The sequence below is a fragment of the Gossypium hirsutum genome, chromosome D05, assembly GCF_007990345.1.
Source record: "Gossypium hirsutum isolate 1008001.06 chromosome D05, Gossypium_hirsutum_v2.1, whole genome shotgun sequence".
Lineage (NCBI taxonomy): Eukaryota > Viridiplantae > Streptophyta > Magnoliopsida > Malvales > Malvaceae > Gossypium > Gossypium hirsutum.
This window is the reverse complement of record NC_053441.1, coordinates 28,227,222-28,298,559: the sequence shown is the minus strand read 5'-3', so window position 1 is coordinate 28,298,559 and position 71,338 is coordinate 28,227,222. Positions and strand designations below refer to the sequence as shown.

The 71,338-nt window shown below is 33.4% G+C and overlaps 6 protein-coding genes, 2 long non-coding RNA genes and 1 pseudogene across 13 annotated transcripts in view; 6 read left to right on the top strand and 3 right to left on the bottom strand.

The window, feature by feature from the left end:
• Nucleotides 1–4,916, top strand: part of LOC107904739 (5-amino-6-(5-phospho-D-ribitylamino)uracil phosphatase, chloroplastic) — a 5,100-nt gene extending 184 nt beyond the window's left edge. Inside the window, exons 2-11 of one of the 2 annotated variants that reach the window (XR_001686312.2) lie at nt 86–205; nt 498–566; nt 669–773; nt 1,083–1,137; nt 1,517–1,590; nt 1,993–2,076; nt 2,162–2,302; nt 2,625–2,690; nt 2,992–3,212; nt 3,442–3,554. Coding sequence is in view for 1 of the 2 variants with exons in the window: in XM_016831205.2 (XP_016686694.1) it covers nt 86–205; nt 498–566; nt 669–773; nt 1,083–1,137; nt 1,517–1,590; nt 1,993–2,076; nt 2,162–2,302; nt 2,625–2,690; nt 3,442–3,551; nt 4,377–4,545 (993 nt within the window). In the remaining variant the exon portion in view is untranslated. Of the gene's footprint in view, nt 1–85; nt 206–497; nt 567–668; nt 774–1,082; nt 1,138–1,516; nt 1,591–1,992; nt 2,077–2,161; nt 2,303–2,624; nt 2,691–2,991; nt 3,213–3,441; nt 3,555–4,376 lie in introns of those variants that run through there. The other variant, XM_016831205.2, reaches the window with a different exon arrangement.
• A 3,564-nt stretch (nt 4,917–8,480) lies between these two features.
• On the top strand, nt 8,481–12,640 carry LOC107904738 (uroporphyrinogen decarboxylase). Its single transcript, XM_016831204.2, has 6 exons — nt 8,481–8,808; nt 9,764–9,879; nt 10,590–10,700; nt 10,831–11,019; nt 11,483–11,608; nt 11,742–12,640. Exons 1-6 carry the CDS (start codon nt 8,703–8,705, stop codon nt 12,255–12,257), a joined length of 1,164 nt encoding a protein of 387 aa, XP_016686693.2. The 5' UTR covers nt 8,481–8,702; the 3' UTR covers nt 12,258–12,640.
• Nucleotides 12,641–13,959: 1,319 nt separating this feature from the next.
• LOC107904740 (CBL-interacting protein kinase 18) lies at nt 13,960–16,782 on the top strand. 2 transcript variants are annotated; one of them, XM_016831207.2, is made up of 2 exons: nt 13,960–14,424; nt 14,961–16,782. In XM_016831207.2, the coding sequence occupies exon 2, from the start codon at nt 15,286–15,288 to the stop codon at nt 16,609–16,611; it is 1,326 nt and encodes a 441-aa protein (XP_016686696.2). In that variant the 5' UTR covers nt 13,960–14,424; nt 14,961–15,285; the 3' UTR covers nt 16,612–16,782. The 2 variants fall into 2 exon arrangements, with proteins under 2 accessions (XP_016686696.2, XP_016686695.2); XM_016831206.2 differs by having other exon boundaries at nt 14,957–16,782.
• Nucleotides 16,783–24,406: 7,624 nt separating this feature from the next.
• LOC107904743 (phosphoglucan phosphatase LSF2, chloroplastic) lies at nt 24,407–27,891 on the top strand. Its single transcript, XM_041094567.1, has 4 exons — nt 24,407–24,737; nt 26,509–26,714; nt 26,948–27,118; nt 27,407–27,891. Exons 1-4 carry the CDS (start codon nt 24,449–24,451, stop codon nt 27,608–27,610), a joined length of 870 nt encoding a protein of 289 aa, XP_040950501.1. The 5' UTR covers nt 24,407–24,448; the 3' UTR covers nt 27,611–27,891.
• On the bottom strand, nt 27,195–31,641 carry LOC107904742 (pentatricopeptide repeat-containing protein At2g40720). The gene is made up of 2 exons (XM_016831208.2): nt 28,995–31,641; nt 27,195–27,729 (listed from the first exon to the last, which is right to left on the bottom strand). Exon 1 carries the CDS (start codon nt 31,550–31,552, stop codon nt 29,000–29,002), a length of 2,553 nt encoding a protein of 850 aa, XP_016686697.2. The 5' UTR covers nt 31,553–31,641; the 3' UTR covers nt 27,195–27,729; nt 28,995–28,999.
• An 11,438-nt stretch (nt 31,642–43,079) lies between these two features.
• On the top strand, nt 43,080–44,918 carry LOC107904744 (uncharacterized). Its single transcript, XR_001686314.2, has 2 exons — nt 43,080–43,301; nt 44,626–44,918. It is a non-coding gene; the product is annotated as an uncharacterized lncRNA (long non-coding RNA).
• A 2,963-nt stretch (nt 44,919–47,881) lies between these two features.
• Nucleotides 47,882–48,923, top strand: LOC107903083 (uncharacterized). Of its 4 annotated transcripts, none has more exons than XR_001685697.2 (3): nt 47,882–48,167; nt 48,312–48,384; nt 48,646–48,923. It is a non-coding gene; the product is annotated as an uncharacterized lncRNA (long non-coding RNA). The 4 variants fall into 4 exon arrangements; XR_005914148.1 differs by having other exon boundaries at nt 48,312–48,417; XR_005914147.1 differs by having other exon boundaries at nt 47,882–48,384.
• A 1,955-nt stretch (nt 48,924–50,878) lies between these two features.
• On the bottom strand, nt 50,879–52,421 carry LOC107904745 (G-type lectin S-receptor-like serine/threonine-protein kinase At5g24080; annotated as a pseudogene).
• A 1,299-nt stretch (nt 52,422–53,720) lies between these two features.
• Nucleotides 53,721–55,398, bottom strand: LOC107904746 (G-type lectin S-receptor-like serine/threonine-protein kinase At5g24080). The gene is made up of 2 exons (XM_016831209.2): nt 55,170–55,398; nt 53,721–55,080 (listed from the first exon to the last, which is right to left on the bottom strand). Exons 1-2 carry the CDS (start codon nt 55,273–55,275, stop codon nt 53,861–53,863), a joined length of 1,326 nt encoding a protein of 441 aa, XP_016686698.2. The 5' UTR covers nt 55,276–55,398; the 3' UTR covers nt 53,721–53,860.
• Between the last annotated feature and the right edge of the window lie 15,940 nt (nt 55,399–71,338).

Sequence of the window (71,338 nt, the reverse complement as noted above, 5' to 3'; positions counted from 1 at the left end):
TTTGTTTATTTTTTCTTTTCGTCTTTTTATTATCATATTCATTTTAAGTGGTTTATTGATATTAATCGCTTGTTCGTTTTGACAGAAATCAAAGCGGTTGAACTTTGTTCAGCATCGGTTAGTGATAAAAAATTCGTCTGGGTTTGATGAAGATTGCTCTTTTGATGGCTTTTCTGTTAAACCCAACAAGCTTTTCATGCAAGAGGTACCCTTTTCTCTTGTATCTTGGAGTAGGTGGTTCTCGGAAATTGTTTTAATTGTTTTAAAGTAGCAATTTTTTATTACTGGGTATTCTTTTTGTGTGATTTTTCTCATGGAAAGAAGGTAGCTTTTCGTTAATATCAGAGTTTGTGGTACATTCCCTGTGAAAGAAGATAGTTTTTGGTAAATTCTGTGAATTTAGTAGAGGAGTTGCTTTGGGTTTAGTTTTTTTTTTTCTTTAAATTTTTATGTGTCGATAAATTTTGATGGTTTTGTTCATGTTTTATGCCCTTTAGGCTATTGGAGCCGAGTATGGAGAAGGTTTTGAGACTTTCAGGTTGGACGGGCCTTTAAAGGTTGATGTGGTAAGGAATTTTAAGTTACTCTTTATTCATTCGATTGGTTGATCTGGTTTTCTACAAGTTTGGCCATGTTATTATCTTACGGATTTCTTTTGGTTTGAATAGGATTTCTTGAATGATAGATTACAAGAGGGTTTTCTTAAGCGAATTCGCTATGCCATGAAACCAGATGAAGCATATGGTCTCATTTTCTCTTGGGATGATGTGGTGGTAAGTCTTAATATTTTCCCTATACAAATAAGTCATATGTTGATTGATTTATACTTCTGATTGACCTTTTATGCATATTTGCTTGGCTTGTTGATTTGGAATTAAATACTATAAATTAAGCTTGTGATATAGTAGTCATAACCAACTAAAATGTAAATTTCTATAATGTAAAATTTTCTATCTTTACTTTTACTGTTAATCAGCTTGGCTTTATGCTTGAAACTTCTTATGCTGTGTGGCGTTAGATGGGAGTACCTTGAAAATTTAAATTGAATGTTAATTTATACTGTTTTCATTTTTGGCATGCAGGCAAATACTGGAGCTCTCAAGTTAAATGCTTGGAAAAAACTTGCCTTGGAAGAGGGTATGTACATGCACTTTTGTGGCTTCAGTATAAATGCTAGGAATAGAGGAAAGTAGGATAAGTTATGTATGTTGTCATGTATTTTTTTCTTCATAACCTTGTGTAGATGATGAGAGTCTTTAATAGATTCCAATAAATCATCCTTTATAATAGTTAAAGAGGGTTTTAGATTTATCAACATTGAAATCAACTGTAAGCTTAAAGGAGCTTTGATTTTCCTTCCTGTATTAATGGAGAAGTATCTTAGCGAGTTTGAAACCCCCTAACTTGAAAATGGAATTAGATTCCTTTTGCTAATTGAACTTGAAACCAACTATTGATTTAGAAAATTTCCTGCCATATAAAAATCCTAATGTTTTTTTTACTGAATCTTGTGCAGGAAAGGAAATTCCTCCTGAGGCTGATGCTCAAAAGTTGATGCTTTATGCAAGTGCTGATCATGTATTGCATAAGGTTCGGGTATTTTTGGTGCTTTAATAATTTGGATTATGTTTTCGGATGTTCAGCTATTTAAGCAACTTAGTGCTTGATGCTCTTTTAATAATTGGGGATTTGAGAGGGGATGTAGCTTGTCACTGTGATGTGATGTGAAAAGCCAGAAAGTTGCAACATTTATTGTCATAAAATTATTGGTTCTTAATTATGATTGTATTTGGTGTCTTCATTAGATAGTATATCTTTCTTTTTTCTTGTCGTAAAATTTAATCTCAGTTATAACAAATAAATAGGAAAGAAAGGTGAATTAGATGAGGGTTTCTTGATTTCCCCTTAAGTTCAGCTTTCTTGATTAATCCCATATGCAGTCATATTATGCTCTCTTTTTTATGTCTCTTATGAGTTTCCCAACATTTTTAGATTTTGCGCTGGGAAACCATAGAAAGTGAAGTAGATAGATTGAAGTCGAGGCTCTCACAGATTTATTATGATAATCTTCCAAAGGTGAGTGCTTGTTCAATTGATATAATGGGTTTTAAATTTGTCTTCCAAGTTAACAAACAATATTGCTGCTTTCATCTTCATTCAGCTAAGAAAACCAATGGAAGGTCTAGAAGAATGGCTTGATGCTGTATCTACGGCTCACATCCCTTGTGCTGTGGTTTCAAGTCTTGATCGAAGGAACATGGTTGATGCTTTAGAACGAATTGGCCTCAAGAAGTATTTCCAGGTTCTTTGTATTTCCAAGTATTTTATGTTTCTCTTGTATGGTGGCAACCAATATCGTTGCAGTTCTTTTGCTGTCTAGAGATGCCAATTTTTTTATAAAACGTTTCTACATGAAGACCTTTTCTAATCTTTCCTGTGTTACTGTAGAAGACTGTTCATTTAGGGGAAATTGAATAATATATGGATGATCTTGTGCATTGTATAGTATGGAAAATCTGTTCTTTATGTTCCATTCTCCAATGATGGTCTCAAGACCATATATAGTCAATGAAATTCAGAGGTAGTAAGGTTCTAATCTGGTAAATTTCTTTAATTGTTCACAGGCAATAATTTCTGAGGAAGATGGTATGGAGTCAATAGCTCATAGATTTTTGTCAGCAGCTGTGAAGGTATTTTCCATTTAAGATCAAGGCTTCATGCATCTCACCTATCATTGTTAGAGTATTTATCCTCTTAATTATCAATATGGTTTGGGACCTACATTTGAGTTTGTCATATTGCTGTGAGAGATTTTTAGATAGTATTGCGATCTATTTTTTCTGGGTGAAATTTCTTTTATTTCTTAAGATGTTTGCTCCAATATTTGGCAAATTTCATTGTTCTCAGTTTTCTTTAAGTAACAAGGAGAAATTTACTGTCTTATGGGTATGCAAAAGAGTTGTCATCAATCTTTGCTATGTTAACCTGCAGGTGAGTGTTGTATCTGCTCACTTCACAATACCAGCTGCCACTGACATGACTGAGAGTTCTTAATGAAGCTTGAGCGTGTGTTTATTACCGATTTTAGGCTTGAAAGCTTTCCAATATGTCAATCAATTTGAAGCACTTGCTAAATGCTATATTCTTTGTAACAGATGACAATTGCAAGAGTTAAAATGGTGGTTGAGATAATTTCTATCTATGCCAATTAGGTTAAAGATACTTTCTATCACTGTTATTTTAGTTCTCTTCTAAAATCTATATGAAGCACCTGCACTTGAATGCATTTAATTTCTTGATTATTGAGAATGGTGGTTGAGTTTTTAACTTGTAGCCATAATAGATGCCTCTATAGAAAGAAACTATTGAAGTTGATTACAGAAGCTTCTTTTTGTTGCTAATTTGTTCTCTTTTTGATAAATTCCTATTAATCCCTTGCAGCTGGATCGTAAACCATCTAAGTGCGTAGTGTTTGAGGATGATCCACGTGGCATTACTGCAGCTCATAACTGTACAATGATGGCTGTGGCATTGATTGGCTCCCACCCTGCGTATGTGTTTCATTAACATAGAAACATGCTATCATTCCTACATGGACACTTAATTGCAGCATTTGATAGAAACCATTTATGAAATGTGATATAGAACCGAACCCCGTTTAATAATAAATTATCTGATATACTTCTGCTATAGCTTATAGGAAGCAAAAAATAAAACAGGGATGTAACCCTTGGTCTTTTACACTTGGGAATAAACCTCAAAGTGACCCTTTTAAGAGTGGTTTTTAGATCTATGTTTAGAATATGCATAGTTAGTGCATATGACAAACGTATCAATGTTGCAAGTTTAAGAGATACTTTACTGGAAATGCAATCAGATTAGCAGAAAGCTATAGGGGGTTTTATTCTTATCGTCCTTTTACTAGAGAAATTACGTGCTATGTTTCTCCGTCGCTTCATTTCATTTCTTGAGTATCCATGTCTGACTTGTCCCAGGTATAGGTATAGGGATATGACTCTCCAACTACTGGCAAAACTTAGAAAAAATTGATCATACGCATGTTTGGTGTATACCTGCATTGACACACTCGAACCAGAGTGACATTGGTCATGTGAACAATTATGCTTCATTTCAAAACCTTCTCAGGCAGAAGATATTAGTGAAGTAAAAATTAAGCCTTGATAAATGTCATAACAAACAAACATATTGTATGATCAATTTTGGGCAATGTATTGATTTGTTGTGCTTGGTTTTTATGTCATGATTAGATATGAAGGAACTTGTTTTCTTACACTTGTGCACCTTTCTAATCTTTGGGAAGCCATCTGAAACCTGCAAATTAGAAATTGATTGACATGAAAAATGAAAACATGCAGGTACGATCTAGGGCAGGCTGATCTTGCAGTTGGTAGCTTTAATGAGCTTTCAGTGATTAATCTTCGAAGATTATTTGCTAACAAGGGTTCTACTTTCATGGACCGGCAAAAGCAGATCATAGAGAAGACTCCTCCGAAAAGGAAGCTTACAGTTGATACCATCTTCTGAATCATTTTCACCTTCCTTTCATTTCAAAGTTGTCCCTGTATTTTAAGCGAGAGCGCAGTTTAGGAGATAGTTGTATGAGCCATGAGTACATAGTTGCATGATCCATGTTACTCTTCATTTTCATGGTATGGAGATACATACATGTATCTGGGGCTGAGTCCGAGTAACATAGGTCCACAGTTTACTTTAAAATTTGATTTAGTTAGGAAAATGTTGTCCCATATATCATTCAACTGATTGTACAGTAGATTGAGTTGTCATCATGTGAACTTCACAATAAACAGAAACTGTTGGAGCAGACGAATCTCTGGACAATCCGGATGGCCATTGTAATTTTGTGCAGAATCAGTGAAAATGATACCCTTTCTGCATTACTTTTAGCCAAAGGTATTTCTGTTTTTTACTCTGCTATTTCATAATGCTTATATCACGGTCCACAACCATAAAAACGCCTTTACGTGCTTGCCAAGGACCAGGACGCTAATGTGAGGTGGCTAAGTTTTAAGTTCTTAATTTTTGCATTTGCCTTACCTAAGCAAATACAAAAAATATGAAAATAGGGCAATACTAACCCCATTCAGGAATTTAATGTCAGCAGAACAATATTTTCCTTGCATATGTTAGCTATTAGAAAAGTTTCTTAATAAACAAAATGAAAAGAAGAAAACATTTGTTTTGGTTACATATCTAGAAATGAGGCTCTTTCAAATGCATGTATTCATATCCAACAAATATTCATATTTGAAACTAAATTGCAAAGCAAGGCAAGTAATAACTTAATGAACCTGCACTTGCTCGAGGAGACAACTATCAATGCTCGGTTTCTCATTTGCCACATGCTGAATCACCAATCTCATCGTAAACTCTATCCCCTTTACCTGTTAACTGGACTCAGAAGGTGAATATTGAATAAAAGTGACTCCAACATGGGTAAACTAAAATTTTCCAAGTTTTTCTATATATTTGGAGGACCATAGCTGCCTGTCCCATTTTACTTGCCCATAAGTCCTGATTCTTCTCGTCTGGTTCGCTCACCAATTCTCTCCTAACCATAAACTTATTTCTCCATCATGCAACATGTAATCGATTGATAACACTAGAACTCTTTAGAGAAAATCATCCTCTATGCATACATACCCGCACATACAAATGTGGTTTTAGACAATAAAACAACAAACATGATCAAACAGAGAATAAGAAATGCACAAGGAAAACCCGAAAAAGCAATAAGTAGCATATAGAATGTATTGTATTGAAAGAAACATCAACAAGTTGGTTTTGTAAACAAGACGACTCAAAAACTGTTAATTGAAGTGCGAAAGCCGAGCCAGGTTTAGAAATTTGATCTCACCATTCTAAACTACTAGACCAACCACTTCAGAACACATAAAGATACAAACGCCATGTAAAGAATGCTTATACTGAAACACAAACTAATAGCCATAGAAGTTATTTTGAGTTAAAACCAAACCATGCAAATGGAATAAACAGCACATTTCTTGCTAAATTTCCATAACTACACATCAGGTAACTTAGCAGTTCAGGTACGAAAGAATTATAGCATTTCAGGCTCATTCACATTAAGCTACTACCATGAAACATGAAAATATCTGATTCAAGCAAGAGTCCTCACAATAAATAAAGGATCAAGGCATAAAGCAAAGATGGGGAAGCAAGTACGTACAAATTATGCATGCTTTCAAAGGAAAATTAGTAGTTCCCATTCCTAGGAAACTTGGTAAAAAACTAAACTTTATTCTATACGGTGCCTTAACAATATCTCCTCTAGAATTGACCGATATAGCTCTAAAAAGTAAACTCCATCCTAGTGGAAAAAAAATATCTATTTTACTTGGACCCAGGTGTGAGTGTCAGTTACAGGTATGTTCAGTTTTTTCTTTCTTCCATATATTTGGAGGATCCTTGGAGGGGCATATCCCCATCTCATACTGACATCCGTGTATGCATCGGAAACAGATATCAAATGCAAGTACTTAGAGAAAAATGAAGAGTCAGAGCAGCATGGTATAATACAACAAAAGCAGGTTCATTTTTGCTTTGGCAGTGAACAGAGGAAAACAGCAAAACAACTTTATTTTAGATGAATATGGTTTGATTTCTTTTCACTGTAAAGTAAAAATAATGGATCATATGCATCAATCAATACCAAGAAGTAAAAGCAATTAAATAACCTCAATTTTTTTTTTGGATTGGAAGTGACCTCAAGTTAAAAATGTCAAAAAGAGTACAAACTGAAACATCACAAGAGTAAAAGAACATCAATCTCCAAAGAAACATCAAACTAAGTTAACATCACCCTTAAAACAAAAATTTGCATGATTTTGTACCATAAAAAAGAATCAAGGAAACTGAAGTTGACAGTAACATCCCATTCAATCAAACTATCATACAAACATTCAATATGCTAATAAAACTCAATTAACTTTACACTTTATTAGGGCTTCAACAACATTACTATTCACAGGAAGTGATTAAATCATACTCTAGATGAACTCAGATGGAGAACTGGAATCAGGCTTCCCATTATCACCTAATCCTCCGGGATGCTGCAAATTTTGTAAAACTTGAGGAGGCAAACCTCCTAAACCTGCTGCTAAACCATCATTTGCTGAACCATAAAACTGACAAAAAAGCCTAGCCATAACCCCGAGAATCTGCATTTGGTTCTGGCATGCTTCCATATGCATTTGCATCATTGCTTTCTCATGTTTAATTTGCAATCCCAACAGCCTCTCCCTCCACTCAATCGCCTCCTCTTCGAGCTTTTCTTCCATTTCCCTCCTCTTCCTCCTCTCCTCATCCAATTCCTTCTCTAACCTCAATCTTCTTTCACCTTCCTTCCTAGCACAAAAGAGCTCCCTTTCCTCCAACTCCATTTCCCAATCCTCCATCCTCTCCTCCCTCTCACTCCATAACTTTTCTTTCCCAAACTCCACTTCCCTCCTCTTATGCTCCCTCTCCATCTCAACTTTCTCTCTTGCAAACTCTCTTTCCTTCCTTTTCTCTTCCCTCCTCACCACCCCATCTCTCAACTCCAATACTTGTGTTCCAAGCAATCCAAAACCCTTGCTTCCTCCTACACCTTTACTTGATTTTCTAACACGAGAAATACCAATATCACCAAATTCCCTCTCCCCTCCAAACTCACCCTCAGGCCCCAGCTTCTCATCGCCACCATCATCCCCATCTCCATCGCCACCAACACCATCATCTTCCTCTTCCTCCTCGAAATCCTCACTATCAATTGCAAACCCCAAGTCACAACAATCCTCAAACAAATCACTCCCATTACCATTACTTTCAATCCCTTTCTTTCCTTTTACTTCAAGTTCCACATCACCGAAAACCTCTTTATACTTCAAAAAGTTTTCCCAATGGTTCTCACCATCTTTCCAATTAAACTCGTCCTTTGAAATCCTAATCTTCTGCTTCACCCCTAAATACTGGTGCCTCATGTTTTGAACCTTAATAGACACATCACGCCAAGACCATTTGAAAGGAAAAGTAATGGGATCTTGAAGATGATGAACCGAGTTAACATGATCGGCTATGGGCTTGAACTTTTTCTCTCTGGTTTTGAGCTTGGATAAAGTTCCTGAATTGAGAAGATCAGAGTATTTGGACAAAAGGGTTTGTTCTTCAAGCTCTGACCATTTCTTACGTTTCATTTTTGTAGGAAAAGATCTTCGGGAAGGGTCTTGAAAATTGTTTGAACAAAAAACTTTAACTTTGCAGGTTGTCTGAAAATGGCCAAGGCACAGACAGAACTCAGCAAGTTGTTTCGAGAGATTTGGGTTTCGGGATTGATTGTTTTTTTCCTTTCAGTGTAAAAATTAAAATGACAATTTTTTTATTTATAAAAAAGGTCAAAATAATAATAAAATAATGGGCTTGGCATTGGCCAACAGTAAAGTTGAGGTGGCAAAAGGAGACGACACGACTTTGGGACATTTCTTTAAAAGATTACATTTTACCATTTCCTTATCTTTTTTTCTATCTAAACTCTAATTCCCTGTCAAAGACCCAGCAGCAATGAAACAAGCTCTTAATAGATGAGTTGAGAGTTGAGACCCATCTTCAAAATCAAACTCTAACACTGAAACTTTGTCAGGCGGTTCTAATTGGAACCAAAAATAATGTCTTGTACCTCAGTTTCTTCTTTTACTGCTTCTCTCTTTGTCCCTTCAAAAAGTTCATCTTTTTCCAATCATAAGCGCAGATTCATCCAATGTTCTCTTGGTGGTACACTTCTGTTTTCTTTTCCTTTTAATTCCAACTTTATTATCAATCTTAAGATTACTACTTTGTTATTTGATTTGGATTTCCTGGTTTTTCTGGCAAGTCAAAATTTTGGAACGTTATAAAATTAGGAGCTCAAGCATGAAAACCTCTAGCCGGATTGGGTTATTTAATGTGTTTTAGTTATGAGTTTATGAGGCTAGTTGAGATGCAATTATGTTTTTAAGTGAATGAAGCCCATTTCTAGTCTGGGTTTCTATGTGAAAAGTTGCTTGAAATTATCGATGAGCTAATATCAGATGTGAAAATTAGCAGCCATTGTTAGATATGATGGTGAATGGTGATTAGTTAATTGTGTATAATTTTCTGATGAAGTAGTGGGAATGGTTAATTATAGTTGAAAATTAAATTATGTTTGCTATGCTTTGATGAGACATTGGACAATGGCCTGCTTGCAAATGAGAACAACCATAGCATTGAAAGCCATTGGGGGCTTTTCTTTTCGGTTCCTTTTTTGTATTTTTCTTGGGAAAAATCAAAGGAAAAACTGGAATTGATTTTCTTCCATCTTCGTGTCTGTCATTGTTCGTTATTTTTACTGGTTATATAACAATAGCGTGCTTGATACCAATGCATGATCATGATCATGCAATTTAGTTCTATTGTGGCATGTTTCTGTTGATGATTGATTGAAAGGTATAAACAGTATTAATCTGATTGAAATTACCTTTGTTCTGTCTGATTTCAGCATGATATATAGTTTCCACATTTGCATCGCATCCCCTTGTATGCAAGCATAGCATATTTCACTTAGCTGAATCATTCACACCATTGATTCTCCACCATTCTTATTCTTCAACTAATCTCTTTGATCAGGCCTGACTGCATTATTGAGCCCTATCTATGTTTTGCTGAAAATGGCTGATTTAATAGTTTTACTTGTGAAATTCTGATTTAGGGGCTGTGGTAGAACCAAAAGCTTTAGCAGAACCCCTGTTGCTCAATGCTGTTCGAGGGCAAGATGTTGAAAGACCACCAGTTTGGCTTATGAGGCAAGCAGGGAGGTACATGAAGGCAGGTTTTTAAATCAATGTGGTTTTAAAAGCTTTTTTTTTTTTAATGTTCTGCATTTACTTTGGAGATTGGATACCTCAAACTGTAATATGTCTGCTTCAAGTTTCTGCTATCAAACCCTTTTTTGAAGAAAAAGAAAAAAGAAAGATTCATTTATATTTTCCTTTGATAATCTAATAGAAGGATCAAAGTAGGCTATATGATATACAAAATGAGGATTCTAAGGTGCACAAAGTATATCATAATTCCTAGCCGTAGTGTTCTTTTAAGGAGCCTCATACATTCAAAATCCAGTCATTAAAGAAAGAGAAGAAAAGAAACGAGAGTAGAGTACATGATAATTTGGAAAGAAAATTTCCTAAAGAACCTGCCACGTGTTTTTAAGTTATCTGAAAACCATGCCTTTTATGCTTCTCTGAGATTAAGCGTAAATGAAATGTTGTATTTTCTGATATTTGTGCTTTTTTTTGTGTGTGTGTCTGTGTGTTGTACTTTTTGTTTCTTTTTGCAAAGCTTATGCTTTGATACCATCTTTTATTTCACTTTTGATTTATATGCATGCAGATATTTTTTCTTTGACCTTTTCTTATTGTAATTTCAATGTTTGTATCTCCTTTTTGCATCTCAAAGAAGTGAGCAGGTCATTTCTGTTTGTTTCATGTTCCATTTCCTTTTCAATTATGTCTTACTTCGAATGTTTCATATTGTAGAGCTATCAAATAATATGTGAAAAATATCCTTCCTTTCGTGAAAGATCGGAAAATGTTGGTCTTGTCGTTGAGATTTCCCTGCAGCCATGGAATGTTTTCAAGCCAGATGGGGTAAGAAATTTTATTTTGTAATCCTGTTTTTTTTGGAGTATCAAGAGAGCCACCCTCTCCCCTCCTCATATGCCCATTGCTCTTTGTGTATGCAAGTTATATTTGATCAAATCATTGTATATTGTGACAGGTCATTTTATTCTCCGATATTCTCACTCCTCTCTCAGGGATGAACATACCTTTCGACATTATCAAGGGTAAAGGTCCAGTTATCTTTGACCCTATAGCCACTGCTGCTGATGTTGATCAAGTGAGAGAATTTAGTCCCGAGGGGTCAGTTCCATATGTTGGTGAAGCATTGACAATCTTGAAGAAAGAGGTCTATATTGACATTTCTTATAGTATCATCCTAAATTGAATTTCTTATATTTCCCATTATTTCAGGGCTTGGTTTTCTTTAGTAAAACATTGACATCCTAAGTTGAACATTCGGAATGTTCTTAGATACGGAAGGCAAACAAATAATAGGATTAATTAGAGAAGGTGGTTAACCTTAATGTTCCCAAACAGAAAGGTTTGCCATTAGGTGTCTCTGCAGCAGTATTTTGCTTCAATGATATCTAATTGAATACAAAATATTTATCCCCTAGTGCTTTCCCAGTCCCTTGCATCACCCCCTGATCTATTATCTGAATTTTACAATTGTTTTGTTCTACCCTTTTATACAAGGAACTTGCATAATTCTTTTAGAACTTGATTGATAATGCTGTTGCCAACTTAATGTTGTGTTTCAGTGAATTCAAAAGCTAGTGTAGACTCACCCCGTTCCTTCTTTTTGCCAGGTAGATAACAAAGCTGCAGTTTTGGGTTTTGTTGGCGCTCCATTCACTCTAGCATCATATGTGGTTGAAGGTGGTTCATCGAAGAACTTCACAAAAATAAAAAAATTGGCCTTCTCTCAACCCAAGGTAGTTAAGGTTTATGTTTGTTTTTTTGCTTTTGGAACCAGTCCCTATCTTAAATAGCGACATAAGTGTTTTCTGTTTGCCAGTGCACAATGTTATTAACTGAGGTGAAAGTGACCTCCTTTTCCTCCTACAGGTACTTCATTCTTTGCTTCAGAAATTTGCGACCTCCATGACAAAGTATATTCGGTACCAAGCTGACAATGGAGCCCAAGCTGTTCAAATATTTGACTCTTGGGCAACAGAGCTAAGTCCGGTGGATTTTGAGGAGTTCAGCCTGCCGTATTTGAAGCAAATTGTAGATGCTGTAAAACAAACCCATCCGGATCTTCCTCTAATCCTTTATGCAAGTGGATCTGGGGGCTTGCTTGAAAGGCTAGCTTTAACAGGTGTGGATGTAGTTAGCTTAGATTGGACTGTTGACATGGCTGAAGGTAGAAGACGACTTGGACACGATATTGCTGTCCAGGGAAACGTTGATCCTGGAGTTCTGTTCGGTTCAAAGGACTTCATCACCAATCGGATACATGATACCGTGACAAAAGCTGGTAAAGGGAAACATATATTGAATCTCGGTCATGGGATTAAAGTAGGTACACCTGAAGAAAATGTTGCCCATTTCTTTGAGGTTGCTAAAGCAATCAGGTACTAAAAGCAATACCAGATTAACTGTTTTCGGACCGAGTAAAGTTTATGCATCTTCAGGTTTTTTTTTTCAGCCCTTGATTCTTCATTTGTATTTATCTAGAGAGCCCTTTGAGAGTTCTTTCTCGGTACACATTCTCGGATACGGTGCTTCAAGAAAAAGGGAGCCGTAGTAACATAAACTTGTTGGAATTTAGAAAGTTCCGTTTGGTCGTTTTTTTTAGTTTGTATTTGTTTATGTGCTTGAGCTAACAAGAAACTCTAAATTTGGAAGCATTCTCGTTTGAGGCAATGCTGGGGCCTTCTCAGTTCCTGTTTAGAAAGTAGGTCTGAACCTATATATAAAAAGTTTTTTTTATGAAAATAATAATAATAACTGATGAGTTGCTATTTCGGAGTAGTTTAATTATCTTTGATATTTGATTCAATTAAGTTTCAATTTTTAAAAAATAAAATAAAATACAACAAAATAACTGACAATTTTTTTATAGAAATGCATCTAAAATCTAAATTGAATCATTATCAGTCCTATTAAAAAAATACAAGGGACTAATGGAAGCGTAAGAAATCATGTGCCTCATGTAACTTTAGACTTTGAGTGAAATATTCCCTTCATGTTCAGCTTTGTATATAAAAGGCTATGATAATAATAAGATAAGATATAAATATGGAGCAGGGGATCACAATCTTTGATCCCATCCCATCACAGAATGCTAAAAACAAACCAAATTTTCCCATCAAATTGACAACAACTTTGGTCTTTTTTTACAGCTTAAAATGATGATGAAATCAAAAGTCATTTGAGAGAAATGTTGAAATAAGCTTGGCAAGCAAAAATGGAGACCAAAAAGAGTTTTAGATTCCAGATTCAGCTTGGATTATAAAAAAGTCAAAACATGTAACATAAATAGAATCTGATCGCTGGTTTATGATTACGGTTTTGGCTTAAAAAATTTATAAGTTGCTTACCTACTATTTTTGTTTGCTAGTAATGAAGTGTCCTAATTATGAATTTTTAAGCTTCAAGGCATGCTCATATCATATCAGAATATAGTTAAAAATGGTTGGCAACTTTCACTCAACTTCCAGCCAAAAATAAATTATTTCCAGACCTTCCAATCACCAAATTCTGCTCAGCAAATATGCTAATGCCACCTCAATGATCATTTCTATATACACATTATGTGAATAGTTATATACATGATTGGTGAGGTCTACCTGTACCAATTGTGCACATCCAGGGGAATTTTAACTCTTTTAAAAAGGATTTTGGTAAAATTGTTCTTTTAAAACCTCGTTAAAAAATAGTTGATGCCAAGCCTTGTTATTTATCTCCCTTGACTCTTTTGAAAAGGATAAAAGAAGAAATGCAAAGGAAAATGCAATCATAAGGTTCAGCCCTTGAGGCCAACAAGGAGGCCTACCAACCCCATAACCACACAAAAGTGTTGTACAAACGTTTTCAAAATTTAAGATGTGGGGTCCAGGCAAATTTTATGGAACATTCAACCCTGTCAAGACCTGACACCAAAGGGTTTCATTTTGTCCACCAACTCATGTCTCATGATGTCATCTGTGAACTAGTGGCCTTAAATGGCAAACCAGTTTTGGAGCCAACACCCCAAGAGTCTATTTTGTAGGTTCAATAATAGTGTTCCAATTTTCTTCAATTAATGCCTTAAACCTTATTTGAAAAACTCAGAAAAAAGAAAAATAGGGTTTGGTTTTTAAAAGAAAAAAAGGAGAACCTGCCATTTCTCCCCTCCTTTTAGGGTGACCTTTTGTTTTCGTTCTTAGAAAAAAAAAATTAAATGGGGTTAAGTTGTTTCCTTTCCTTTTGTATTAAGCATGATTTGTTTGAAGCAAAAGCAGAAAGATTTTGAAGTTTATTCTAACAAAAATGGACACTGAATCCCCAAAATAGCCTTATGATATTTTATCACCATTGCTTTGCATGTCAGTTTTGACTGCAGTAGAAAAGACAGGCTTTTGTCTTAACCCACACTTTATATAACATAAGCCTTTCTTTATATAGCTCAAAACCAGGAACGTCAATTATTACATCTCATAATATATTCATTGTACTTGCAACAATTGTGTCTTTCATCTCCATCCCTCCACCACTTCCTCAAAAGTCCATCTTCCTCAGTTTATCCCTTCTTTTTCCTTCATAGGTGAGTTCTTCCTTCTTTCTTTACTTCTCTATTTTTTGGCTGAGTTTCTTTGTTGAATCATGTTCATCTCTTGGTACTTCTTTTTTTTTTTTTGCCTTCTAAAAATCTAAGCTAACATGAATTTAAACTGTAAAACTATGCTCACACCTTTAAATGTGATCCAAAAACAATGTTCTGTTCTTTTATATGTTTTTGCTTTGCCTTTTGGTCATATCTCATCTACCTTTTATTTGCTTAGAATGTTCTTTTTCTCTTCAAGATTTAGCTCTAAGATCCATTGTATATGTCGTCCATCCATACCTGTTATTTCTTTATCTTAATATCTTCAGTCCTTTGATTATGTTGATGAAATATTGTGTTAGCTTTAAGAGTTTGTTTCCATATCTTAATTTTTGTCCATCTTGGTTTTGTTCTAATATTTAAACTGATTTTTCTATTCATTCTCTACTTTGAAGCATGAATTTGGAACGCATATATATGATTCATTCCTGTTGATTAAATCATTCTTGACTTGTCTCTTTGTGTGATTTAGACAGCTTCAAGACAGGTCCAGGGAATGCAGAAAGATGTGCTTGCATGCTGTGAACTTTTTATCTGAAGCACATAAAGTTGTATCCGGTTCTGAATTACCCGCATTCATTCCCGATGATGTTGGATGCTCAACAGACAGCAAATTCATTCCCTGTATCCATATTGTAAATAGAGTTGAAAGTAAAATCTCTGCCATGTTGAAGGGTGACCTCGTTGAAGACGGTTGAGCACTCCGGTTATAGCCACTCCTGCTCTTTAGATGTTATACATATATATAGTTACTGCAGGAGGTAAAAATTTATCTAAGGGTGTTAAGATTTGAACTTTAGAATGGAAAATAAAGGGAAGGTGTTGATGCATAAGTATGAATTCGGAAGATTGTTAGGACAAGGAAACTTTGCCAAGGTTTACTATGCAAGGAAAATAAAAACCAGTCAGAGTGTGGCGGTTAAGGTCATCGACAAGGAGAAGGTTTTGAAAGTGGGGATGATGGACCAAACCAAGAGGGAGATATCGGTTATGAGCCTGGTTAAACACCCGAATATCTTGGAGCTTTATGAGGTGATGGCTAGTAAGAACAAGATTTACTTTGTTATGGAATATGCCAAAGGTGGTGAGCTCTTCAAGAAGGTATCTAAAGGGAAGTTGAGAGAGGACACGGCAAGGAAGTATTTTCAACAACTGATCAGTGCAGTTGATTTTTGCCACAGCAGAGGCGTTTATCATCGGGATCTGAAGCCGGAAAACTTACTCCTGGATGAAAATGGAATTCTTAAAGTGTCGGATTTCGGTTTGAGTGCGCTTGCAGAGTCTAAGCATCAAGACGGGTTACTCCACACAAGTTGTGGAACCCCTGCTTATGTAGCGCCTGAAGTTATAAACCGAAAGGGTTATGATGGTGCCAAAGCCGATATCTGGTCTTGTGGGGTGATCCTCTATGTTATGCTTGCTGGTTATCTGCCATTTCATGATTCGAATCTAATAGCAATCTATAGGAAAATAAGCAAGGCAGAGTACAAATTTCCTAATTGGTTTTCACCTGAAGTGACCAAGCTGCTGTCAAGAATCCTCAATCCGAATCCGAAAGCTAGGATTTCAATCGCGAAAATAATGACAAATCCGTGGTTCAGAAAAGGGTTTAACTCGAAACCAATTCAGAGTAAAGTTGAAAAAGTGTTGGTTCCAGCCGATATCGATGCAGCTTTTAGTTCTGAAACTAAGTCCAATGCATTTGAAGCAAAGAAAGACATGGCTAAGGTCACTAATTTGAATGCCTTCGACATCATTTCTTTATCGAGTGGATTCGATTTGTCCGGAATATTTGTGGAAAATGACGAGAAGAAGGAAGTGCAATTTACGTCGACACATACATTCTCTGCCATAACATCTAAACTAGAGGACATTGCTCAAAACTTGAAGTTGAAAGTTAAGAAGCATGGAGGGCTAATGAAAATGGAAGGATCCAACGGAGGTCGAAAAGGCGCATTGGCTATTGATGCCGAGATATTTGAGTTTACCCCATCTTTCCACTTAGTGGAGCTGAGGAAATCCAGTGGTGATACATTGGAGTTTCGAAATATGTTTCAACAGGATGTTAGACCAGCACTGAAGGACATTGTTTGGGCTTGGCAAGGTGAGCCGCTTCGCTCATCCTAGCCGTCTTCGATTCAAGTATTATTTGCATAATGTTTTTAATGTTTCTCTTTGTTGAATCATTGTTAGGCAATTCAAGTAGGATTTCATTGTGTGATTCTGGCATTTGGGTGTTGTTTAGTAACCATTTTATTAATGTTTGTGAATGATATCTAAGTTCAGTTGTGTTGTGCAGTTAATGCGTGAAAACAACAATCCAGCTTTACTGTTTTTTCTTTCTTTCTTTTTTAATTTTTTCAGTCTATTGATGCATGAGCATCAGGGGTACATAAATCTCATGCACTCTTAGTTATTAATAAGATCATTTGTGTAAAATAAAAAATATTAAAGGGTTTAAAAATAAATATAAATAATTTTATTTGTTAAAAGAATATATTAATTATAATCATTAAACATAAACAAATACAAAACCCCAAATCCGATTTCAAACTCAAAGGCAAAGGTAAAATTTTCTTTTAACCTCGTAGGATTACTGCATTCGTAAATTGATACTATCTCTTTTTCTGTAATTCTCTAGAAAAGGTGGTTATTGCATTTGTGAACTGATACTATCTTTTCTTCCCGAATTCTCCAAAAGAGATTTCCGAATAATTTCCTCTCTGATGGTAATTCATAGCTAATGCAAAGCCAAATTTCTCTTTTGACCCCACAAGTAGTCGCAACTGAACTGATACTATCTCCTCCTCAGTGATTCTCCAAAAGAAATTTACAAATTTATCATGATTGCGGCATGATTAGCCAGTTTGGACTTGATGGTGCCATGATCAGCTTTACCTCCATAGAAGAAATCAGGAAACATGTTTTGTCTTATTTGGATTGTAAGCAATATGATATTGTTTCTTGCGATTCACAGTTTATCACAGATGGTAGTGTTTTTGTTGTGGTAACTAGCACTTTTACTATAAAGAACGAAATGATTATCAAGTTCAATCAGCCTTTCATCTTTACACAGATGGAAACAATCAATAGTATTAGAATCGTCCCGATTAAGCAACGAATAAGTAAAAATAGTAGAATCAATTGAGAAGATAAACACACAAATTTAACGTGAAAAAACCCTCCAAAGAGGATAAAAAACCACGAGCAAATATAATTTTACTATAATGGCAAAAGAATGAAGAGTACAAAAGATGGAGATAAAAACTAAACCCCGAAAACTCGAAAAACAAAGAACCCTCAAAACGTAAACACAAAATTCTCTGAATGTGTTATAAGTTCTAATCTAATGGGTATTTTTTCTAAGATTGTAAAAGAGCCTATTTATAGGCTAAATTAGTAAGTCAAATAAACTATACTAATAAATATTAAATATATTATACTAATAAATACTAAATCTTATAGAAAGAAAATATATTTTTGTTTAACTTGACTTGCAAGCAATCTTTTAGAATTTGAGTCACACAACTCTAACAAATAGTTATTTCATCTCCAATGATATTTTCAAATTTCTTGATGAGAATGAAATGGGAAGTGCTCTTCTTATCAAAGATTTTCCAATTGTTGTTTTTAGTTCGATAACTGATCCTATAAAAAGTTCTTCAATCACTCTCTGTCAAAGGCGTCCTCACTGTTTCAAGTTCGACACAAAATGGTGTGTCAATCCTTCTTACCGAATATGTGAGCTGTGCCTCGTATTTGTCGAACAGTTTGCAGGTACTTAACACAGACTGTATCGCAACACAAGGACTTCAGTATCGCAACACTAAAATCAGTTGGCAATGTCATGACGAGAAGCTTCCCAATGTTGCGATGTCGTGATGACGCGGATGGGGACGTTATGACGTGGCGACGTGTTTCCCACAAAAACTGGGTTCTTCTCCTAGTTAAACTCTACTATCTTTTCTCAATTGAACTCGGATTACTTTAGGAATATTTTAGTCGTTTTAGCCCTTTAAACTTAGTCTATTTAAAGGAGTCTTGTATCCTTGTTTCGAGAAAACAATTAAAGATGTACTACAGAACTTTTCTTTTGGGGGCGACAAGATGTAGTTGCAGATTAATAGAGAACTCTATGAAAATTGGGATTTTGTTTTCGGGGTATGGATTTGTACCTTTAGTTCATTTAGGTTTATTTTATCTATATTATACTTTGGCTTGTTTATTCATTTAGTTAAAAGGTGAAGTCTCTTTAACCCGTGGTTTTTATCCTCTTAAGAAGAGTTTTCCACATAAAATAAAATCTGTGTTCGATTTTTTCTACTTTTTTTTTGTTTGTTTATACGTGTTGATCCCCAACAGAATATGTTCTAATTACTGTTTTGACTCCGGTACAATATGATGTGCCAACTTTTCAGATAGAAAATGTTCGAAATTCTATTTCGAATTTGACACAATGTGACATGTCAACTCTTCATATCGAAGATGTTCCAAATGCTGATGTTCCCATTGCTGTTTCGGACTGTTCCACCTATTCATATCGAAGATGTGCCTGTTCCGAGCTCAACACAGAATGAAGTGGAAACTGTTGGTATCAATGAAGGTCTATCATCTGTTTCAGATTCAACGCAACATGATGAACCAATTTTTGCTATTGAAGACTTTCCGGCTATTGTTTCGAGTAGGACACATCATGATGTGCCAACCAACGTTCTTCCTAAGAAGAGTTTTCTATACATGGGGCATGCTTTGGATGAAAACAATGCTCTGTTCAAGTTGCCGGCAATTAAACCTGTCCGAGTAGCACTTCAAGAGTAGAAAAGTGGAACGGAAAATAAATCCGTTGGAATAGCACTCAAGAGTCGACGAATGTTAATGGAACATCTAGTAATTTAGCCATTGGTTCAAAATCTGAACAACTCTACGAAGCATTCAAGATTTTTGGCAAATAAAAGTTCAGATTAAACTTGATAGACTGAGAAAGTTGCATGCTTTCATTGAATTTGAGTCTTCAAGTTCTTCATAAACTGCAATCTAATTTTCATTTATCAAAATTGAGAACCGAAAATTCACTATCAAATAGAAGAAATAAAGTGATAGTGAAAGTTACAAGTTTTATTAGAGCTCTATCGATCTTGAAATTTTCCCAGCATGTTATTATCTTGTTTTTGGTTATACATGTCTCAGTTGGCACTGTTCTACTGAAGGACTTAGGTAACATTAACCATGATAAACAAATTTTTATTATGAAAAGTTATTATAGTTTTCTCTTTTTGTTTTGATAGGATTATTGTTGTAAAGGCCCAATTTTATCCGGCTCAAATAAGAAACCAAAAAATAAATAAACAAAATAAAAAAATTCAAGTCCAATTACAAAAACGGCCCAAATACAAAAAAAAAGACCCAATACATTACCTAATACAAGCCCAAATGACCCGAATGAAAAAAAACTAAAGGCCCAATGGCCCAAAAACCTAAACTTTTCAGAAAGCCAGAAACCGCCACTCCTCCTCTCACGTCAGCGCAATCAAAAAAATAGAATACAAAGAAAATTTCAAAGGTGATTTCCTTATTTTTAATCTGTTATTATTATTTTTAAAACATAAAATAAAAAAGGGTAAAAAAAAACTTACCAGATTGTTTCATATTCCTCCACAGCGAGTGGACGAGGACGTCGTCTCCGATGAAGGACGGTTCTTCTGGCGTGAGACCTCCGAATCACCTTTTGATTCGTCAAAGGCCTCGTAGGGGAAGAAGGTGTTGGGCACCTTTCGAAACGCAGAAAAACCAAGAGGTTTTTGGTCTTTTTTTGGTTTTCGGAGGTTTTGGCCTCAAATCTAGGCTGAGGGAAACAAAACGGCCAAAATAGGCCTTTTTCATGAAGTCCGCCCATCATGGACGGCGGTTGCCGTCGCCGTCAATCGGTGGTTGCGGCGGAGCAATGGTGGCTTCCGTGACCGACCTGAAGAACATTTCAAAGAAAAAAAAAAAGAGAGAAGGGAGATTTTTTTTTAAAAAAAAAAAGGGGAAAATGATTTTTGGGGGAAATTTTTAACTTAAATAGGATAGGGGAACAACATTGTTTTGGCCTGATTCTATAAACCCCAAAATGGAGTCGTTTTAGTTATGATCCGCCAACCCGACCCGATTGCTTAGCAAGGTCCGCGTGTTTTTACAAAATGGTTTATTTGCGGTCCTAGTCCTCCCGCTTTTGAGCGCATCTTGATATAGTCCTTTTTACTTTTTCTATTTTACCATTTTATTTTATTTTATTTTATTTTCATTTTGGTGCAGTGGCCATTTTAGGAAATGGGTACCTGAAACGGTGTTGTTTCAGCAGAAACCGATTGCCCAACCCGAATCACCCCCAGGATCTGCGTGTTTTTTAGGAGGGGGATATTTTTAGCTTTAGTCCTTCCACCTTTTGAGTTATTTTAATCCGGTCCTAATTTCATTTTTTTTCCTTTCAGATTATACCATTTAATTTTTGTTCGTTTTCAATTTAATCCTCAGTTTGTTGACCCTATGGGGAAAGACACGTGTCCCAAGTGCTTGGAATAATTACCTATTTGGCCCTTGTTATTTTCCACATATTATATTTTAATCCTTCATTTATTTATTTTTACAATTCGAATCGTATTTTTTTATTTTTTTAAATTTTAATATTCCTTTACCTTTCTCAAATTCAGACCTTTTAATTATTATTATTTAGTTTCCAGCACATTAACTTTGTTATTTATATTTCGCCCTTTAAGTTATACAAATTACATTTTTGCTCTTGAATTTATCAATTATTTTATTTTGGTCTTTTATTTTTAATTATTGATATTATTAATATTATTAGATAATCATTATTGTTAATTAATATTAATTTTGTTAAAATCCACTCAAAGAATTAATATTTTATGAATATAACTATATTATTATCATACATTTTATATTACTTCACTATTAGTATTATTATCATTATGAATATTATTAATAGAATATTTTCTTATTTGTTTCATTATTTTTTATTTGCACTTATTATATTATTGTCATTTCATTTTGATATTTGTGTTATTTATTTTGTTAATGTCATAATTTTGCCATCCTCAAATATTGTCAGTATTTGCTACATATGTTCATTTGTTCCTTTGCACAAATGCATAAGAAATGCTCCCAACTTACGGAGGATAATTTTTTTTCTTAAGTAATTGAATATCCTATTTAAAATAGAAACAAATAGGATTTAAGTCATAATCAAATGGCGATTATTCTTGTTGTCAAGGATTCGAGACATCGTGCCTAATTTATGGGACGTGATCTTTTCTTCTCGATTAATTCGAAATAAAACATTTTTCCACAAAATTTAATTTAGTTGGCGATATTTTAATAAAATAACGTCATGCAATGAGGGATTGTATTTTAAATTCTTTTTGAATTTTGAATTTTAAATTTTGAATTTTCAACATCAAGATATTAAGTAATCAACTAGGTACCAATTTTGGACGTTATGAGGGTGCTAATCCTTCCTCATACGTAATCAACTCCCGAACTCATTTCATGGATTTTTTGTAGACCGAAAAATATCGTTTTAATAAATCTAATGTTTTATTAAAATGATCCAATCACACCTAATTAAAAAATATTGGTGGCGATTCCACTTTCGTTTTTAAAATAAAAGGGTTTCGACAATAATTTATTGTTTTAATTAATACATGATAATGATTACATAACAAATATTACAATGTGTCTTTATTTGTATGGAGCGATGATTTAAGTTCTTGTCATACTAACATAGATTCAAACCATGTTACCCCATCCCAACTTCAGTATTGCATAAAAAAACAAATATTACAATGTTTTATGTTAGGAAAAAAAAACGTATTATATTATATTTTGAGTAAATGAAAAAATCTTATTAATTTGCATTCCAATTAATTTTTCATGAAGAATGCTTAAACGTATACTAGAAATTTTATTGCGCATGTATGCATGTGGTAACCATGGATTTAAAACACATATGTGTGTTTAAAAATAGTATAAAATAAAAATAAAATCTATGGTTTGAAATTAATTAATCATAATTACATATTAAAATAAAAAATTAAATTAAATTATGAGTAACACAAAAATTAAACACATAAATACATCATATTAACAATACTAAATGCATTACAATTATTTATCATTGTGTTATCATCAAAATAAAACTAATAAATTGTGCATACTAAAATAAAAACTTATAAAAATATTATAATGAAGTTTAGGTTGAGTGATATATTTAAAATTTTACTAATCTAATTGACGTGGGTTCAAATTCCTCCATATATATATATATATTCATTTTTGTCACAATGAAAAGACTAAAAAACTCCTAAATAGTATAATTTTTTTTTCAATTATGAAGGCTTAATGCTCAATTTGGCCACCGAACTATGTTTGCTTTTTCACTTTGGTACTTTTAACTTCTTTTCATCCAAATTGGTGCTTAAACTATCATTCCATTATTTGGTTCAACCTTTTTCTATAATGGAGTTAAAAAATTCGATTGCCACGTGGTGCCTATCAAAATGTGCCATGTGGCAATTAATGTTACTTAAAATAAAAATTATTGTTTGGACATTGATCGACATTGACTAGCGTTAGTCAATGTTGGTTAATCGTTAACTAATCATTGACTAAGTTGACCATCAACGTGGCGCTACTAGAATGCACCACATCATTCTTCTTTTTTTTAATATTATATAATATATTGTTTTAAAATGTAAAAAATCATATATATAATAATAATTCAAATTTTTAAAAAAGTTTAAAAATTTTAAAAATCCTAAAATATATAAATTTAAATTTAAAAAAATCAAAATATTATATAGAAATTGAAAACTTATCTAATCTTATTTTTTTTAAAACTCTACATTCTACAATTTCAAAAAATATATATAAATCTAAATTTCTAAAAATTTAAAACTTTATATATATTTTTATCAACTTTGTATATTTTTGAAATTTAGAAATTTCTTTTGAATTTTTAGAGTTTAGAGTTTTTGATAAAAAAATTATGACAAATTTTCAATTTTTATATAATTTTTATTTTTTCAATTTTGTATAATATATTGGTTTTTTAATTTATAAATATATATTTTAGAATTTTTTAAACTTTTAAAAATAATTAAATATTTATATATTATATGATTTTTTACATTTTTAAATAATATTATATATAATACTAAGAAATAAAAAAGAAAGGTGATTGCACTTGGATGGTTAATTTGGTCAACACCAATCAATAATGGTCAACAATGGTCAATGTCGGTCGACATTTAATCAATGGTGGGTGTATGTTTTTATTTTAAATAACCTTAAATATCACATGGCATACTTTGATTGATTGAAAGGTCTCACATGGCACATTTTAATTGGTACCACGTGGTATCCAATTTTTTTGGAACCTTTACAAAAAAAAATTGAATTAGATAATAGAATAATAGTTTAAGTACGATAAAAAAGGGTTTAACAGACAAAGTGGAAAAACATATATTAAGCTATTATGAAAGGATATTTTTATAATTTTTTTTATTTGAAATGATGATCTGATCAATGTGACGAAAATTTTAAACAGTTAGGAAATTATATTTTGGCTAAAAAGAAAAGGATTTGAATTGGTTTATTATCACCATTTTCAAATAAAAAATAATTTAAGAAACATTACTAATCTCATATACTAATTAATTAAATATTATAATTTTATTTAAAAAGTTAAAATAAAAATCAGGAAAAAGTAATTAAATTTGTTAGAATTTATGGTTCATAATGAATTTATGGGAATTCTAGATTCGAACAAGTTGGGGCCCAAAAAAATGGACGGTAAGCTTGAGTTTGAGGACACAGATGCGACGAAAATCATGAAAGGGGCAAATCTAAACTATAAAAGCTGACATACCCAAACCCAACAATATCAAAACAACAAGAAACAGCACGAATGAGTACCATAAACAGCACCGCTTGTTTTTCTTCAGTCTTCCAAAACCCATCACAAACTGAACTTTTTCCTGCAAATTTCAAATGTAGGTTCAATTCCAAGCTCCCCAAGAAGCAATCTAAAATGGGTGCTCCTAGAATTTTCTGTAACTTGTCTGAAACCGAGACTGGAGTTGATGATAATCCCAGAAACAGTAAGGTTTCTGTGAGGTCCAAGAACAGGATGGAAGAGTATAACACTGCCATGAAGAAAATGATGAGGAATCCATATGAGTATCATCATGATATTGGTTAGCTTTTTCTCTATAAAGCCCATTTCTTTTTGGGTTTCGGTAGTTTTGGTTAATCAAATTGGTAGATTATGTTATTTGGATAAACTTTCTTATTTTAACCCTAAAACAGACATTTCTGTGCTAGAATCTGGATGTGTAAAGTTTTTTTTCTCCCTTCTTATTCTAGCTTGGGTTGTTTTTTTTAAGTATATAAAAAGTTGCTGCTACTTTATGGTAGCAGCCATCCATAAAAGGTACATGTATCAACCAACTCGGTAATGCCTTAGTATGAGAATGGGGAAACGGTTATAGATGCTGGGAATTGAATTCTAAACCTATATTAGTAGCCATTACCATAAAAGTGATTGTATGAACCAAATTGATTATGCTTTGAGTTAGGGATGAAATTATATATTAATTAGGAATATGGATCTAGATCCATAAAGCACTTTTTGACTTTGGATTGTGTTGTATCATGTGACTTTTTGTAACTTTTTAAAATAGAATCATGCTTATTACAAACAAAGGGTGTTGATTAAAATATTTAATGGAAGTAAGGAACTTTTCCTTATTTCTGGTATGACATCTGATCCATCTTCTGTTCATAACTTTTTGATTTGTCTCCTCATTCTATAAGATAATCAGAAACCCTAGAGCTCAACTTTATTAAAATTGACTTTGGAAATCTCGTGTTTAAGTTTGCATTTTGCTAATGAAACTCTGAACACCCCCCCCCGGGCGGGTGGGCGGGTCCATGGTGTTTTTTGCTATCTATATTATTGAATGTTGCAGCATAACTCAGACCGAGTGTTACTTTTGGATATGATATATGTCTGGCATGAGTATGATCAATGTTTTTTAAGTTCTCTATGTACCTGGGAGATCCTTGAAAGGTTACATCTTTATATATTTGGATAGGTGTCGAACATGGTTGCTGGACACAAATAGTTCAATAAAAATTATGAGTTGAAGCAACATGGAAAGCTTGCCGTAACTGAACTAATTTATGCTAGTAATCCACTCTTTTCAATATGTCCGTTGCTTCCCAGCTTATCAACTAGATTTCCAAGTTTGATAGAAGGCAAACCAAGGAGTATGTACAGTCTGATAAAAAGAAGATTTAGCAAAAATATCTGTTGCTACGCTTCTTCATTTTGTTTTGTTGTTTTTTTTTAATACTTGTGTTTAACATGTATTCAGACATAAGTATGGGGATATGATTTTTCTAGGATCCTTCAAATACTTGGAAAAGCATAGTTAAACCCGTGTTTGAGTCGTACTTGTGTTCAAAAGTCAAGCAGAGTTTGAATAACTTAGGCAAAAAAAGATCAGTTAGGATCTCTACTACCTTAATCTACAAAGTGACATTCATCTAATAGAGCATTTGAATTTTTCCCCAAAACATTCTATAATGTGTATATATATTACAGCAATCTTTGCCATTATTCTCAAGCTAGGAACTATGCTCCGTATGTTCATTTATCCCTAAACATAGTATCATCAAGAGAACAAGTTTATAGACCTGGTCTGGTACTGCATCTTGCAAACATTTGTATTCCTAGTTGTCCACTTCTACATTTCAGCACTTCATCTTTCAAGACAATGCCACCTCTTCTTGATCTGTGATAGTTAATATTACAGACAAAAAGTGTGTTTGCTGTGTGAGTACCCTTGTGTTAGTGTTAATGGTTGCAAGCACTTGCATTATAATTTCCAATACAAAAACTGAATATCAAGGTAGCCATACATGTTGATCAATTATTCTGATGATCCATGTCTTGTTTTTCAGGCATGAACTACACACTGATAACTGACAATTTGATTGTCGGCTCTCAGCCCCAGAAACCCGAAGACATAGATCATCTGAAACAAGAAGAGAAGGTGGCCTATATACTGAACTTGCAGCAGGACAATGACATCGAGTATTGGGGAATCGACTTGCAGCCTATAATCAAAAGATGTCGACAACTTGGAATTCATCATATGAGAACACCTGTAAGGAAAATTTTCTCACACTTTATAATAATTTATTCATTCAGGAAAAAATGAATCAGATCAACAACACTCCTTAAATGAAGTTTGAACGACTTCTAGGAAATGTAGGCTTCATTAAAGAAAATTATTGGTCCTGTTTGGATATCATAAACAAGTGAATCAAATGATAACTTGTAAGTAAGTTTAATGTTTTTGGATGCTTGAATTGATCCTGCTATCTTATGCATTGATAGGCAAGAGACTTTGATCCAGATTCCTTGAGAAATATATTACCTAAAGCTGTTTCTTCATTGGAATGGGCCATTGCTGAGGGAAAAGGAAGAGTATATGTGCACTGCACAGCTGGTTTAGGGAGAGCTCCAGCAGTGGCTATTGCATATATGTTCTGGTTCTGCGGCATGAATGTAAGTAGTCTACATTGCATCATCCACTTCCTCTAATTCTACCTACGTTGCTCCAACTCTTTTTTTTTTTTTTTTGAAGTACTCATATTTGATGCGTTTCCAGACAAGGGTATAAGAGCTATGATCCTCCAAGGAGGCAAGAACCCTCAAAATACATAAAAAAATATTCTATTTTCGCCACATACTCATATCCAACTCTTCTACCTGAATCCAAATAAAATAGATTCTATAACATAATTGTCTTTAGCTTATGAAGTTTCATTGCTTGGTATCTGTTAAAACTGTCAGCTAAATACAGCATTCGAAGCACTGACCTCAAAACGACCTTGTGGACCCAATAAAAGAGCAATACGAGGAGCCACCTATGATCTGGCTAAGAATGATCCATGGAAGGAGCCCTTTGAAAATCTTCCTGGACATGCTTTTGAGGGTGTAGCAGATTGGGAGAGGAAGTTGATTCAAGACCGTGTTCGTTCCCTCCGTGGAACCTGATTATCTTGGTTAACATTCTCTTAAAGCCGGTTCACAAGCGCATGGCAGACAAATCCGCAAAATCTTAGGTATTGCTTGTGGGATGTTGAAGCTGATCTCTCCAGGGACTATTTTCCTGACTGAATACCAAATTACTTGGTCAAATCATAAATATGATCTGATTTTTATAGAAACTATTTGTCATAAACCATAAATAAAACATAGAGAAGTACAGAAAACACGGAATATTCCATGTTCAAAGCATGGTTTATATGCTATTGAAGCTAAATTTTTTAGGTTCATAACTTGAATGATCTCTCTGGTGATTCATGTTACATATATTGTACCATTATCAGATATATTCAGATTGTGCTTAACAGGATGCAAGCTCGATCGAGTTCATTTTTGAAGATCTCGATTTGACTTAAACTTAATTGATTAGGTTCATCTACTTAATAAAACAAGAGTTTGATTCCCATGTTCGACTTTATACTTGGTTTTATGCCTAATCTTGAACGTAAGTTTTTGAATAGAGATTTTTTTGTTGAATGCTAAATAAAAATAGAAAAACTTAGTTTGACTCGTAAGCTACTCAAGCTAGATCTTAGAAGCTAGATATAAAAAAAACTTGAATACAAGTTTGGCTTGTTGACAATGACCTAATTAAATTTGAGTTTTTTTTTTCTCTCGTCTTTGTTTGAGTAATTTATATGTAAACATCTTGTAAAACAAATCCTTAAAACTGGATCTCAACAATTGTATTTCGAATGCACAAAAATATGGTGTGCTGAACAATATATGTAAGCATATTGTAGACATTCTTGCCAACTTCAACACCAAGTTGTACAAATATTTTATTACACAAAAATCTGGTACACTGAACAATATATACAAGCATATTGTAGATAAATTGTTGGCAACTTTCAACACCAAGTAGAAGTACAAGTATCTCTCTTTTTCTTAAAGAAAAGGGGGAAAATAAAAAAGGGTAACTAATGTTGCTGGAATTTCATCCTAAGATGAAACAGGTAACCTTTTGGGCCATAAGATTTTGCTAAACTAGGAAAGAAGGTTATTGATGAATGAAGAAGAAAGCTACTGCATGCATCCAAGGAAAAGTAAATAACATGCAAGCAGTCATAGATTAGCAGCATATAGTGCACAAAAATGGAAACCTCTTACAGCAAATGAAGATGTCAAACTGTGCGGTAGCTTTTATACTGTTTAGGTAAGAAAACCCACCTCACAGTTATTTCTCAAATTCTATAAAATGCAATAAATAGAGAGAACAAAGGAGTCGTTCCATTTCTACTCACTTTGATCATAAAGACAAATTCACATCTTTCAGACTTGTTTAATTTTGTTTATACACTTCCAAATTTCAAAATTATTTTTTCATACTTACAGGTCTTAAATTGTCTCCATAATTTCAGAATCACCTCCTTCCTTCTCCATATGCTTCCCAATGCTATGTAATATCTCATAAATCTCCACTGTTCTCATGGAAGATGAATCTCCTGAGAAGAAAACATCAACTTTATCCCTCAGTTCAATCCAACTACATCCAGGGGTTTTCTTCAATCCCTTTTCTTTCATTGTTGCTCGGATGTTTGCAGCTTTCTCCCATAATTCAGCGTCTCCATACATATGTAACAATTGAACATAATTGCTGCCCCTGTCTGGTTCCAGTTTCAGTAAGTAGTGAGCTGCCAGTTCACCAAGCTCCACATTTAAATGGGTTCGGGAGGCACACAACAGACTCAACCAAACACTCCTATCAGGTTCAATGGTCATGGATTTTACAAAATTATAAGCATCATCTAAACGTCCAGCACGGCCAAACAGATCAACAATGTTCACATAGTGCTCCATTTTAGGTTCAACCCCATGCTCCGCTCTCATGGATTGAAATATCTTGTGGCCTTCATCAACTAAACCAGCATGATTGCAAGATGAAATCAGGGAAAGAAAAGTAACATCATCAGGTTTGATTCCACTGCTCTTCATCTCATTAAATAATGACAATGCTTCAATGCAATTGCCATGAGATCCATAGCCAGAAATCATGCAATTCCATGTAACTAAATCTTTCTGAGACATGTTCTGAAATATATACTCAGAATATTTTAAGAATCCACACTTAAAATACATATCCATCAATGCATTCTCCAGATGAATATCAGATTCAATCTCTAGCCTAATAACATATCCATGGATAATCTTTCCATTTAGTAAAGCTGCTGTGGATGAAACTGCAGTGAGAACGCTTGTAATGGATATAGAGTCTGGATAAAAACCATGCTGAATTATCCTAGAGAAAAGCTTTATAGACTGGTCAGGCAGACCATTTCGGCAATAGCTTGATATCATGGAATTCCAAGCAACAAGATTTTTGTCATGCATATCTGAGAATAAACGTTCAGCCATACCCAGGAAACCACATTTCGAATACATATCAACAAGGGAAGTAGCAACATAAACATCTTGGTGCAAACCACTTTTGATAACATATCCATGGATCACGCACCCTGAATCTACATTCTCCAATCCTGTACATGCGTTGATGACACTTGACATAATATCAGAATCTGGTCTTACTCCTCCATCTACCTTCATTTTTCCAAAATAATCTAAAGCTTCTCTGAACTTCCTACTTTGACAAAAACCTGATATCATTGAACCCCAAGCAACGACATCCTTTTCCCTCATTGTGCTAAGAATGAAATTAGCATCACCAACACTGCCACATTTACAGTACATGGTCAGCAATGCACTCTGAACTGCAGTACTATTCTCTATAGGCCTCTTCACTAATTCTGCATGAACTGACCGCCCAACATTATATATTCCAATCATACTGCTACATGATAAAACATTAGATATTGTGAAAGAATCAGGGGTTATTGCATTATATCTCATCTTGTTGTAAACTTCAAAAGAGGCAAAAAAATATTTATTACAAACAAAAGTTGATATCATAGCATTCCATAACTCAATTCCTTTATCCAATACCTGACGGAAAACATTTTCAGCATCTTCAACAAATTGGCATTTTCCATACATGCTCAATAGAGAAGTATAAACGAAAGGGTTATTTTCAAATCCCATTTTGATCAAATCACAATGAGCTTGCCTCCCAAAATCCACAACATCACCATACACACAGGCACTCAAGGAACTACTAAACGATTCTGATACAAACTTAACATTCTCAGCTTTCATTAAAGAATACAACTTTAAGCTCCATTCCCATCCTCCATTCTCGAGAAAACCACCAATCATTACATTCCAAACAACCACATTGCTCTTATCTTCCAAATGGTCAAATACAAACCAGGCCTCCATTATTTGACTACAACTCGAATACATACCAATCAATGCAGTTTCCAAAAAGGGATCACTCTTAAAGATATGCCTAACAATGTAGCCATGAATTTGCTTTCCTTCCTTAAACCCCAAAGCACCAAGAAGAATAGAAAGTGAGTAAGCATCAGGAAGTACCCCAAGCGCCTGCATTTTGTTAAAATGAGCCAAACCCTCGTTTATTTGACCAAATTTGAGATACCCATCAAGCAAAGAGTTCCATAAAGTGACATCTTTAACAAAGCCTTCTCTTGTAACCATTTCTTCGAACACATTAACTGCAGAAGAAAATGACCCACATTTGGTGTACATATTTATAAGTGAAGTTGTGATATAAGGGTCGGAGTGGAGACCCACTTGGATGATTGTGGAATGGAGGGTCTTTCCATAGTTGAGGTTAGAGAGGAAAGTGGAAGCTTTAAGAAGAGAGGGAAAAGTGAAATTGGTGACTGAAAGTGGAGAAACAGAGAATAGCTGTAAGGCTTTAGTGAATTGGCCATGTTGAATAAAGGCCTTGATGTTGGAATTGAATAACGCTGGGTTAAGATGGGAGGTTTCATAGTGTGAAAGCTGGCGTGAAAGGCGTACGGTTTGATGCATTTCTGCATTGTTTCAAGCAGCTGCCACAATTAGGAATGAACAACGGCGGTTAGATAGCAGCCACTTCGACTTGCGAATCTATCCTATCTATCTTTTATGCTAACATTAATAAAATTAAATTTTTATCTTTTCTTTTATGTTAAAAAGTGTAATTTTATTATATATTAATTTAAAATTTTTAAAATTAAAAAAAATTCTATTTTAAGAGGTGGTCTTTGTCAACCTCTTTGGCTCTACTCATATTTATATATCTATACTTATTATAAAATTCATTCTTAACTTAATATCACAAGTTAATCGAAAAATTCAGTTGAGAATATACAAAAGTACCCTTACTGTAAATTATGTTTTTAGAATGTTTTGTCATTCTATATCTTAAAAGAATAGAAAAATAAGCATACACAATAAGGTTTTATATATGTTATTTGTTTTATTATTAATAACAAATGTTTTTAATTTACCCATTTTTACAAATTATATAATAGTTTTTTTTCTAAAATTAAAAAGTATTTTGTAAAACAAATCAAATAGGTAATTGGCAAGTTGTGATTTGTGAAATTATTTAAGATGTTAACTTTTTGGGGTAATTTAGGTAAAAGGAAAATAGATATCAACATAAAAAAGATATAATTTAAATACCATTTTATGATTTAAGTCAATATACATGTCAAGTTGTATTTGCATACTCCATTGCAATTCAAAATCATTAATATAGTTATCGGTTGAGTCGTAGCTCAGCTAACACTGATATTGGTACCAGTACAAGAGGATGTAGGTTTGAGTGCGCTGAAACTCATTATTCTCTTGTTAAAAGTTGGGAAGGGGTTGTAAGTAGTTTTAAGCATTATAATAAAAAAAAACAAAGACTAAAAATTATGATGCTACATTTATATGAAAAGAATTAAATAAAAAAATCACTAATATGATTTGCAATTTACAAATTAAAACAATTTTATATGTATTGTTTTTACAAATTTTTTATTTTAAAAAATATTGAATATGATTTAAGTTTATATCATTTCGAGTTATTTTATTTAAATATTTTAAGTGTGAATCATTTCAAACTTTAATCATTTTAAGTTCAAATTAATACTTTATTATGTGAAATTAAGTTAGAATTTTTTTTAAAAAAAATAACTAGGGTTAAGAAAAAAAATCAAGATATCAAAAATCGACCCAAATGGTATTTTGATGGTTTTTAAAATTCAAGTTAAAAAAATTACGGTAAAAAGAACCGAATTTTAATTTTATTTTATTTGTAATTAATTTTTATTTTTATGAGGTAAAAAATAAATTATAAAATAAAAAAATTAACAATTATATATGAAAAATATTTTTCAAAACAAATATATAAGAGTTATTTATTATTTTTTATTTATTTGAAAAATTATTATTTAAAAATATTTATGAAAAAAGAATTTGAAATTTGACCAAATAACACCATAAAAAATTTCAAAATAATTTTACAATATTTGTTTGGTCAAAAAGTGAAAAAAAAACAAAGAGAAAATGATTAATTATGATTTTTTTACAATTATGATTTTTTTATAAAATAAATTAAGGATAATATTAAATTTAACCATTAATATTTACTTATTGTTTATTTGAGAGTATATTTTGTGTTTGTGCTTTTCCTTATGTGCTCTTATGAAGTTGCGAAGTATTGTGTGCATTAGGTTTAATTTTTATCTTTTTTAAATTTAACTCTTATTTCTTTTCAATTAACTCTGGCAAATAGCCTTTTAAGAACATTCAAGTTTTCTTTTTTTTTTTCATAATAATCTCTTTGGCCAACTTTATATAAAAAAGTTATTTTAGCTCAGTATTTAATTTTTTACTTATTTAGTTATTGAATTTATATTGTTTGTCAAATCATTCTAAAATTGACAAAAAAAAGTTAACATTTGTTAATTTTGTTGGCATTGCCACGTGTATGTCACGTTAGTAATTAATTAATTTTTTTAAAAATTAAAAAATTAAAAAATATATACTTTTTAATACTTTATAAATTTTAAAATATTTTTTATTTTTTAAACTTTAAAAATTAATTAATTGTTTACATGGTCTCACAATGGCAATCCACGTGTATATCACGTTAGCAAAGTTAACAAACGTTAACTTTTGTATCTATTTTAAGGTGATTTGACAAATAACACAAGTTTAAAGGTTGAAAAAAAGTGAAAAATTATATGGAAAGCTAAAATTACATTTTTTTTAAGCTAGAAGGTCAAATAAGTCATTATGCCTATTTCAAAAAAATGCTAACTGTAATGGCTCAATTTTGCCCGGGCCTAATTTACGAATAAATTACAAACCAAACCAAAATAACAACCAAAGCCCAATGTCCACAATCCAATTACAAAAAAAAACTACCAGCCCTAAACATCCTGATGGCCCAAACAGCCCAAAACACTTAATATTTTCAAAAAAAGAAAAAAAAGGGGGCAGAAACCCTAGCCTCTTCGCGTCGTCGCCTCCACGTGCCGTCGAACACCTTTCTGCCACCACCAACTCCTCTGCCACCGTAGGTTGACTCTAGTGCCACCTGCAAAGAAGAAGTAACACGCAAAGAACAACAATAAGAATAGTAGAAAAATAATTTGAGCAAAGGGTATTCCAAATCGGTCACTGTAGGCTAGCTGAGGCTGTGACTACTAGTTATCAATGCCCCTTTAGGCAAGAATCCAACTCGAGGCTAAACACTGAAACACTTCAGTTTACACCCATCCCAATGAAATATAAAGAGCTGTATCAGAATCTGTTTGATGCACATGTGGTATCCCCGTTCTATGTAGAACCCATACAACCTTCGTTCTCGAAATGGTATGACACGAATGCTCAATGCGAGTACCACGCGGGGACCATGGGACACTCAATCGAGAACTGCACCGCTTCTAAAGTGTTAATTGAAAGGTTCATTAAGATGGGCATTGTGAAGTTCGATGACCCATCAGGACCTAATGTGGCAGGAAATTCATTACCCAGTCATTCAGACCTAGGGGTAAATACGATAATTGAGAGTGGAGGAAATAGAACCAAAACCAATGTTGCAGAAATAAAAACCCCACCGAAATGAGTTTTGAAACAAATGATAACTGAATTCAAAGCTCTAGTGCAGAGCTTAATGGATAATAAAGAGTTGGAATTCCTTGAAGAAGTCAAAGGCCCGGAAGAAATGTTGGGGAATTTGAACGTTAACGTCGTATCTGAAGAGAGAGCTGGTAAGAGGATTAATCAGACATTTGCCCTTACACACCTGAGAGTGTTTTGAACAATGGGACTGTGGAAGAGATCCCTGAGTTTTTTAGACCTAATTCGGAGTAATGTCTAAAACACGCTTATTGCTCTAAGCCTAGGAGCAATAAGAATCATTTTGTGAGATAGGCCTAAGTCCAACATCTTTATTTCAATAAAATGCATCTTTGTTTCTCACTTCGAGCAAATATTCTTTTATTGTTTACATTTCATTCATAATCATACTATACAGATAAATATTCTTAGTTTCTTTTGATCTTCCTTCATTCCTATAATAGGTCTCCAGATATCAATGACATGAGTGACACTATTATTGACTCAGAACCTTTTTTTGAGCAAGATATGTGTCCAGAGGAACCTCAGGACTTTAAAGATGATCGAGATTGTAGCTTATCTCCTGATTTGTTAAGGATGGTAGAACAAATAATCAATGGAATCCATGCCTTTTCTCTATGTGAGGCATGGATGTCATTAGGCCGATCTTGCCAAAAGCTTTTGGCGGTCATCGATTCATCTTTGTGGTCGTCGATTACATCACTAAGTGGGTGGAGACTGTTACATACGCCAACGCCACAAAGTCGACAGTTAGTAAATTCTTGAAAAAAGAGATCATATGTCGGTATGGATGCCAAAAAAGATTATATTTGACAATGCATTGAATTTGAACAATAGCACGATAGCGGAGGTTTGTAGCCAATTCAAGATCAAACACCATAACTCATCACCATATCGCCTAAAAATGAATGGTGCAGTGGGGAAAATGACTGAGACTAATAAAAATTGGCATGAGAAGTTACCATTTGCCCTTTTATGCTTATCAAAAGTCTGTCAGGACCTCCACCGGGACAACGCTTTCCTCTTTGGTTTATGGAATGGAGGCGGTGCTGCCTATTGAGGTTGAGATTCCCTCTCTCTGAGTTTTGTCAGAACTCAAGTTAGATGAAGTAGAATGGATCCAGTCTCGATATGATCAGCTAAACTTGATTAAAGAAAAGAGGCTCAAAGCTATTCGTCATGGTCAGATGTACAAAAAGCGAATGATGCGAGCTTATGACAAGAAAATTTGTCCTAGAGAATTCCATGAGGGGGACCTAGTATTGAAAAAGATCCTGCCCATACAAAAGGATTTCAGAAGGAAATGCCAAACTAGAAAGGACCCTATGTGGTAAAGAAGGCCTTTTCTAGAGGAGTATTGATATTGACCGAGATGGATGGCAAGAACCTACCTAATCCAATGAATTCAGATTCAGTTAAGAGGTATTTCAAAAAAAAAAGAGGTTAAGGCGAAAACCCTTAAAGGGCGCTTTGAGACCAAATGGGTTTTGAATTAAAAACCTAGGAAAATGGCAATTCAATTTTTTAATCGAAGATAGGGCATGCAGTAATCTTGCTATTCCTAAATTAACAAGAGCGAGGGATGCTAAGTCTTGGGGTATCAATAAAGTCTTCTAGGAATTCTAAACACGTATCAAGTTCAAAGGGTCCTCGAGAAGTTTTGTGTAGAGAAGCTCATGCTATGATATCTAGGGCACCTATTTTCATCTTATTCATTTCGTATCTTAGCAAAACTTGCTATCTTGATTAAATTATTTTGATCCTTGCTCTCAATAAAATTCCATCTTGTTCATTGTGATAATTTTTTTCAAGCATTTTTCATTGAAATAACGATTAATGAAATAATAATATTCAAGCTAAAGGAGTTCTGCATATTACTCTGAAAGCTTCTAAATAGTACAAGGATCTGAAAACAGAACCACTATTCAGAACTAACCAAACTTAAAGGTTAGAAACATTTGAGAAAGAATAGTCTAAATTGTGACTATTTTTTTAGATTTTTTGTTAAAGATACCAGCTGAACATGAATGCATGGTGACACATCAGTGATAGAACCTTGATGAACAGCAAGCAATGACAACCTAAGCATTCAAAAGGGATCATTCTAAAAAAATGACATTCTGCATTCATTCATACACATCTAGTTAGGAGCATTTGATTCATTCTGATCATGACATCTAAATCACTAGGCATAAATAGGTCTGTGAAATGGATTCTACAAGTCATGTTTCCCAGAGAACAGATCAGTGAAACCACAAATCCTATACCCCTGAAGTTGTAGTGGGATGGATTAAAGTCATCATGGAGAATTTTATCTCCCTGAAGTTGCAATGGAGCAGATTGAAGCCACTAGTCTTATCTTCCTGAAGTTATAGTGGAGCAGATTGAAGATAGCGAATCTTATTTCCCTGAAGTTGCAATGGAACAGATTGAAGCTATAAATTGCAGATCTTATCTCCCTGAAGTTGCAGTAGAGTAGATCATAGCAAATCTTATCTCCCTGAAGTTGTAGTGGAGTATGTTGAAGTTACAAGTCTTATCTCCCTAAAGTTGCAGTGGAGCAGACTGAAGATAGCGAATCTTATTTCCCTGAAGTTGTAATGGAGCAGATTAAAGCTATAAATTACAGATCTTATCTCTCTGAAGTTGCAGTAGAGCAGATCAGAGCAAACCTTATCTCCCTGAAGTTGTAGTAGAGTAGATTGAAACCACTAGTCTTATCTCCATGAGGTTACAGTGGAGTAAACTGAAGATAGCGAATCTTATTTCCCTAAAGTTGCAATGGAACAGATTGAAGCTATAAATTGCAGATCTTATCTCTCTAAAGTTGCAGTAGAGCAGATCATAGAAAACCTTATCTCCCAGAAGTTACAGTGGAGCAGGTTGAAGTTACAAGTCTTATCTCCCTGAAGCTGCAATGGAACAGACTGAAGATAGCGAATCTTATTTCCCTGAAGTTGTAGTGGAACAGATTAAAGCTATAAATTACAGATTTTATCTCTCTAAAGTTGCAGTAGAGTAGATCATATCAAACCTTATCTCACTGAAGCTGTAGTGCAATAGGTTAAAAATAAACCAACCTTATCTCCCGGAAGTTGCAGTTGAGCTGACTGAATATAGGGAATCTTATTTCCTTGAAGTTGCAGTGGAACAAATTGAAGCTATAAATTGTAGATCTTATCTCTCTGAAGTTGCTGTAGAGCAGATCGTAGCAAACCTTATCTCCCTGAAGTTGTAGTGGAGCAGGTTGAAGTTACAAGTCTTATCTCCCTGAAGCTGTAATGGAACAGACTGAAGATAACGAATCTCATTTCCTTGAAGTTGCAGTGGAACAGATTAAAGCCATAAATTACAGATCTTATCTCTCTGAAGTTGCAGTCGAGCAGATCATATCAAACCTTATCTCCCTAAAGCTGCAGTGGAATAGGTTAAAAATAAATCAATTTTATCTCCCTGAAGTTGCAGTGGAGAAGATTAAAGCCACAAACCTTATCTCCTTGAAGTTGCAGTGGAACAGGTTAAAAATAAACCAATCTTATCTCCCTAAAGTTGTGGCGGAGCAGATTAAAGCCACAAACCTTATCTCCCTGAAGTTGTAGTAGAACAGGTTGAAGATACCAATCTTATCTCCCTGAAGTTACAGTGGAGCAGATTGAAGCTATTAATCCTATCTCCCTGAAGTTGCAGTGCCCCAATTTCGCCCGGGCCTAATTTACAAATAAATTACAAACCAAACCAAAATAACAACCAAAGCCTAATGTCCACAGTCCAATTACAAAAAAAAACTACCAGCCCTAAAAATCCTGATGGCCCAAACAACCCAAAACACTTAACATTTTCAGAAAAGAAAAAAATGGGCAGAAACCCTAGCCTCTTTGCGCCGTCGCCTCCACGTGCTGTCTGACACCTTTCTTCCAGCATCAACTCCTCTGCCACTGTTGGTTGACTCCAGAACCACATGCAAAGAAGAAGCAACACGCAAAAAACAGTAATAAGAACAATAGAAAAATAAAAAAATAATATTGTAAAATGGCTATAAAAAACCAAAAAACAGATTGTAAGGGGGAGATTTTTATGGAATACAAAAAAATAGAGAATCGAATATAAAATTTGAAATCAGATTTAGATTCAAAAAAGAAAGGTGATTTATTTTACTTTCGTCTTTTTCATCCTTTATTTTTGAAAAATATAAAATAAAAATAAAAAATAAATGCTTACTGGTGTCGTTTCGAATCCCACCACCGCGAGTGAAGGAAAACACCGTCCTCGATGATGGATGGCTCTCTTCGATAAAACAGAGGAGAAACCGAAAGGACTTTTTAGGGTTTTACTTTTTTTAGTTGAGTTTTGAGGAGATCCGCCCCAGACCCGGGTTCTAAGAGCTAGAGCGCTTAAAACAGAGGGTCATTATGTGAACTCCGGCCACCATGGACGGCGGCTGTCACGGTGGTCCTACGACCCATCCTGGCCGGATTCAGGGGAGAGGGAGAGAGTTTTGAGAGTGTTTTTAAAGTTTTTTTTAAAAAAAGGGATAAATGATTTTTTTGGGCAGAAATATGACTTATATAGTCGGTCTAGACGACGCCATTTTGAAGGTCGTTCTCAAAGGCCAAAACGACGTCATTTTGGCCTCTGACCCAAGACCCGACCCGTTTTGGCCTAGGATCCGCGTGTTTTTTAACGGAAGAGCTAATTGCACCTGTAGCCCTTCCGCTTTTTAATTATTTTGCAATTAAGTTCTTTTATTTTTTAATTTTTACCCTATAATTTATTTCGATTACATTTTAGTCCATATCTGAACGACGCTGTTTTGGAGGAGAAGGGAGAATTTCTCATTTAGCCTTTCCCTATTATTCACGCTTTCATCTTAGTCCTTCCCTTTTTATTTATTTCTAATTTGCCCCTAAATTTTTGTTTTAAAGTTCAATTTAGTCATTTTTTGTTATTTTTGCTATTTTATTATTGAAATTAATTAATTTAATATTATTGTTACTATTATTATTTTCCTTTTTTATTTATTTACTTGTTATTATTACCATATTATTAAATTAATTAGTTTTGCATTATTATTTCTAATATATTTCTTTTTATATTTATTTATTTACCTAAATATTTTAAATACATTTATTTTATTATATCGTTTTATTATTTATATCTTTTTATATATTTTCAAACTCTAGATTATTTATTATTCATATTATTATTATTATTATTATTATTATCATTATTATCTTTTTAATTTACATAGTATTTATTTATTCATTTGTTCACTATTAATTTTTATTATTATATATTTTAGTTCTTTTTTACTTATTACTTTTTTATTTTTTTATTAGCTTGTTTGTTCTATTTATTTTATTCAATTTTTGTCTTTCCTATTGTCATTCATATTAACGCATTTATTATTTTGTTATGCATATTAACACCGTACTTTATTTCTACCAATTCGTGTTACATTAATCATTACCCAATACATAAAACTTTTTAATAAGTGATATGTCGTATTTTGAGATTTGAAATGTCGTTCCCTAACTTACGGGGTTTCGATCCTCTCAATAAATCTGAACTCACGAACCTTTTTTAAACATAAGGGTCTGTTTGATTGTAGGAATTGATTTTCCGGAAAATCATTTCCAACTTTTCCAGTGTTTGATTGGCGGAAAACATTTTCCATTTGGAAAATGAACTCCAAAACAAGGGGAAATGGGTTACATTTTAGGGAAAATGTCTTACCCTTTCAATTTTCGTAAGACATTTTCCGTGCTCTCCTCTCTATCGCCTCCTTCATTCCTTCCTTCATTTCCGGTAGAAAATTGCTTCTATTTATCGATTTTCCAGTAACTTGTTTTTTTAATTATTCAATACTTGTTTTTTAACACAATTACAAATAATTTATTTGATATTATTTTTTTTCAATTTATAACGATTAATATTATGGCTTAATAATTGAGTATTATTATAAATAAATCATTGCAATATATGTAAAAATAATTTAAAATATAAAAATTTATTAATATATATCAATATATGTAAAAACAATTTTTTCGAAAAATATTTCCAGGAAATCTGCCAAACAGCCGAAAATATTTTACACAGATTCAATCAAACACCAGAAAATATTTTCCAGTAAATCATTTTACAGAAAAGTAAAACATTTTCCCGAAATCATTTTACGGAAAATATTTTACTGGCAATCAAACAGACCCTAAGTTTTTAATAATCTCGGGAATTAAGAAGAGATCATATTCTAACTTACGGATATGATTTCTTTCTAAAACCAAGATAATCAAATATCCTTCAAAATAAATAAAACTTTTGGTGTTTATTCTCGTTTCGAGGATTTAAGATATTATGTCCTAACTTACGGGATATAATTCTTTTTATCGATTAATGTGAAATATGCACTGTTCTAATTTTTTTTCAATTAAGCGATATTTTAACAAAGGATAGTATTTTAAATCTCTTCAAAGTTTTCAATGTTCGACACTAAGACATTAATTGATCAGCTAGGTACCAATTTTGGGCGTTACGAGGGTGCTAATCCTTCCTCGTATGTAACCGACTCCCAAACCCGTATTTTTGAATTTCATGGACCAAAATTGTTGTTTTAATAAATCAAGTCATTTATCAAAAACAACCACTTTTCGAGGTGACCCGATCACAACTCATCAAAAAGGATTGGTGGCGACTCCCATGTTCTTTTTCGTTTTCAAAATCAAAGTCGACCCCTTTTAAAAAAATGGTTTCGATCGCGGTTTTACCCTTTAAAAGAAAATGGTTTCGACACTAACTAAAATATTTTTTAACAATGTTGGCGTGGTAGCCTGCCTGTAATTTACGTGTATTTTATGTTGACATGACACTATTTGTCTTATATGACACATTAACAAACAATTTAAAATTTATAGAAATATTCAAAACTTAAAAATTTTAAATTGTTGTTGATCGACATAATTAAGCAACGAATAAGTAAAAAAATAGCCGAAGAACTTGAGAAATTAAAAACAAATTTAAAGTGGAAAAGCCCCTTCAAAGAGGATAAAAAACCATTGGTAAATATAATTTTACTATAATGGTAAAAGAACAAAGAGTACAAAAAGATAGAAATAAAAACTAAACCTCAAACCCGAAAACAAAAAACCCTTAAAATGTAAACACAAAATTCTCCAAAAGTGTTATGAGTCTTAATCTTTAATGAGTGTATTTTCTAATGTTGTAAAAGAGTCTATTTATATGATAAATTCATAGGTCCAATAATAATAAAATAATCTAGACTAATCAGAGTTCGATTGAAATAAATAAACAGAGTTTAACTGGGAGATTATTGAAACAAATAAACAGAGTTTAACTGGGAGATTATCTCTCAAATTTGACTGAAATATAAGGTATACTTAACAAATCTCCACATTAACTCGTATTTCCACAACACCATCTTGCAAAGCCCGTCATGGACCTATCTTGAACTATGTAGGGAATTAATTGAGTTGAATCTGTGCTTAGAAGCTAGAAGACTTCTAGCCTTCAACTTGTGCACTGCCAAATCAAAACTAACTTGGGTCTAATTTTTACGAACACAGTACCCTAACTTTTATAAACCTGCATCCAAAAGGGAACCTCTCTTCAACCAAACGGTCATACATTTTTCCTTCCTATGACCAAGTTGCCTTTGCTCCAAACGAGTTGACTTCAACTTCGTAACGGATAAGGGACGTTCGATTTCACCGATCATTGTAGAACCTTCCAGAATATAAAGATTGTCGGTCCTTTTACCTTTTAACAAAATGAGATCCCCACGAAACACCTTAATGTCACTCGATTTGATATTGATTTTGCAACCTTTTGAGTCTAAAATACTTAAGGAGAAGAGATTCTTTTGTAAATCAGGTACATACCTGACATCTGAGAGTGTCCTAATCGTCCAATCGTGCATCTTAATTTTAATAGTACCAATACCAAATACCTTACTGGGTGAATCATTTCCCATGCGCACAACTTTACCTTTAACCGAACTATATGTGGAGAACCATTCTCTGTTGGACACATGTAGAAAGAAAATCCCGAATTTAGGATCTACTCGGGCGTAAGCTTGGAGCTATTTCTCGTTGACACTAACAAAATATCATCACCGCTTTCGTTGGCCAAATTAGCACCAGCTACATTTTTCTCGTTAATCTCAGCAACCATTTTATTTCGTAGTTTATTATAATATGTTTTGACGTGAGCTTAGAGGTGCTCATGGGTTGGGCGGCCCAGCCCGGCCTGAAGGCCCGCCCGAAATTTGGGAGGGTTTGGGTAAAAAATAGGCCCAAAATATGGGCTCGGGCAAAAAAATAGGCCCGTTTTAAAAACGGGCCGGGCCTCGGGTAAAATTTTTTTGGCCCGGGCTCGACCCGGCCCGGATCTAAATAAATTTTTTTTATTTTCAAAATTTATTATTAGAATTAACTTTCCCAATTCCCCTCCCCATTTCCCCGACACCCTTCCCTACCCTTTTTTTTTCTTCAGAGACAAATCCCTAAATTCCCTTCCCTTTTTTTTCCCCCAAATCGAAAACCCACCTCGCCCGACCCACCATTCCACCTCCGGTGACCGGTCCTCCACGACTCCACCTCCGCTCTAACGGTGCTTCCAGCGAATCTAGCCTTCAACGTCTTCAAATGTGAGTTATCTGTTAACGGTTTCCTAATTTTTTAACGTTTTCTCCCTTTTTTGCTTTTTGATGTTGGTTGTGATTTTGATTTTTACTGTTAATGGTGTTCTAATTTTGATTTTACTGTTAATGCTGTTAATGGTTGTGTTTTTTATTTTTGCTGTTAATGGTGTTCTGTTAATGTTGCCATATTTATGGCTTGAAGGTGTCCTGGCACATAAATGGTATCAACACAAAATGAGGTTGAGAAAATGAGTTTAAGGCCATCGAAATTGTCAGTGTTTAAGCTATGACGAACCAGTAACAATGAATGGAAAATCTCAAACGAATTGGAATATGATGTTTGCTTATTTAACTGTAAGTTTATTTATTTATGAACTGTGATCCTCTTTATGATAAAAAAAAGACACCTACTCAAGGGTATCTCATTGAAATTATTATTAGATTATTCTAGCCATTCTGAAATGAGTTGTCTGAAAACCCAATACAAACATGTTACTGTAATGATGGTTCAAAGCACATATATGTAGCAGAGAGTAGATAAAACTTGGTCTGGTGTAAAGATCCTGGCATATATGATTATAGTTTGTTTTAATATTATATTCTGGCAGGTTGGTGCCAGTACACATCATTCATGCATTAATACATGATGCCTTAAGTCTTGATTAAGCTCTTTGTGTGGAAAGAGCTATGGATTCCTAATTTCGCTTATTTTCTTGTTAACCTAGTCATTCAGTTGCCTTATAATTTGCTAAGGATGAATCATATTATAAATCAATTGTCAGAGTCTCATGGACCTTCCTTTTATGTCTTTGTTGTCACCTTCTTTTTCTTTTTTATTATTTCAGTTTTGAAAAGCTAATGAATTTTTATTGGTAATAATGCATTCTTACTACCACTGACTTGCAAGAGCTTTGTTTGCTTATATTTGGTAGCCTGAACTTTATGTTAGTGTAGACACAATCATAAGTAGTTGAAACCTGAAGCTCATTGCATCCCTCGCAGAAAAAAAAAATATTTATTTAAGCGGGGGCTGAAATTAGTTCATTTATTTTCATTTAACTAGTTCCAGCATCAATTGAATGATTAATTAAGAGAAAGCTAGGGAGTAATAAATTGCAGGTTATTACCAACTTACCGTTACATTTATGGTCTAAACATTTGTTTGAGATTTGTTTTCATTCATATTCCAATTCGTTATGGTCTAAACGAATTGGAAAATCTCAAACGAACTGTTACATTTGTTTTCATTAGTTTGATATAGTAGTTGTGTTTGCTTTGTTGTTTTATTTAATCTCTCTTTTTTTTTTGTGTTTGCTTTGTTTTATTGCAGAAACAAGCTAATTAGTGAGGCAGAAAAAATAGCAAGCCCAGGCAGGTTGCTAATATCACTATCTCAGACCCTTTCCTTCAAAACAGTCAACCTTAGCGACTTTTCATTTGAATTTAGTGTGTTCTTTTAGTATTACTTAAAGACATGTGACAAGTTTGATCTTGTATTACAAGGCTACTAGTATAGTTAAATAACTAGTTTATTATCTCGTGCAATATATGAGTTCGGTATTATGCTATTATGTATTATGTAATATGTATTTATTTTTATATAAAAATGGTCGAATATCATTTTATCCCTCTATTATGCTTACAAGTTACAACTAAACTTTAATCTTTATATCCTTTTAACAAAATGATTAAATTTTAGTTTCTATACTTTATTTTTTAACATAAATTGGTGCTTATATTTTATAATGTTATTAACTAAATAATTAATATTGTTAATTTTTTATTAAAACAATAATTTTAAATGTAATATATTGTTTTAATAATATATTGTTATAAAATTTATAATATACTATTTTAATATACTATTATAAATATACTTTTTTAATATATTGTTTTAATATACTGTTATAATTATATTGTTTTAATATAATGTTTTAACTTTTAAATTTTAATATACTTATGTTTTCTTATCTCAAACATAGTTTGAAGCAAAATTAGAGATTGAGATTTTCAGTGCTTGATTTTGTTGTGATTATTATGATTAACAACAAACATATGACTAAAACTTTGTACTAATATTTAAACAGTGGCATTCAAATTTTTTTAGATTTATTCTGATTAGTTATCATATTCTTTCTTGATATGCTATGCTAGATTTGGACATTCATTTGATACATTCTAGTTGATCTCTTTTTCATCTAGTAACTTTGATCTTTGGATTAAAACTTTTAAAAAAGAAAAAAAGTTGAGCTTTACCATTTTAAGTATAGAGTATAGAATAAGAAGTTAAGAACTGACTCCATATTTTAAAATTTATATAATAAATATTTTTTGGCTACTTTTGTCTTACTTATTAAATTGAGTATGGAACTATGGATCAAAGATCAATGAGAGTAATAGTATGGATCAATTTTGATATTGTTATCCTTTAAAAGCATAAAAATGTAATGATATGATAAACTTTAAAATATTTAAGTTAAAAAGTTAAAAGGAATTAAATTCTTAGTTAATTGTTTGTAATTACTTGTATAATCATTTTTTATTTTTAAGATTTGATTGTTTGTAATTAAATTACAATTTGATTCAAATAAGTAATCTTATTTTATTTTTTTGTTCATTATATACAAAAAAAATTACAATTTGATATTTGATATAAAGTCAATAACAATTAATTTTAATAACAATTAGTTTTAACTTTTAAGTAAAAAAAAAACGGGCCGGGCCTGGGCAAAATATCAGGCCCATATTTCAGGCTGGGCCGGGCCCAGGCCTAGGAAACGGGATAAATTTTTTTTATGGGCCCGGCCCGAACCCGGCCTGGCCCGGCCCATGAGCACCTCTAACGTGAGCTAACTTCTTACAATAGCGACACCTTTTTTTTTCACTTCTTTGATGCTATCAAAACAGAAGCTTGCCTATTTGTCTTACTATCTGAACCAAACTCATTGTTGAGTTTATATTTACTCAACAAATGACCCTTCACATTCTCAAACGAGAGTTTGTCTTTGCCATAAATCAGTGTCTCTCTAAAAGACTTGTATGAAGAAGGTAAAGAGCACAAAATAGTATAACCTGATCTTCATCGTTAATCTTAACCTCAACATTATTTAAATCATTAAAAATAGTAATAAATTGACTAATGTGATCTCTAAGAAGCTCACACTCGTTCATGCGAAACGTAAATAGACGTTGTTTCAACACTAAACAGTTAGCTAGAGACTTAGTCGCATAAAGAGTTTCTAACATTTTCCATAAGGCGGATGAGGTTTTCTCTGTCAATACCTCCTATAATACCTTATTTGCGAGGCACAACTGGATTGCAGACAGGGTCTTTTCATCAAGCTCTTCCTATTTTGTCTTATCTAGATTCTAATGTTTTTTTCCGGTAACAACCTTTTTTAGGTTGGTCTGAACTAGAATTGTCATTATCCAAACTTGCCACAGATTGAAATTTGTGACACCATTGAACTTCTCAATGTCAAACATTGTTGCTGCCATATCTGAACAGGCTAATCTACGAAAATTAAACTAGCTTTGATACCACTTGTTGTTGATCGACCAGATTAAGCAACGAACAAGTAAAAAATAACAGAAGAAATTGAGAAATTGAACATACAAATTTAATGTGGAAAAACCCCTCCAAAGAGAATAAAAAACCATGGGCAAAGATAATTTTATTATAATGACAAAAGAACAAAGAGTACAAAATATAGAGATAAAAACTAAATCCCAAAACTCGGAAACAAAGAATCCTCAAAACATAAACACAAAATTCTCCAAAAGTGTTATGAATTCTAATATTTAATAGGTGTATTTTCTAATGTTCTAAAAGAGTATATTTATAGGCTAAATTCGTAGGCCAAATAATAAAATAATCTAGACTAATCAGAGTTCAACTGAAACAAATAAACAAAGTTTAACTGGGAGATTACCTCTCAAATTTGATTGAAATATGAGGCATACTCAACATAAATTAAAAAACTTTAAAAAATAGCATGGAGTACACATGGATTGCCATGTAGACTGCCATGTTTAAAGATTAAATGTTTTAGCCAGTATTTTCATTAAAAAAAAAAATTCAACTCTTTCTAAAAGGTTAATAGTCAAATTCAACTCGTTTTAAAAGGTTGATGGTCAAATTAGTTTAAAAACACATAGGGCCAAATTGAAAAAAAAATGTAAATATTGAGAGCTAAATTTATCATTATGCCTTTTTTACCTTTAAAAAAACGTTTACATTTTTTTTGTCAATTTGGTTCTTATTTTTTTATTCTAAATTTAGCCTTCAACCTTTTAAAAAGAGTCAATTTTGACCATCAACCTTTCAAAAAGAGTCTAATTATTTTTTTAAAGAAAATTGTCGCACTTTGATTTTATTGTTATCTTTACACATTTGTTAATAAAATGAGTTATTGGTTTGATGGTAAAATGTTAATAAAATTATCCTTGAAACTCAAGTTTGATTCCTTTCTCAATCATCATTTGTATCTTTTGCATTTTTTGCCCAAAACCATAGTTATTGCTGCCCATGCTGTAACTCTAGGTATATATTGTATTTTATTTTCTATGTAACTTTTTTTTTTCATTCTTGTTTTCACATTGTCATCCCTCCCCTAAAAACTTATTTTTTCTCTCTTTTGATTTCCTTCCTCTTGTGTCACCCTCCTCTCCTTTTGTGTCGATATCGATCGACTCTTGCCGCCCCTCTTCTTTCTCTTCATGTTTTCTTTTCTTCTTTTTCTGTTACCGCCGTACCTTTGCTCTTTTCTCTCCTCTATTTTCTTCTTCTTTATTTCTTTTTGGTTTCTACCAAATTATCATTTTGGGCTGCTTATATCTCTACTGTTTCTTCCATTTTGGATCCATACAAGTGTAAGTTTTTTTCAAGATCTGTCTTTATTTTTGCTTGCACAGCAAAGTGTAGGAATCATTCTTTTTCTGATTTGTATTCGGATCTCAGAAACTGTTCTAGTTTATCCTAACGCATGTTTATTTTATGTGTTTATTTTGATGAAGGTTTAGATCCAAATAGCTCAGGTATTCAGTGACATCAGAAGTTATTCGCAACTCTATCTTAAGTCGTAATAGTGTAAGTAGAGATCCTGAAAATCAGATCTAAATGGTCATTGTTTCTTCCTATTATGGTCAAACCTGTAAGGGTGTTAAAGGCTGATTTTTTACTGTGTTATGTTCATGTTGTGTATAAATCTAATTGAGATCAAGAGTCTTAGGAGCTACGGATTTAAGTTAGGTGATTAAATGCTAAAAATACATATTTTATGTAACTTAATTGGTCAATTTATGAGAATGCACCACTGATTTTTCCATGTTTATATTAAATTTTATACAGGGGTGCAATTTGGGGCTAAATAGAAGAAAAAGGAAACAAGCGGGCTAGATTGAAGAAAGGAGCAAAGAAGGCGGGCCAAAACAGAATTTTTCTAATATGTAATTAGCTGAAATTTTATTTTGACTTAGTGGGAGATTATGTAGGGATTTTGATATCATGAGAATATTTTATTTCCTTGATTTTCTATGGCTAGTGGCCTTTAATTTGGCAAATTTGTTCAACGCCACTAGTATAAATAGGGGCTACTATGTTCATTCATTCATCAAGTTTTTCATCAAGTTTTCATCTTCTGAAATATAATCTTTCATTTCATCTTTATTTGTTGGCTTTAGTTCTTTATTTTCTTTTCCAATTGTTAATTTCCAGCCTTGGAAATATAACACTAAGCAATCAAACCTTGTGTCACCCATATCCACCCACCTACATTTCCATTTCATTTATCCAACCCTCTCCAGATATGCCCAACTCCAATATGCCCCAAACCTTAGTCAACTAAACTCATTTCTACTTCAGGTCGGTGTTAGCTTTGTCAAGATTCGTGAGTTACAAACCCGAGCAATTCAATTTCTAATTTTCAGTATTTATTATTTCTCCGTATTAAAAGTATGATTTCATCAAATCACAAAGTCAAATCAACACTAAGTAAAAAAAGACGTCGTTTGAGTTAGTGTGGTTAGACGCACAGTTGGAATTTTGAAAGGATCGATTATCTAATCGATTTTCCGTGAACACATTGGCGTGCCAAGTGGAGATTGCTGTTTGGTTCCGTCAAGGGAAGTAGTAACCGAATTTAAATGCCCCACGCGGTTGAGGCATTGGTTCGAGCTAGGCTATTCTAGAACGCAAAGCTGCCAGAGTTGTAAATTATGAACGTTTCGTAGGTTGTTCGATCGGCAAGGGTTAGTCATAGGACGTTCCATGACTAATTTACACAAGGAAGAGTTGGTGTCCGAGGCGTCCTTGGTAGCTTTAACTAGCTTACTGGAAAAGAGGAGTTCATCTAATTTCGAGGATCGGTTCAAAGACGAAAAAACCCGTGCCTGAAGCTGAGCTAAATTTAACTGATATTTCTTTGAATTACTTAATTGCTTTTCTTATTTAATTGTTTTCAGCTTTTACTTTTTACACAATTACTTTTTTTTCCCTCTGTTTATTTTAGGTGTCATACTTTATCCCCCCAAACTTCTTGGGCACGACAACTGCTCAGACATAAATCTGGTCAAGAGAAAAATAATTTTCAGTAAACCCAGTCTCTGAGGGTTCGACCCTACTCCCTATACTGCTCAAATTTGCAAATAAGGTGTAGGATTATATTGGTGGAATCGACAACCATCACTAGGTGCTTCGGGTTGCGTTATTCAGGTGTGGGTCTTAACTTTATGTGTTTGGTGTTTGATGTAAGCATGGTTGCTATTGTTGAGTGTCCGTCAAGTGGTGTATGTGTTATTTTGGTGATGGCCGAATGGTCTTATGCCACCCATGGGGTTGGCCGAACATGGTAAGTAGTAAGGTGGGTTGGCCGAATGCAATAAGTGCCCAATTGGAATTAGTCAAATGATCAAGGGCTTAAAACATGACTAATCGAATGTGTAAGTACTATAGATGTTAAGTCGATTGTATATTTATGATACTGTATATATATACTGTATGTTTATGATACCATGTGCTACTGTGATCTCAGAAATGTTGTTGGTTATATGTTTTACTGTAACTTGTTTGTTTATATGTATATATATTGTTTATTCTGTTTAAGACTCACACTGAACATTTAAAGCTCACCCCTATGGTTTTACTCCTCACAGATAATTTTTGAGGTCAGGATCAGACACGGTATTCGAGGAGACTCATTTCAGACAAATTTTTTTTTAAATAAGGTACTTTTAAACTGAATTTTATTATTGATTTTAGGACTGTAATGGTTATTTTGGATTGTGGCATGTGGCATGTGGCATGAGTTTGTTATTAAATGGGATTTTTCATGCATACAATTTTGTTAAAAGTCGAACAATCTTAATAATTGGCTTGATATTGCTTGGGACACAATTTTTCATAAAAAAAACTAAAGGCTTCACTTATTAAATGGACGTTTCTTGGTAACTATCCAGAGGTTTTTTTTTTTAAATATGACAAATTAATACTTACGAAATTGAACGGTTTTCCTAGGTCATTTCAGTGACCAACTAACCTTAAAAATTCGGCCGTAACGTCTAGACTGGGTTAGGGAGGTTACACAAATACTGATTAAAACATTAAATTTTTGAACATGGTAGCCTACATATAATCTCCGTATACTTTTATAATTTTTTTATAATTTCTTTTAATTTTGAAAAAAAAATTGAATATTGTTATAAAATTTAAATTATTTGTGCTTAAATTAAAAAGCCAATTCAGGGTTAACAAACCTAAGTAGAAGTGCAAACCACTTCAATCTCACAATTTTCCATATTCGTAGTTGAAGTTTCAACTACCAACTTGGACTGATCTGTTACCACCGAAGAACGCTCTGAATCGTCCGTCCATGTTGAACTCCAAACACGTGCAGCAACAATGGTGGAATTGTGATCCAGCAAATGCTCGAACGGATTTGAAGGTTGAGGAATTTCGGCTGCTCCATCTAACATTTTAACCACCATGCTCATCAATGGCCTTCGTTCAGCTCTATACTGAACATACCATAAAGCCATCTTCACCATTCTCTCCACGCTCTCTCTATTTCCTTCTTTGATCTCGCAGGCTTCCATTAACTCTCCAATATCACCATTGCTCTCAATGTTCTTCCACACCCATCTCGGGAACCACTCCTGGCTGTCCGGAAGTTGGACGTTAAGGTTCCTCCGCCGGCCTATGATCTCAAATAATAGCATCCCAAAGCTATAAACATCACACTTCTGGGTTATTGGAAATGGCATCCAAAGTTCCGGTGCTGCATACCCTGGAGTTCCTCGACCTCCTGTCATGCTCATATGAGTGTTTTCCCTGTTGCATAGCTTGGCCAAACCAAAATCAGCTACTTTGGGACAAAATTTTGAATCTAATAGGATGTTTTCAGGCTTTATGTCATAGTGAATGATTCGTTGTTGACATTCTTCATGTAAGTAAGCAATTCCTTTTGCAGTTCCTACAGCAATTTCATGGAGTTTCTCGAATCCTAATATCTTTTCTTGGGTAAATAAAAACCTATCAAGTGAACCATTTGGCAGGTATTTGTAGACTAATGCCCTCAGGTTCTTGTCAAAGCAGAAGCCAGAGTCGAACCAAGTTAAAATGATGAACTCTGCCGATTGTGCCCACTTCCGCCATGAATTGTTGCTCGATTCTTTTATCCGAGGTTCCATGGAGAACCTTGACAGCTACCATGGTTTCATCGTTGAAAACACCCTCGTATACAGCTCCAAAACCCCCTGAACCCAACAAAGTGGAGAAATTATCGGTGGCGATCTTTACTGGCGAGAGGTGAATCGGATTGGTTTCTCCTTTTCCATGTCGTTGAGGAATTGATCCATGGTTGCTGTTAGATTCAGAAGCTGGGGAACATGAACACTTTTCTTAATATGCTGACGTCTTCTGAGTATACCGATAGCCAAAAAAAGGCCATAAGTCGCGACCACGACGATTATTGCAGATGGTTACGAGTGAATTTGTGATCAGTTTGTTTCGACATATGGAGGAAGAAGAAATTCATTTAAAGATTACCTATAGCTGTAATTTCTGAACTTGATGACATTGATGATGATGATGGATAGAGATTGGACAAGTAACAAGAGAAGATGATGAAATGAACAATATATTAGATGTCTACCATCCGAAAGTAGAATTTTTCGCGATGGAGCAATGCGTCAATGAATTAATGCAAGAGACATGAGTATACTGAGTTCCTGAACTTTTCCGGTTGTGCTTAATATATAACATAAATGTAAATAAAATTATTTTTCTCATTATTCAACTGAATTGATGTTTAAAATATACATAATAGCATTAAAATATTAAAAATAATTGAAGAAAAATCTTTGGTTTCATGGTAAATCAAGATTTTATTGATTCAAATTGTACACATGCAAATTTATTATTTGATTTTTAAAAAATTAAGAATTATCGAACAATATAATTTATTTTAATTAAATATATTAATAATTTGATGATCCTAATAAAATTATATTTATTATTTTTTAAATTTTTAATAATTTGACACTAACTTAATAAAATTGTTAATATATAGCATATATAAATAGATAATGGGATTTTACAACTAATTTCTGGAATTGACTACCGTATTACAGTCTGGATTTACTAATTGGCTGCACTTGTTGACTTGAACGGCTTGCAATTAAATTTGTACTTAACTTTTATCTTTATGCAATTTGGGCGGCTTTCTTCAAAGTAATTAAATTCAAATAAAAAATTACAATTTTATTAAATTAATGGTGATTTGAACTCATCAATTTCAAATTTTAATCTAAAATCAATGTAATTCTCAATAAAATAAAATCTCTCTAGCAGTTTTCAAATTATTAAATTTTAAATTTATATAAAAGATTTATTAAAAAATATAAAGTTTAAGTTTAAGATTGGGAAGTGCCCTTGAATTTTTCAAAAAATATTAATTGAACTTTTTTAAAAAATAACTCAATTGGGTTCTTAAATTTTAAAATTTTTATCAATTAAATCCCTTGATCAATAGTTCCATCATTTATCGTTATTGTGCTGATACAGTAACAATCGCTAAGTTAGACGTTATGATGTTGAAGTGGACAAAAGAATGCCTATTATTTTAATATGGACAACAATTTATCTATACTCATCATGGGCACAATTTTTAAATTTATAAAAAAATTATAAAAAATTATAGATGGTTGAAATAAAAATTATTTAAAATTTTAATGTCTAAAATGAATTGAACAAATAGAGTTTGGTTATTTGATACTTATTTTTTCTTAATTTTAAATTTAGTCCTTAAACTTTTAAAAAGAAGTGATTTTGACCATAACCTTTCAAAAAGAGTCTAATTAAATTTTTTAACGAAAATCTAATTAAATCGTTAAATTTTTAAACTTAAATTTAACATGGTAATTTGCATGGTAATTCAAATATTAATTTTGAATTTTTATAATTTCTTTTAATTTTGAAAAAAATATTTTTAAATATTGTTATACATTTTAAATTATTTATTACATGTACAACATGCTTAAATTAAAAAAGCAATCCAGGCTTAACAAACCTAAGTAGAAGTGCAAACCACTTCAATCTCACAATTTTCCATATTCGTAGTTGGAGTTTCAACCACCAACTTGGACTGATCTGTTACCACCGAAGAAGAAGACTCTGAATCGTCCGTCCATGTTGAACTCGAAACACCTGCAGCAACAATGGTGGAATTGTGATCCAGCAAATGCTCGAACGGATTTGAAGGTTGAGGAATTTCGGCTGCTCCATCTAACATTTTAACCACCATGCTCATCAATGGCCTTCGTTCAGCTCTATACTGAACACACCATAAAGCAATCTTCACCATTCTCTCCACGCTCTCTCTATTTCCTTCTTCGATCTCGCAGGCTTCCATTAACTCTCCAATATCACCATGGCTCTCAATGTTCTTCCACACCCATCTCGGGAACCACTCCTGGCTGTCCGGAAGTTGGACGTTAAGGTTCCTTCGCCGGCCTATGATCTCAAATAATAGCATCCCAAAGCTATAAACATCACACTTCTGGGTTATTGGAAATGGCATCCAAAGTTCCGGTGCTGCATACCCTGGAGTTCCTCGACCTCCTGTCATGCTCATATGAGTGTTTTCCCTGTTGCATAGCTTGGCCAAACCAAAATCAGCTACTTTGGGACAAAATTTTGAATCTAATAGAATGTTTTCAGGCTTTATGTCATAGTGAATGATTCGTTGTTGACATTCTTCATGTAAGTATGCAATTCCTTTCGCAGTTCCTACAGCAATTTCATGGAGTTTCTCGAATCCTAATATCTTTTCTTGGGCAAATAAAAACCTATCAAGTGAACCATTTGGCAGGTATTCGTAAACTAATGCCCTCAGGTTCTTGTCAAAGCAGAAGCCATAGAGTCGAACCAAGTTAAAATGATGAACTCTGCCGATTGTGCCCACTTCCGCCATGAATTGTTGCTCGATTCTTTTATCCGAGGTTCCATGGAGAACCTTGACAGCTACCATGGTTTCATCGTTGAAAACACCCTTGTATACAGCTCCAAAACCCCCTGAACCCAACGAAGTGGAGAAATTATCGGTGGCGATCTTTAGCTGGCGAGAGGTGAATCGGATTGGTTTCTCCTTTTCCATGTCGTTGAGGAATTGATCCATGGTTGCTGTTAGTTTCAGAAGCTGGGGAACATGAACACTTTTCTTAATATCCTGAGATCTTCTGCGTTTAGCGATAGCGAACATAATGCCAAGAATCGTGACAATGGTGATTGCTGCAGATGGTTACAAGTGAATTTATGATCAGTTTGTTTCGACATATGGAGGAAGAAGAAGAAGAAGAAGAAATTAATTAAAAGATTACCTGTAGCTATAATTCCTGAATTTGCTGCCATTGGTGATGATGAATAGAGAATGATGAAGGAATAAGAGAAGATGATGAAATGAACAATATCTTTAATGTCTAGCATTCGAAAGTAGAATTTTTCATGATTGGAGCAATGGGTCAATGAATTTCGACGAAAGAGATAAGATCAAAAGTCTCCGTCTAAACGCGTATTACCTTTTCCAATTCCTTTGAATGTTAACCAGTTAGTGCAGACATTGAATGCACACAGATATAGCGACTTAATAAAATTTTGGAAATTCTATCATGGAGAGTATATTTAAAAATAATATATAATAAATAATAAAACATACAATTTAAAATTAATTAATTATGTATGACATTAAAATAAAATAAATAAAATTATTAATATATAAAATTTAAACATGTAAACACACTAGATTAAAAATACTACATGTTTTATTATTGTTTATCTTAATAATATCATCAATCTTTAGTTGGGATCGAATTAACTTATAATACTAACTTAATCATCTTTATCAATACTAAATGGTTACGCATTTGTGGGTGAAAAAAAAATTATATAAAAAAATTAATATAAAATAACAAATTAGGCTCCAATTGAAATGGTAAAATATAAATCAATGAAAGCTATAAAGGTTTGGGTTTAAATCCTATAATTTTATACATGTTTTTAAGATATAAAATAATAAAAATAATCTCAAAATAATATTTAATTGAGATGGTGCTTAGTTGACTCGTGACACTTACTTAATCAAGCACTTAATATACAATATAGATGTAAAATAAGGGTATTTTTGTCATTACCTAACTGAATTAGTGTTCGGTCGACTCGTGACCCCAACTCAATCAAATCCTTAATATATAGTATAGATATACAATTTATGAAGGTAATAAATTATGCATAATTACATTAAAATATAAAAAGTAATTGAAAAAAAATCTTTAATTTCAGTGTAAAAATAAATTTTATTGATTTAAATTGCATGAATTAATTCAAATATTATTACATATAAATTTATTATTTTTTAAAAAATAAAATATTATTAAATAAAATAATTTATTTTAATTAAATGTATTATTAGTTGAGTTATATTTTCGAGAATAATTTGATGATCCTAAAACTTTGAATGATAAAATAATATTTATTATTTTTATTTTGATTACTAAAATATTATTTATTATTTTATAAAAATATTTTTAATAATTTTACAAATAAATTAAGATTCAATTAATTTCTAATACTAATTTAATTAAATTGTTAATATATAGTATAGATAAATTGATAAGGGGCTTTTACAATCAAATTTTGACTTGATTGATAAAATATAAATTAAACTTTTAACCTATAGAATAGATAAGTGGGTTTTTTTTTGTAAAGATAATCTTAAAAAATTAATTAATTATGAAAATATTTGAAAAAAATATATATGAAAATGATTTGTTTGTTATAGTTATCACCGATGCCACTTGACTTATCGACGACACCATTTTTATTTTTCATCGAATCATCATATTTTAAGAAAATTTAGTGTCGTCGCTGTATTAAACAACATCTTTATATATTTTTTGAAATATCTAAAAAAAATATGAATATTTACAGTAAAATTTTTTTTTACCAGATACCGCTATTTGCTAAACGACACCGATCAATTTTTTTAAAATTATTTTTATATTTTCAGATGTAGATAAAAACATATATAAAAAAAATAATTTTTTATAAGTACAACCTGACGTATCTACTACACTATTTTAATTTTTTATGCGTGTCAGCCAAGAGACACTGTCAAAAAGGTTTTACACTTTCTTATTTTATATTTCATATAAAATAAACCCAATGGGTGGTTTGGTCAAAGCCAGACCTTCTCTCTCACAGACCCTGGGGATTGAACCAGTGGCTGTGGGTCGTTTCAATCACAAGGTGCTAAAATGGTGATCAAATCAATGAAAGAAAGTACCCAAAAAAAAAAAAATCTGGCTCTGCTTGTGAAGCGATACCCATGTAAAATATTTTTTTAATCTTTTTTCTTTTCAACAATAAATTTAAAAATATAAATAATTTTTTAAAAAATATTTGACTGGTGATACTCGACACACTTAGAAATCAATTAAATTTTTTTATTTTTTATTGTAAATACCCATATTTTTTATATATATTTTAAAATATATATGCGAATGCCTCTTGATATAATAACGGCACCAAAATTATTTTTAAATATAATGATTAGTAGATAATTAGGTGAAAAATAAAGGTGGTACTGTTAATGTGTCCAACAACACTGACAATAGCTATAGCAAACAAATTATTTTCGAATATAATTTTTTTCCTTCAAACCATTTTTATGGGCTTTTTACCTAAATATTATAAAATAAAAAAAATACTAAAATAGCATGTTTTAAAAAATATGTACCAAAATGGTACATTCAAACAGGTGGAGGGTGGTGCATAGGCGGCACCACCCTAGAATTCTGACAAAATTTGATTGAAAACAATAATAAAAATAAAAATAAAAACTGGTGAAGGTAAATTAATAGGTGGCACCTAAAGAAAACACGGGTCAAATACGACTCGTATACGAAAAAAACCTGACCCAAAAACTTGACCCGCTGTCATTGATGAAACAACACAACTGAGCGGCAGGGGTCATGCCTACTGGAGAGGTGGCACCGCCTGGTCCCGCTTAGTGTAGAGACGGCACCCCAAGTCACGCCATCTCCACAGGCGGCACTGGGATGCGGTTGTTAGCGATGGGACGAATCATCTTTGTAGCCCGTGAGTTGTGTGTTTGGGGACCATTATAAGGTCTCCAATGCCCCATTTTTGGTCAGAAGAGAAAAGAAAGTTTTTGAAGAAGAGAAGAAGAAGAAGGAGAGGGCGGGAAGGGAAGGGAAGGGAAGGGAAAAAGAAAGAAAAAAAGAGAAGCAGAATAGAGAGAGGGAAGGAGAAAGAAAAGGAAAAAAATAAATAGAAAATGAAAGGAGAGTTTGTTGTTTAGGGAAGATTAATTGTTTAAGAAAAGATTTTTTTTGTTATAAATTAATGTTAATTTGTTTTTGTTGTTATTATTGTTGATTTAATTCGGATTTAATTTTTAAATTTATTTTTGTAAGGTATTATTTGGTTAAAAAGAGCTATTAAGATATGTTTATATTTATTTTATATTTTCATTCATTCATAATTTATTTTTAATGTTTATTGACGTAAAAAAGCCTATTTATATTATGTACAAAGAATGTTTTATTTTTATGTAATTTATTTGGCATGTTATTTTGATTATTTTAATATAATTTTTTTATTTTTTATGTAGGTAAAAGATGAGACCATTGATATGGAATTTGTGAATGGGATCATTGAGCTGAAATTTATGAGATAAATTAGGAATCATAGTTTATATGTTCTAATTTATTAAGATTTTATAATTGAGAATAAGAGTTTATGTTTTTAAATTTTATTTTATGTTTTTTTATAAATATTATAAATGAAATTTCTTTTGAATCCTTCTATACAAAAAATAAAAATATTTTTTGATAATAATTAAGTTGGCATGTTATTATATATATATATATATTATATTTTAAATCAATACATTTTACTTATTATCATTTTAATATTATAATAAAAATATTTGTATTTATTATGTTTTTGTTATATTTTTTTATTGGCATGTTATTTTTATTATTTTAATATAATTTTTTTTTATTTTTTATGTAGGTAAAAGATTAAACCATTGAGATGGAATTTGTGAATGGGACCAGTGAGTTGGAGTTTGAGTTGGAATTTATAAGATATATTTATTTTGTTAATGTAGTATGGCAAAAAATATGATGTGGACAAAACCGTTTGGTATTTTTTTGTAATTAAAAGCAATATATAAAATTTAGGCATTTTGATAAATACTTAAAATGCATCAAACTTTGAAATTAATTACCAAAAGTTGTTTTGAAATTACAGGAATCGCAATGGGTTCATTGATTAAGAACGTTGGTCGCATATCAAACACAGTTAATAATATGGTAATATATTGTTATTTGTTAATCACGGGTTCCCTTAAAAAAGTTCTACGTCATTTACGGAAATAAATTATGTTATTATAACTATTTTCTGTAATTTAATAGTGTTAGGGCTCGAACCACGCATTGAAGGGTCGTGATATTCCCCGAATGAACGACTGATGCCATACATGGAGTTAGCTGGATTCGGGTCAGCAGTATTGGTCCGAACGTTTGATTTGTGGTACGATTTAATATCCGTATTGGTCGAGCGTTGGCGCCTAGAGACCCACACTTTTTATTTGTTGTGTGGGGAGTGCACTGTCACTCTGGAGGATGTTGCATTGCAACTTGGGCTCCCAATCAATGGGAGTGTCGTAACGGGCGTAAGTACGATAGCTGAGCTGATTGCCTTTGTTATAACCTATTAGGAGTCTCACCCAACGATGTTGTGTCCAAATTTACGAGTTTGAGATTTTCATGGCTGAAAACCAAATTTCAACATTTATTAATTAATGCCACTGAGTATGAGGTGATGTGCGCAGCTCAAGCGTACATTATGCATATTATAGGGGGTGTATTGATGCCAGATGGGAACAACAACAGGGTTCATTTGATGTATTTACCCCTATTAGCTGATTTGTAAAATGTTCGCTCATATAGTTGGGGTTCCGCAGTTCTGACTATTCCGATATTTGTGACATGTAATTACTTTGTATATCTTACTCGAACCGTGTTAAATTTTAACCATGTTATTAATCGTGCAGTTTATCTGGATGCTTATTAGAGACCAAAAATTGCAGTTGTTATACCCTCGTCTGCATATATTTATTCTCACCTGTGGTGCATTAACACACCAATTATCATTTTCTAGATAGTTAGGTGGTATAATGGGGATCGAGTACTCCGGCAGTTTGGTTGCATCCAGTATATCCCAGCTCCACCAATGCAATTGGAGAAGATTCACGGGATTAACAAGAGAAGAAAACATGGAAATAATTCGGGGGTTGTGCTCCAGAAATATATTGCAATATGGGATAATCGGATGGCGCAGATACCTCATACGGATATTTCTTCCGATTTGCAACCATCGTTAGAGTACATACAATGGTACTCTAGTACAAAAAAACCATATTTACTTAGTGGGCAGTCGACTGTAGTCCCCTCGCACATGCATTGACTTAGGGCATATGAGCCAGTGCTTGATATAAAGGCCGAGCTAGAGCTAGAGCTTGAGATCGAGCCCAAGCCAGAGTTAAAGCCCGAGCAGTCACATACACATTCCAGTGATAGTTCTTATCATCCGGAGTTGCGGGTCAATGACTATTTCCCAGACTTTAGTCCAGTAACACCGCAGTACAGCTCCTCTCGGCCCGTATCCACCGCATTACTCTATTCCTCCTGGGTCGTATCCATCGTAGTACAACACTCCTCTTGACTCAAGTTCATCAATAGCATTCGGGGCATATAATTTTTCTTCCATGTTTTGCACACCCCCACCTGCGATTGAAGAGGATGTTGATCACCTCGATCACCCAAAACGTGAACGTCGACCCCCCGCAGAAATATACCCCTAGGACCACACCATCAAACCATCAATTTTAGGGGTTTCAATTTAAATATTACAAAGTTTGTACTTTTTTATTCTGAAAAAATATAAATCAAGAAAAAGATAATCTTTGTATTTATTTAATTAAATTAATTGCAACATTAAAACTTAGAACAAACTTTGTGGTCATAAATTAGATTAATTGTAGCATTATAACATTACAACATTAAAACTTGGAACAAACTTTGTGGTCATAAATTAAATTAATTGCAACATTACAACATTACAACATTAAAACTTGGAACAAACTTTGTAATATAAATTTTGTAATATAAATTAAATACATTACAATATTAAAACTTGGAACAAACTTTGTAATATAAATTTTGTTATATAAATTAAATACATTACAACATTAAAACTTGGAACAAACTTTGTAATATAAATTAGGTACATTGGATCACATAAGCTCAATTCCTACTCGATCGTGATGATTGTCCAGTATGGTAGTTTCGCTGCGGGCATTTACTCCGATTATGACCAGCTAATCTGCATAATCCATAACGCTTACTGTCGAATGTCTCCCTAATGTCCATTTTATTATGAATTCTGGATGATTGCGGACGACCTTTCGGATTCCTACGCAACCCTTTATCTGGGACAAGCTCGAAAGTCGTCAGAGGCACCTCTCACGTAGACAGGTCAGGCAGGACGGGAAACTCATTCTCCCAGATACGCAACATGCGCTCAAGAGTGTACACATCATCGATAAATTGTTCAACATTGAGCGAGACTTTAGCACACGCTGCCACGACTGCACACATGGATAATGAAGTGTTTGGAACCTCTTGCAATCGTATTTTTTTATTTCGGAGATCAACTCCATTGGACTTAGATGGTATACCGGGTCGACAAGCGATGGTCTCCGCAACTCGAAATGTTTCAAGACGTTGTGAATATACTTCTACATTTATCGACCTCGTCATCCGATGATTTGCAACCATTGCATCCCTAACATCTTCGACAAATATGTGTCCCGCCTCCATCTGGTTGACTTGTTGTTGACCCATTCTTGGCATCAAGGTAGCCAACTTGTAAAATGTAGCCGAGAAGACAGATGAAATCAGAAGATGTTGTGTTTTCAACAACACAGAGTTGATCTCCTCCACCAAGTTTGTGGTAATATGACTATAGTGAAAACCCTCGTTAAAACTTTGAGCTCATTGCCACAGTTCCACCCAACCACTATCAGAAAGATATGTTCATTTGACCCTTCATGTCACTTTCAAGTCGAGTCATTTTTTAGCGAAAAATGTGTGGCTTTAGCTCGTGCGTTGTATATGTATTACGAAAAGATAAGTTTCAGTATTACCCTAAAACATTAAAACTTATATTGAAAAGATAAGGTTATCATTTACCCATTCTTACAACTTGTCTCCACCAGTTTGCATGCTTATAATCTCGATGAAAGTTAGTTGCGATGTGTCGCATATAGTAAACGAATCTCGAGGGCACATTGGAACGCCTAATGGCGGTAATTAATTCTTTCCCTCTATCAGAGATGATGCAAATATTATTGTTTCTAATAACATACCTCCGCAGGTTGGTAAAGAAGAATTCTCACGATTCCATGCTCTTCTTATCTACAATGGCAAATACTATTAGGAGCACGTTCTTGTTTCCGTGTCGAACAAACGTAAAAAAGTAGGATCTGTGTATATTTTTCGTATAGCCAGGTCCTATCTATTTACACAAACGGTTTGCAGTGGGGAAATACGCACACACATGGATTAAACATCCAGAACATCTGATGAAAAATTCTTTTTCCCGTTTGTAGTTGGTCATCCAAGCCGTAATAAAGCCTTGTTTGTAACTCAATGACAGGCCCCAGTACATACTCTCGCATAGCAGTTATCTATCCATGTAGCTTATTGTACGATGCATCGAAATCCCCGTACAATTACTTCATTGTCATCTGTTTAGCTATCCATACCTTTCGGTATGATACTCGATCTTAGAATCGTACCTGTATTTCAGTAATCAATACTGAAACTTTAATGGTCAACATGTCCTTCACCATTGGCATGATACATGTACTGATAGTTTTAGAATCAAGTTTTCGATGATCTTCTGTTATATATGCTGATGTGCATGTGTGAGGCCCAACAAATTTTTTTATCTTTCACATCTACGACTTTTGAATAAATGCAGCTCCACCCCGCTAATTGCAGCATTTCGTTGACTTCTAACACTCCCCAATATATAATGTCAGTTTAGACACTACGACTTTATAGTCCGTTGATATATTCATGCTATACCATTTAATAGCAAATACACACTCTTCCTTACTTTCAAATTTCTAGCCTACTAACAACTCCCCAGGATTGAAATCTCCGGTCAGTTGGTGAGTAAGTAATATTTTATGGTACTTCAAGAACTCGGCTATGTACGCCGCGTCGGGGTCTATGAGCGACATGTATGACCCAATATTATTGTGTATCATAATATGTCGAACCTAGTTTCCGACTGAAGACGCGTTAATGTTTCCATCGTCATTCATGTCATCGTCATTAATATCATCGATGACCTTGTCCACATCAGGATCACTATCACTATCGACCTCTTGATCACAAGGATCACTACTACCATATCCATTATCACCAATCACATCAATATCGGGTGCAACATTAATGTAACGCCCCAAAAATTTAAGTCTTTATTTTTTTTGCATGATATGACACAAATTGCTTGTTTGCTTTAATGGCTAAGTGATTTGGGTGTGTATGGAAGTGTTTGAGAAGCCTAGGTTTAAGTCTTGGCTTCTATAAAATTTTTAGTTTTGCTCTTAAATGAATCTGGACACTGGCATATAGGCCTTATAAATAATAGTGCTTGTTTTATGACGCAAAAAGAGCTTGTGGTCTAGTGCCAAGGTGGCGTATTGTGTAACTGTGAGGTCTGAGGTTCAAGTTCTGATTGTGCAATAGAGTATTTATTTTGTTGCTTGAGCTGTATAGGTAGTGGAGTTGGACTGAAACACAGCTAATGGGAGTTTGAATAGAATTTGAATGGGGTTGTTGAGGGAGTTGAGGAGAAATCGATGGAGTAATTCAAGGAGGGATAAGGGGAGAGATACTAGGAGAAAATCAATGACTTCGATTGAGAGGAAGTGTTGTGCCGTTTGGGGAAACTCTAACTTTGAGAATTTAGCTAGGGAAATGTTTGTCATTTTCGGTATTGGAGAAATAATTTGGTGTTAGCATCTGCCATTTCTTTTTCATTTTCGGCTGGGGAAGTGTTGTGCCGAATTCTTCTTTTTCTTTTCTTTCATTTACCAGCTTTTGGCTCATTCGGGTTTGTATTGGTTGTTGTGCATTATTCAACAAAAGTCCCTTTCTTTTTGGTCAAAAGTTATTAGTCGATTTTGTGAGCAACTATTCCATTTCTTTTTCTTTTTTCTTCTCTTCCTTAATCTGTGCTCTCTTTTGGCCGAATATCACCATTTTGTTTTATATCACTCTCTGCGCCGATCTTCTCTTCGCTATTTTTGTTGTTCCAATGCTATAAGTGTTTTTGATTATCGGGTTTTCCTCGAGTAGTGGTAGAGTGTAAATGGTTTTGAAGTAGCCGCAACCCTTGTTCTCGGCATTCAATCGAGATAATCGATAAAAGCGTGTGATCACTTTCGATAAGCGATCTTAGAGGACTAAAGTCGCCCTCATTCAAGCAAGGTTGGTGTACATGGAGATTTGCACTTTTCTCGTAAATAGGTGTGTAAATACCCCACTATAACTGTAGAACAGAAAAAGTGGAAAAGCCAAAAATACGGCATTTGAGACCACACGAGCGTGCGATTGCTCGTGTGGTAAGCCAAACCCACAAACCTTGGGCGATAGACTGTAGAGGTCTCCATGAGCATTTTCATGGGCTTAGGCCGTAATGGGCCACGTTGGGCCACAATGGGTTGTGTGGGCTCAATGCATTCGTGGGCCCATATAGATAAAATCCACGATTTGTGGCAAATACTGGATTGGGCTATGTAGATCTCATAGCCATGGAGAAATTTGGGCTGAACGGGCCGCACAAGCGTGTAGGCCCACTTGGGCCGAATAATGGTCATTGGGCCTATTTACACTATTATGACCATTTAGATTACCTGAGTAGCTCGAGACGACTGTAAACCTTTCGAGAGGTCGATATCTACACCGAGACCCTAAAATGGGTAAAATGACCATGACCAAATTACCCTTAAAGGGTAAAATGGCTGTTTTACCCTTAATTGATGAAAATGATCGTTATACCCTTAGAGGTAGGTTGACTGATGTGTTCATGATTTGTATATGACTGTTACTGAGTATGAAATTCTGCATACACGTATGATTTATGACACGACATACTACATGGGGTTGAGATACTATTATGGAAGAAGTATACTGTACTAGCAGCTTTGCTGTGATACTGATACTGGCAGTTTTGCTGCGTTACTATTACTGGCAGCTTTGCTGCAATATTGGTGTGTTGGCTGGGTAGGTTGATTTTATCCACATATGGTGTGTTGGTTGTACAGAGTGGTGTGTTGGCTGGATTGGAATGGGTTGCATTATTGCACTGTATTGATACTGTAATGGGCTAAGGCCCACACTGTTACTGTATTGGGCTAAGGCCACACTGTACTGTTACTAAATAGGGCTCAGGCCTAGACTATTACTGCATGTTGTATACTGACTAACTGATAGGGGTTTACGCACTGAGTTTTCATAAACTCAACCTTTCCTTTTAACTGTACAGGTAATCCTCAGCCTTAGGCGATTTGGCGCTGCGAGGGACTCAGAGGTGGCCACACAACTGCAGCTGTTCTACACTTGCTTTTATTTAAATTTAAAGTTTGTGTTGGGTTTTGTTTATGTAATAAGGCCATTTATGTTTGTTTAAATTTTTAATTGAGATTTTGCTTACTTATTTTAAACTGCTAGTTTAGGAGAAGACGAATTTTCAAAATAATTACTGTTTTCAAATACACGAAATTTAAACATTAGAGTTTTCAAAAGCTTCCGTGATTTTAGATCAACCTATTATAACAATAGCAGATAACAAGAAAAACGTTTTGACTAGTTGATTTGTTAAAAAATAATAAAGGGGTTTTTAAACTTAGAAACGAAATTTTTACCAACAAGTCCAATTTTCAAAAGACACTTCAATGTGACACGCCAGATTTGACCATAACGTCTAGGTTGGGTTGAGGTGTTACAATTAAGATCGATATCGATCTCGCATATATTCGATACACTATCAATGTACGATATTGGAGCCACCATACACGATTCTTGAGCTCCATGTTCTTCACCAGATGCAGTGAGATCTTCAGTTGGCTCCACACCAGCTAACTCAGCAAATAACTGAATCGGTGCATTTTGGTCACTCCGATTCCCACAATAAAGAGTGATCATTGTCTCCACGTCTTCATATCTACAAGTTCCATTTCAGTGAATTTGATGGGATCTATCGAAACTAGAAACTAGTAAAAAAAGTTTTGAGATCCTTCTCCCACAACGTCTAATAATTTTTGCGTTAATCATTTCTTTCATATCATCGAACAAGACATTTCTATTAAATCTCATTGCTATTTATTGTCGACATTCAAATATACATCCAACGATTGTTGTCAAGATGATTCCGTCTAAATAAACGCATACGAAAAATTGATTATCTATCTTCAATACTCAATCTGTTAAAAAAATAAACAAAAATTCTCAAAATAATTTTGAACAACATAAAAATACTTACATTAAAATTTTAATGAATAAAAATAGATCATTTCTAACAATATCAAGTTTATTGCCATTTCTAACAATATTTATGACAGGAATATTTTCAGTATTTATCTATTTTTTTCTATTGTTATCATTAACTAACAATTACTTTATAATAGTTACTAACATAAAAACTTTCAAATATATTAAAAAAATTTAAAACATAACATTTATTACCTAACAAATCAAAATAAACCTTAAACAAATAATTAATCTAAACACAAAACTTACTAACACATTATAATAAACAAAATAACTTTAAAACAAAACATAAAAATAACACTAAACAAACTATATAATACTAACAAAATAATTTTTTCTCACTATAATCTATTCTATTTGAAAATAACAATAAAAAAATAATACATTTTCTTTCTTCTCTTCTCCCTCTCTTGTTCTGTTATTTTTTTTTAATTGATACTAAAATTGAGCCGGATGGGGGAGCAAAGGGGGGAAAATGCTGCTGGTGCCACCTATCAGATAGGGCTCACTGGTGTCGTCTATCAGATAGGCACCATACCCCTTCTGTATAAAATACCGCATATATACCATTCTAGAAAAAAAGTGGTGCCGCCTATCACTTTGGCACCACTATTATAATAATATTATTATTTTTTAACTAAAATATGTCATAATTCTAGGGTGATGCCGCTTATGCACCACCCTTTATCTCTTTGAATATACTATTTTGGTACATAATCTTTTTAACATGCAATTTCAATATTTTTTAATTTTATAATATAGGTAAAAAAACCCCATTTTTATAATTGATTAATTTTTTAGAATTATTTTTTAAAAAAAGCCGAGAACTCCAAACGGAGTTGACTACCAGTCTACGTTGGGTTTACTCATTGGCAGCACTTGTTGACTGTGATGTCTTGGACGGCTTTATGCAAATTTGGTCCGGCTATAGCTCTTTTTCTTTCTTCAAAATAATTATATTTTCAATTATTAGTTATAAAAGAGGTTTTTGAATCTTTCAACATTTAAATTTAGGGTAAACTACCAAAATAGTTACTTTTATTTGTCTTAAGTTACATTTTAGTCATTTTTGTTTGAAATGTTACGTTTTAGTCACTTACGTTATCGTGTTGTAACATTTTAGTCACTGAGTCATTAATTGCCGACGATGGTGTAACGATAAGCTGATGTGGCACGTTAAATTATCATTTCAAACAAAAATTTTAGGTTAAATTCTACAATTGGTCTCTATATTTTTTTTATTTTCTACAATTTAAAAATTTTCTTTTATGTTCTTCTACCTTTTTTTTTTTCCATTCTCATATGCTTCTCCCTCTATTTTCCTCCCTTCTTCATTTCTTTTAACATAGTTTTTCTATGTTTTCCATTTGTAACTAGTCCACAAGCTCGCCTCACTCGAAAAAATTAAATTGTTCAAAAAAATAAAACATAGAAAAACTACGTTGAAAGAAATGGAGAAGGGTGGAAAACAAAGGGAGAAGCATAAGCGAATGGAAAAGAAAGAAAGTTAAAAAAACATTAAAGAAAAAAATTAAATTGCTCCAAATGAAAAAAATATGGGGACCGATTGTATAAATTAATCTAGAATTTTTGTTTGAAATGATGATTTAATGTACCACATCAGTTTACTGTTATACCGTTAACAGAAACTAACGGCTCAGTGACTAAAATGTTACAACGTGATAACATAAGTGACTAAAACGTAACATTTCAAACATAAGTGACTAAAATGTAACATGAGCCAAACAAAAGTGACTATTTTAGTAGTTTACCCAATTTAAGTTGAAGTGTTTAATCCCATATAGATTTCGTTTATATGATTAAATTTAAATAATGATGATTTTAACTGATTATTTGAAATTTTAATCTAAATTCAATGTAATTGAAAAGTAACTCAATAAAATAAAACCTCTATAATAGTTTTTAAATTATAAAAATTTAAAAATTTATAAAATATTTATTAAAAATTTATAAATTATTACAAAAATTAGGTTTAAGATATTGAAAAACCCTTGAATTTTTTCAAAAAAAATTAATTAATCCATTTTGAAAATAATTCAAATAAGCTCTTAAATATTAAAATTTTCATCAATTCAGTCCTTTGATTAATGTTTCCGTCATTAATCATTATTGTGCTAATATGATTGTTAAGTCAGACATCATGCTGTTGACGTGGACATAAGTATGCCTAGGTTCATTTGAATATGGAGAACAGCTTGTCTATATTTATTATGGGCACAAGTTTTAAAAAGAAAATATTACACTACACCAAAACAGGCTTTTAGCGGCGCTTTTTTAGGCCTTTAGCGGCGCTTTTTAGCGCCGCAGATACTTTTAGCGGCGCTTTTTAGCGCCGCAGATACTTGTAGCGGCGCTTTTAAAAGCGCCGCGACAGACGCCGCTAATGAATGCACCGCTAAAGACCCTGATTTTTAGCGGCGCATCTTGCACAAACGCCGCTGAAGACTAAGACCTTTAGCGGCGCTTTAGTGGAAGCGTCGCTAAAGACCCTAATCTTTAGCGGCGTTTTTTGCAAAAACGCCACTAAAGATCAGGGTCTTTAGCAGCGCTTTCCCCTAAAACGCCGCAATAGACCCTGATCTATAGCGGCGCTTTGACCAAAAACGCCACTAAAGGCCAACACCTTTAGTGGCGTTTTTTTAAAAAACGCCACTAAATTTGGCAGATTTGTAAAATAAAATTTTTTATATTTTCAGCCCTCCTGTAAAAACAAATCAAAAGAAATCATATCTAAACCAGCCAAAAGTAATAAATAAATATATTAAACAAATAATATAATAAATATCAATAAATAAAATAAAAATCGTATTATTCTTACAAAAATGTTAAAAGTTGAAATGAAAATTAAAAGTCAAAATCGAAGTATATTTACACGATGTCTAAGACGGCGGCTGTTGCGACTGCTGAAACATCTTCATCATACTCTGAAGCTGCTGCTGGAGTTCATCGAACTTTTGACGCTGCTCTGCTTCCCTCACTGCAGCCTCTACTTCTCTCGCTTTAGCCTCTGCTTCCCTCGCTGTAGCCTGTACTTCTCTCGCTGCCGCCTCTGCTTCTCTTGCTGCCGCATCTGCTTTAAGCTGCTGCTGGAGTTCTTCATACTTTTGTTGAACCTCAGCTTCTCTCGCTGCTGCATCTGCTTTCAGTTGTAGCTGGAGTTCTTCATATCTTTTTGAACCTCAGCTTCTCTCGATGTTGCCTCCGCTTTAAGTTGTGTAATTTGCTCAATTGTTGTCGATTGCATACGAGCCATCTGGTCTCTTAACCTCTGAACTTCAGCTTCGGCTCGACTCCCCGAAGGCATATATTGTTGCGAGCTAGATCCAAAAAATTGGGATGGGTTAACAAAAGATCCTTAAAATCGAACCCGACCATACCTTTCAGGACCCAAAACTTCAGTGATAATCCGGTTATCAATGTCGTCAATATGAACAGAACTATCATTGGAAGCAATCGCTTCGTACTCCGCCTTTTTATCCTTTAATTTTTCCTAAAAAATAAATCAAATAGTTAGGAACGCAATATATATTAAAAAACCCAATGCAACATAACTTAACAATATTTGCATTACAATAAATGAAAAAATCATTAGAAAATAAACACTATAAATAATTAAAACAAGTGAAATTGTATTAATTAAGCAAACGTACCATAATTTCTGCAGCTTTAGGAGTCATAGGGTTTCCATCTTTCTTCCTATGTGTAATGTCAAAAAGTTGAAGGCGTCAAACTTTTTGACCGGACGACAGTTCCTACAATACAATAGTAAAAATATTAATGTAAGTAAGTAGTAAATATCTCTCAATTATCAAATTGAAAATACCTCTGCATGAGCTACACACGCAAAACTTTTCGACCTAGCTGTGTGAGTGAATTTTTGTTGCTGCCTACTTTTTTTTCCAACTTCTTCACGATCCTACATTATGAAATTATTAGTACATTAATTAGGAAATACTATACAACAAAATAATTTCAAAATTTTATAAGTTACACATACCTCTCCTTTCTTTGAAGTCCAAAATCTAACGACCTCTTCCCACTGGTACCTCAGCATTCCCGGCGGGACATTTTGTAATCTCTCGTCCAGTGTTGTTTTTGTCTTAAAATAGTCTTTCTTTAAAGTGCTCTTATGGTCTCTCCATCTTTTTCCCAATGCCTTCTTTACATAAGCATCGAAGACCTCTAGAGCAAATCTCGCCTACAAAAAACACAACTTAAGAAAGTAAATGTAAACGAAACTTAAACTCAAGTATTATAAATGACATACACGTTTTGTTACCTTAATGTTATCGAGAGCTTGGTTCTTGTTACTCTCGGGCACTTTATGCCATGACTCGAAGTTAATTGGTAACATATTTGCATTCCGTGCTAGAATGCCCATGTATCCTGCTAAAAGGCGAGCTTCTGATCCAACAGGCTGACCAAAGCTATTACTGGATACTTGGACACGCTCGACTGGATCTAGGTCGTATAAATCGCTCAATATCGTACGTCCGCGACCTCTCCGCGTCCCACCAGTTTCATCTGAAAAATAAAAGTATTGTAATATACGAAATTAGAAAAAAAAACAAACAAGATGTCAACACACATGTAAATTAAATGTTAAATTACTTTGAACTTCTATAGGTTCCTCAGGTGTAACCGGAACATTCGAAGATCCAACAGCAGTCTGTTGTTCAGTGCTGTTTGTTTCCGCCGAGTTTGGAGTACCTTGAACAATGCGGTGCAATCGCACTTTTCTTCTAGGCATTTTATCTGCAATACAAATAAATTAGTTGAAAACTTATCATACAATTACAACAATAATATCACAT

Excerpts from the sequence above, each read along its gene's own strand:
- LOC107904743 (XM_041094567.1), top strand. The coding sequence starts at position 24,449 with ATGAGTACCATAAACAGCACCGCTTGTTTTTCTTCAGTCTTCCAAAAC. Across the intron at positions 24,738-26,508 it reads TGAGTATCATCATGATATTG|GCATGAACTACACACTGATA; the intron begins GTTAGCTTTTTC and ends CTTGTTTTTCAG. Across the intron at positions 27,119-27,406 it reads TCTGGTTCTGCGGCATGAAT|CTAAATACAGCATTCGAAGC; the intron begins GTAAGTAGTCTA and ends TAAAACTGTCAG.
- LOC107904746 (XM_016831209.2), bottom strand. The coding sequence starts at position 55,275 with ATGCTAGACATTAAAGATATTGTTCATTTCATCATCTTCTCTTATTCC. Across the intron at positions 55,081-55,169 it reads TTCAGGAATTATAGCTACAG|CAATCACCATTGTCACGATT; the intron begins GTAATCTTTTAA and ends AACCATCTGCAG.
- LOC107904738 (XM_016831204.2), top strand. The coding sequence starts at position 8,703 with ATGTCTTGTACCTCAGTTTCTTCTTTTACTGCTTCTCTCTTTGTCCCT. Across the intron at positions 8,809-9,763 it reads CATCCAATGTTCTCTTGGTG|GGGCTGTGGTAGAACCAAAA; the intron begins GTACACTTCTGT and ends ATTCTGATTTAG. Across the intron at positions 9,880-10,589 it reads AAGCAGGGAGGTACATGAAG|AGCTATCAAATAATATGTGA; the intron begins GCAGGTTTTTAA and ends TTCATATTGTAG.
- LOC107904740 (XM_016831207.2), top strand. The coding sequence starts at position 15,286 with ATGGAAAATAAAGGGAAGGTGTTGATGCATAAGTATGAATTCGGAAGA.
- LOC107904742 (XM_016831208.2), bottom strand. The coding sequence starts at position 31,552 with ATGCATCAAACCGTACGCCTTTCACGCCAGCTTTCACACTATGAAACC.